The 72089-nt window shown below is 33.1% G+C and overlaps 1 protein-coding gene across 1 annotated transcript; it reads left to right on the forward strand.

Moving 5' to 3' along the window:
- Positions 1 to 7538: 7538 nt before the first annotated feature.
- Positions 7539 to 41050, forward strand: LOC124361190 (proline-rich protein 36-like). Its single transcript, XM_046815230.1, has 7 exons — positions 7539 to 7680; positions 7842 to 7968; positions 8214 to 8320; positions 9627 to 9644; positions 17577 to 17695; positions 24529 to 24795; positions 40322 to 41050. Exons 1-7 carry the CDS (start codon positions 7539 to 7541, stop codon positions 41048 to 41050), a joined length of 1509 nt encoding a protein of 502 aa, XP_046671186.1.
- The last annotated feature ends 31039 nt before the right edge of the window (positions 41051 to 72089 follow it).

The following is a 72089-nucleotide window of genomic DNA, read 5'->3' on the forward strand; positions in this document are numbered from 1 at the left end:
GTGACACGTTGTAAATGTCAAAAAATGTTTGTTTACATAGAAACGTCAAAAATATTTATGTTTACTTAGTTACTGTCAAAAATAACAACAATTTTTTGTCGCATTATATATGTTTACAAAGAACAGCTGATTAAAAATTTGAAAAGACTCTTTCACTTAATAACATATGTTTGCTGCAATGCATTTCTTACGGGTATTTCTGTAACCAGTGGGGCGGAATCCTGAATCGGGAAAGGGATAAAAAGTATCCTATAACCTTCTACAGATCAAGACGAACAAAATTAAAAAAAAATTAGGCGAATCCGTCCAGCCGTTTGTGAGTGATGCTGTTACACACGAACAGTTTCATTTTTATATATATAGATTAATTGATCGATTCTATATCATTATTTTATTTTATTAGTGATTGTGTTGTAATAACAACTATAAATGTATAATAATTTATATTTTTACTTACAAAATCAATTTGGTTCCTTAAATCAGAATGGTATTGTTAAATTTATAAAGTTACCGATTCTGTCGTGAATGCTTTAAAAGTTGGTAGCCAGATGTATGCTTTAAATAGTATTCCAGATCACTATTTTCAATATTTTTTTAAGTGCTAAGACTTAAAGCCCACAACACATTTTTTATAAAAAGTTCATCTAAAATTTGCATATACGATGTTTTTACTGTTCTTACTCACACCCACATATCTTTCAGTTTCGCCACAAACCGGGAACGGCTATCGATGGAAGTAACTGTTTGGGGAAGGGCATTCCACAACCTACAAGCCATTACATGGTATGACTTATCACACACTGCAGTCCTGTGCTGAGGCATTCTCAAAATGTATGAGCCAGAGCGAGTGCTTCTACACGAGACACAGATTTAAAATATTCAGAAAAATATCTTGGAAAACCACATTTAAATATTGAATGAACTAGTTTTAGACTTTTATGGATCTTTGATGTTTTAATTTTAGAATATTTTACTGAATATTTGACGGTGTGATGTACTGCTCCCGTCTCACATCGTAAACGTAACGTATACAATAGTTTTGAGTTCTTTGTAGCTTCTCACTAAATACTAGTACTTATTGATTATTATTGATATACTCCGTGGTCATATCATTGATCACGGAGTTACAGTAATTGAAATGTGGAAGTACGAGTGATTTAGTCAAGAGCAGCTTGATATGTTCTGGTAAAAATCGTTGTAAACTTCTGAGTGAATGAATAGATGCGAAAACTCGTTTTAAAAATCTCCGCAACAGCGTCAGTTCAAGTGAAAGTCGACTTTATAGTCAAACCAAGATCCTTCACCTTGTCGTAGTACGGCAGAGTGTTACCATTTACAGTTAACGTTTCAATAGTATTGAAGTTTATTGAGTTTCGTAAACGAGAGTGACAAATAATGAGTGGTATCGTTTTTGCATGGTTTAGTCTCAGGCCATGATTTCTGAACCACATAACGATATTTTTAGTCACTATTGATTTTGGTGATACATTCATTAATTGAGTTAATTTTAAAGTGTGAATAGATTTGCAGGTCATCGGCATACATGTGATATGACCTATGTTTAAGTACAGAATGAATGTCGTTCACGTACAGTTCAAATAATAAAGGACCAAGAATCAATCCCTGTGGCACCCCAGAAGTAAAAATTTCCCTGTCCGAAGTCATGTCATCCACTTTTACACACTGCCGTCTCCCTGACAGATAAGATCTCAGCCAAGTTAATACATGACTAGAAAACCCTATTAGCCTTAGTTTAGCTAGCAACACTTTACGCTTTACGTTGTCGACAGCTTTTGAAAAATCGTACCCAACAGCATTGCTGCGAATACGGCGTATAGCTTTCAACACGTCACCTTGTATCACAGGTTTAAAAGTAAACTCTGGATAACCACAACTACGGTGTCCACCATTCTACCACCACAAAAACGTGCTTTGCAGCTCAATGTCTATCAGTAGTTTATGATAGCATAAAAATTTCTGCCAGCAATTTGTCAAAGAAGTGCATTGTAGCAGCAGACTTCATGATATTAACAGCTAGACACAATTTCTGTCAGCAGCTTGACTAAGACATTCCGTGTAGCAGCAGACTACATACTGCCAGCAGCGAGGTGTTGTGCGGCTGCTCCCGCTGATCGATCTTGTCGCCTAGCAACTGCATAGCCTCCGCTTGTTCTAACGTAATTCGCTTAATGGTAATCACGACTGTTTCACGTAATTCTACCGATTAATGTGACTGACATTGGAGACCAAACATCACTGATCACGTGTTTCATCGAACTCTTCTTACTTTGTTTTTGTCTGACGGCGATATTTTAACCGCTCTAAAGAATTGATAAAGCTGGATTGTCCACTAGCATAGTTCATACAATATGATAACTACCCAGCAAATTTATTATCATAAACCCTTTGTGTAGATATTATTTCTCCGTAATGTCTGACATACTACATTAGTTTCTTCAAGCACTGAACATTTTAGAACGTAACTAAAAACTTTTACGGTATTACCAAATGGATATTTTCTTAGAGCGATTAAAAATTGCTTCAGCTACAAAATATGTTGAATGAAAAAACAACAAATATCAGGCTGAAAATTTTAGTTCTAAGGCTTGCACTGCCCATGTCATAACACTGTCTTCTCAGTTTTTCTAGACCATAACGCGTTAAAATATTGTTACCCACAGTTTCGAGTTATTTCGTGATTATATTATTTTGAGATTATTGCGGATTTTTTTCTTAATTCACTGAAAGAAGAAAGTACGTATAAAATAACTTACAAACTTAGTTTTGATTATTTTATTTTTTTAAATCCACATAAAATATATAGTTCTATTTTGATTTTACTGGAAATTGTTCTTTATAGTATTTGTAAAAATAATATATTATTATAATTTTTAATTGTAAAAAGTAAAATAATATTATTATGAATTCCAATCTCTTTTCTGTAAGGAACGTTTGATGTGTACTTAAAGGTATTAAAATTCCCAATGAAACGTGTCTTTATTCCCCGTCGGTAGTAAGCTTTGAAAGACAGCGTGCTCCAGTTTACAAAACCTTATTTCCTGTATCTCTGATTCAAATCAGCTTCTCTGAGGTAACAAACAGAGTTAGCAGAACATAAAAATTATTGAAAGAACCTCTAGTAGCATCGGATTACGCAAGGTATTAGTTAGACGAAATATCTCGAACAAAGTGTATAGGACATTAACTGCATTGCAATTTGTCCATTTTTGTATAAAATAAAATGGAGTAGTCTGTAGTAGTCGTTTCACTTCTTGAGATCCTCTGGTAAGTAGTTCATTGATTTATCTCCCGTTTGTGTAAGGATTCTCCTCCTGCATTTGCTAACTATATATATAAAGAACTATTAAAATTCTGAGGTCGATATAACCTAATTCCTTGGTTTTAAATTGGCCATTGGTTAATTTACTTTTTATCCTGGTCACCAGATCAATCTTTAGATTGGCTGTTGATCATTTACATACTAGATTTAAATCTCATTCATCATTTGTTAATCAATGCAAGGTAAACCACAACATTAGCAAGGTAAACTGCTTGATCTATTTGGCTGCCTGTAATGATGTGCTGGGCTTTTTGACTACAAAGCATTTATTGACAATGAGCCATCTGTGTTCATTATACGATCTTATATAGATGTTAACCGAAGATTCTTCAGCTATGATCATAACAGTGTCATACGTATACTTTAAATAACTAATCTCAAAATAATTAAATTGGACGTAAGTTGTAAATCTGGTTATGGTTACGTGCTTACTTAATTTGGCATTTGTATCTTTACAACCTTTGTATAGCTCATGAACTTAACAGAAGTTTAGAAACTTATTGTTTTAAAGAAATTTAGAGATTTATAGACAAATAAAAACTCATATATATTACAATACTTGGCATAATACGTTAATATCGGTATTTAGAAATAAAAATGGCATGTGAGAATTGCCTCAATGAAATACCGTAGCTACATAAAATATAAATAATGGGTTTGATGTAAAAATCTTGATACAAGTTTAAATAATTCTCTAAATGCAGGCCTAAAGGAATAAAAGTGGCTTAGGTGTTCATTTTGAATGAAAACACTCAAATTATTGAGATATTCTCTATAGTTGTTGTTTTCGCAGTTTAATTGAAGGATTGTTAACATATGCGAGAAATAATAGAAGGGAATTAGTGAACCTTGAGGTTTTGGCTGGTTAATTGCCATAAGGGTTAGAAGGGATTTGCCTGAAGGGATTTATTTATGAAATCAATGAAAGTGACCACGCAAGAAGCATTTAACTGAAAACTACGTATTCCTTTGACGTACGAGGCATGTTTTTTTTAACTAAGTACCGTTTTGATACATAACAATATCAACTGAACCTTTTGTAACAATTTTATTTTGATACGAAAGCATACAATTTTATCTACTTATCCACCAAATTACTGTCAAAATTAACACACCAATCATATCTAAAAACAACCTTACGTATGCTGCATGTATAGGATATTTCCACCTGATGTAACAGCGAGTGAACGCGGTCATTTGTCTGCTACTGTCGTCGGTGCGATGCTGACCTTCAAAATGGTTTTTCAATTAAAAAAATGGTAACAAAATTGGGGGTGTTACATGGATTATAAAATATTTCCTAGGAAAATGCTGTAATACAATCTTGAGTAAATTTTGTCCCATGTGAATGAACATTGTCATAAACGATACGAACGTGTTTCTCAATAAAAATGTTATAGAAAATTCTTCTGAAACATTATAAAACTCCTCTGGTTTTAAAGAAATGTTCATAGTATAAGTGCAGTATTTTAAGTATACGCGGATGAGTCAAAGTGTCAATAACCTCTGCTTAAATCACAGAATTAGTCAGCAGAACATTTGTTATTCTTCAATAACAGGATACCAATTACCTGGAAGTAATGTATGACATCATAAGTCTCAATTGTACTGGACGCAAGTTTATAAAATGTGTTTGTCCTAGACGGTCAGCTATTGTTTTTACTATTAGAACGGGTCTAAATTATATCGAGCAATTCGAACTTTTGTAGAAAATAGGAGTTAGTATAGGCAAATACCATGATAAGATCAAATAGCAGTGAAAAATCGAGTCTGATAATCATTTTGTATGAACCAACGGAGACACTGCTGCCTGCTTTCGAAGTTTAGATAATGTAGATTACTAATATGAGTGTTTCTAAGATAAAATTTTCTCTCCATGATCGTGGAGTAAGGAAAAGTCTACAGTGTGATACAGGTGATGATGAAAACTGTGTAAAATATGAGGCTCACAGAGGTCAGAGACAACTTCGTGACAACTGAAGCAATATTAAATGGTTAATTACGTGTGCTTTTATAAATTTATTAGCATTAATCCTTTGTTTATATTTTTACAAATAATATTAAATTCTACATCATCTGAAGCGATAACTACTTTAAAACCAACCTCTAGAAATAAAGGGGAAAACTATATGTACCGGATTGTGAAATAAATTTACTAAAACCGAGCAAATAATTTGGCAGTTTAAAAAAAAACTGTAACAATTTATTTTCCTCCTTTTATGACGTTGAAAGATACTTGATCCACCAGCTCAACGGTTGTGTGATGTGTTGTCTCAACCTGAGGGCATGACTGTACTTCCGCTTCCTTTTTAAAGGACAATGAACAAAGGCCTTTGTTCCATATCATAAATAACTTTAGTTTCTTTGAAAAATTGTCCAAATTAATGCAGCAACTATATAATTAAAGAAAATAACATCCCTCGTAAATTTAACTTACTTCATATTAGCTTTCTGATTGAGCTGTCAAATCTTTGAGAGCAAAACTTTCAAATTCAGATTTGTATTTACATTGGTGAATATAATATCTTAAGGGGGCCATTTACCAAAAAAATTTAAAAATAATCAATTTTTATTTTTTTGCTTTAATTTGTTGCTTGGTTACCCTAGAATACTGTACAATCATTTATTTTTTCATAAACACATTAGAAATATAAAATTTTTATTATTTACTTCATTAGGTACAGAGCGTACAAAAACGCCAAATTTCCGAGGTTTTGGTTTCCCACTGTTACTTATGTATTATAAAACACAGACAAGGCATTTGAGGGTGAATTATTGCTTTATATGTGGTAATTTATTTTGTTATCTGTTGGCAGCCCTGTCAAGAAACAGCAGACTATAATTTTGTTTATGTTTACGTTTGTAAAGCAGAAAAGTATCTAAATTGATATCAACATCTTTAGATCCGTGTTATATAGTAGCCTACTGTGTTCTATTAGTTATTCTATATTACTTTTAGTGAACTTATATACAAATAAACCGTGTTTGTTCAATAAATATGAAGCAGTCGACTAAAAAGCAACATCTTAGAACTAAAGTAAGTAAAAGACTCAAAGCATCTTTGGCAATAAACAAAACGGTGGCAAAATGTCAAAACTTATTGAGTCCCTGCAGGCTGATTCAAAATGATTCTGTATCTAATACTAGTGACAATCCTAACAGTTCTGCTAAAGTACATGTTAGACATGCAATTATGGATCACTTTGAGGTTATGCCTAGTACAAGTACTTGCAAATGTAAATGAGCCTAGGCACTCTAAGTGGAAGCCAAAACGACACTAGGCCTATAGTGTTATCTAGTGAACTAAATATAAATGCAAATCAGTGTCCCTCTATTGGTTTGAAGCCAATATCACCAAGAATAAGCGATCTTGATCAACGCCTAAATGTGGTGGTTGATAATGAGGAAATTTTTACTGGGTCTGAGTATAAATTAGTCGATATGGTTTGCGTGAAAGAGTTAGTACGAAACCTAGTGTGCCCTATATGTTTGCATCCAAACAGCTTGAGTAATTACTGAAACAGAACGTAATGGCTTTGCGTGCAAATTGAATGTTGAGTGTGAGAATTGCCCCTGATCTAGAAAATATTTAGTTACACTTCCAAAAAAATTGATGGTTCGAAGTCATTCGACGTAAACCGCAGGATCGTGAAATCATTCATGACTATTGGTGAAGGTTATGGGTCCTTAGAAAAGTTTAGCTTGGTTATGAACCTAGACAGTATGAGCAGCAAAACATATTCATCTCATTCTGCGGAAGTTTCAAAGTCATCTGTATTTATGGGCGGGGATAATCTGAAAAAAGCTAGGGCTCGAGTGCGTGAATCGTATAAGGATATGGATGCCACAATCACGGATGACACAGTTGTTGACATTGGTGTCAGCTTCGACGGTTCATGGCACAAAAGAGGCCACACATCCAACTATGGTGTTGGTGTTGTAATAGAACTTCAAACTGGTCTCGTCATCGACTACTGTGTCCTATCGAAGTATTGCCAAGTGTGGTTGTGAATACAGCCACTGAACTCGGCGCAGAGTCACCTGAATTCGATATTTGGTTGGTATGAGGGCCATAAAGAAGATTGTTACAAAAATTACAGTGGCTCTTCCCCTGCGATGGAAACCAAGGCCGCAGAAATATTATGGAAACGATCATTAGACTATAAACTGAGATATCGCACTATCGTTTCTGATGGGGATGCCGCAGTTTTTTTCCCACCTACAAAATCTGAAAGTGTACGGTGAAGATGTACCCATCGTAAAAGAAGAATGTGTCAACCATATTGCCAAGCGACTTAGGACTGGCTTACGAAATGTTGTAAAAACATGTAAAGCACAAGGTATCACACTAGGTGGAAGGCGGTTCGGTAGCCTAAAAACAATCGACAATAGTAAAGTTGACAAAATATTACAGGAACTCAATTCTTCGGAATCAAGATAGTGTTGAAAACATGAGGCAAGACATATTAGCAACTTTACACCACTGTGTGTCTTCTGACAGTGAAAACAGGCACACTAAATGTCCTCAAGGTGACAAATAGCTGGTGTTTCTACAATCGTGCTCTCGCAAAAGGCGAAACTCCAGGGCCCCCATGCAAGAAATCTGGGTACTTGCAATATCACCATTGGTACTGAAACACATATTTCCTGTATACCAAAGACTCATATCAAGAGAACTGTTAGAAAGATGCCAGAAGGGACGAACTCAAAATGCGAATGAGAGTCTCCATAGTTGTATTTGGAAAAAGTGTCCCTAAGACAAGGAACGTTTCGAAGCGAATCGTGGACTGTGCAGTTGCTGAAGCTGTATCTGAATACAATTATGGAAACACAATACAAAGTACCTTGATGGGAGCTGCTGGTGTGTCTCCAGGAAGACTTTCAATGAAAATAATAAGGGCAAGAGACAAAAGAAGAGTATTGCAGGCGAAGAAGAGACTGCTGAGTGCAAAGTACATAAAACACCGCCGACAGCTAAAGGTGAGAAAATTGAAAAATGAAGAAACCCTAAAGGAAAAAGAAGGTGTAACTTATGGAGCTGGACTGTTTTAGGAGTACAAAGCATCAAAAGGTATAAAATTACCTGTTTCTTGTTATTGTTTACAGTATTTATATGACAAAAAGCTACATACTATGTTTTTGCTGTTTTCCGGATATAATATTTTACCTGTTTTATCAAATAGTTTAACAGCATAAACTTTTTATTTTTTACCTTACAGAGTTCAAACTTTGCACAATTGTTCTTAGATACAATATGCACAAACTGTAGTATGTGAAATAAATATTGTTAATATATGTGTCATTTATGATATATTTACTTTTTGTTACAGAAAAATAAAATCGAAAATAAAACTATTTATTTTAAAATATGTTACTATGATTTAATCCTATTACTGATACTACAGTTTATAGGGATCATAATAAGCTTTCATTAAAAAAAATAATTTTTAAAATATCTCTACTAGAAGAACAGTTATCCTGCAAACTAAAATTATAGTGTTTTTTTATTCCGCAACCCCCCCTTAGGGGTGGGGGGTGGTGGTGTGGGGGGGTTATGTGACTTTTCTTGTATAAATTAGTTATAGACTAACTTTTAAAAGTCCAATCATGTATAAAAACCAAGTATTAACATATTTTTATTTTTGGGTAAATGGCCCCCTCTATGCAAGTTATTGTTAGGTAAAAACCTATCTTAGGTGATCTCATATGGTAAAACAGGGATATCTATCTTGGCTATAAAAAGTATGTATAATTAAATTTATTCATTGTCTTGATTAAAGCTGTGACACAAAGGACATCGATTCAATAAAAAATGTTGAAGAGGAAAGTGTACATTATTAGTTTATTACTATGATGAAGTACCTATCTTATCATAGTGTACTTAATCGTGTTATAAGATTTTCATGAAGTCATATTTTATAATGGTTTATTGCAATTAGTTTAACCAATTAACATCTAATTATATACAGTTAATAAAATAAAAACTGTGAATTTGTTTTGTAAATTATATTAATTTTAATGGTGATTTACAGCGATTATCAACAATTCTTAAAAGGTTACAGTCTCTTATACATATCGCTTTGATAGAATTCAAGTTACGAGTATACAAGGATGAATAAGTCATGGAGGAGTGCTAACATGATCTGGGTTGTACAATGCATCTTATTAGTACATTACATGATGATTAAATATCTTTATATATAGGATGCAAATACAAAGAAGATTTAAATATGACCACTGTATATAATTAAGTAACACATTGATTAATAATCAATTTGTGTTGTAGGGTGTATCAACTCACAAGGTACAACAATTACGACAATGAAAATTATCGTGTTATATTATACTAGCAGTTACCCACGACTTTGCACACGATTTCATATTTGATAATAAGTACTTTGTGGGTACATTTTTTATGGCGTAATAATACAAATGTAAATGATTGATTATACTATAACATATTCTAATTTCCAGATCAATTTCAGAATAATCAAAAGTCTAAAGAGCAATGTGTTCGGTCCTCAAGTCGAAGAGTGAAACGCTTTTTATGACTATCAATAAAATACACAAAGTATTCTGCAACAGTGAATGATTTTTGAATAAATAGCTCCAACGTTTTCAGTAAAACTTAACTCACTTAGCACTTGGAATATTTTACTCCACAGTGGAAGAATAGGCTACTACATCCGTATTAATCTTAGTCAAAGTACCTGATGTAATATGATGGAGTCTTTTAATAATTCTAAATCAGAAGTAGACATGTTTATATGATACGTATTCCAGTGTTCATTGCTAAAAGTCTCAAAAAGCAAACAAAATTTCCTTATTTTAAGGTTTGCGTCTGAAGAAGGATTTCTGGTTCGAATTAATTATATTACACTCACCCCTCAGTAGAGGTTTTCTTGATTCCACGATAAAAAATATATTCGTACTTGATCTGAGAAGCCTTCTTTAGTCTAAAAATGTCTACTTATAGCCCTCGTAATCTTATCCCGGTATACGTAATTCCCAGTGTCCTAGTAAAGTTAGAATTGTTGTCCTGAACAACAAAGCCTTATTCAGTCAAAAAGGGTATACTCACATTTTAAAATATCTCCTTCCAGTCTAAGTTATTTCTTCACTATAGTAGTGTTTACCGGTAACGGAAGATTGTATTAAAAGGCTACTTCGGTTTTTAGTGACAACTTCCGCTCTTTGAAAGCTACTACGGTACCTTAGTAGCGTTTGCATTGTTTCTCCGATTAAGAAAATATTTATTTATTTGGTTCGAAAAATATTATTCGGCCACACATCTTGTATTAGTCTGTTGAGACCATAACTCATGTGTGTGTTTGTGTCAAATTTCATCGTTGTTTCGGGGAGTTGAGAAACAGAATATACTTGATATTTCTCTTACGGATCGCAATCCCTTTAAACCCCTATGTATGGTTGATATGCATTAAAAATCATCTTTTAAGAGTATAAGAAGCAGGTGTATCAAATTCCATTTCGCTAGGATACCTGGTTTTGTGAAACGAAATATAGTTGCTCTAGATGTTGCAACCACATTTCAATCCCTATGGTTGCTTTATCTTTATGATATTATCATTTTTACTTAGAATATTTGAACCTGTTTATTTCAGAAGTATGTTCTTAATGTACAGTACACAAATTTAGAAATAGTAGTGATTAAAATATATTATTTAATTAAAACAGTTCACTGCTAAGCGCCAAGGAGGAGTTAGCAAGAGTAACATTTGTTTTAGTTACTTTCAGTAAAGTTTAGTTGTCATTAATCAAACTCTTGATTCTCAGCGCCACATTGGTTGGACAGCGAAACGAATTCTTTTAATTACTGAAACATGAGTAATATTTATAATACGGGTTTAGCTTAGATTGAATTTTATTATTTTAATTGGTAAATACGTCACTCAAATTCGATACTATTGTTTCTCACCAAGGCATTGCTGCTATAAGGATGCTTAAAATAAGTATCTGTCCAGATCTTACCGTATTCTCCAGACACAACAGGTTACCACACCTTCTTGGCTACATGTTTCTACCTCAATATGAATTAATAATCCAATAATAATAGCCCTTGTATATAAGCACTACAAATGCATATGTTATTACTTGATATAGTAATCCCAGGTGTAATGTTTTAAATCGATTGTTGTAATCTGTTATTTATCTACTCATATCTGGACCAAACAATTGTCGAGTGTGCACGTGTGTAAGTTTGAGTGCACGAATGAGTGAGTGTTTGCAGGAGGGAGAAGAAGAAGAGTTTATGGCACGTCTCTCAGGAAGTGTAACTAAGGGTTGGTTTCTCACTTCTCACTATCTATCGCCATGAACCACAAAACTTTTCTGCCGGAAACGGTGTACTTTTACTTAGAGTTAAAATGGTCTATGACATTTCTGTTTTTTTAATTCATTTTTTGTCATACTTTCCTAAGAGTTATTCGTAGGAAAACGCAACAAAACCAAAATAGTTTTTTGTAATAAAGACATAAAAAAGTAATTGATCAAATTAGGAAATTTTTAAAGGTAAATGTTTTATAAATGGCAATGTTCCGATATTTATGAACATATTCAAAAACAGTTGAATCGCATAATTTATATATTTATGGTATATGAAAATGTATTAATTTGGTTTAAAGCTCGAATTTTTTTGATAAGTCAACAAAAAATGTTTTTTAATAACCCATTCTATAGACGAATCACAAATTACTGAGTTGTTTCAACAAGTACGATATAACAACATAAATGTTTAGAAATTCGTTAAAAAATACCGGATATTCATTTGTCTTTGATGTTAAAATATGGTGGCATAGCGAACGATGTGTAAACATGAGATTAGGCTCACTATAGGTTGTAGAGATCATTAGATATCGAGATAATGCATGTGACAACCATAAAAATAAGAAAAACATTATTGCAAAATATGAGATGAATGTATATGTATATAACCTTATCGGGAATTGACTTCCAAGACATTGCAAATTCATTGAGTACCTGTGGTGAGTGGTTTGTACATAGTTGAAAGTGAAGAGTTTTAAGGTAGCTAGCCTTTTGAATTTGCATGAAAGTATCGTATCACTTTAACTATTTATAGTGATTTGCAATGTTATATACCATTTCTGCAATATTGCAATATTGAACTATTAATTTTTATGCTAGATTATTTAAAAGGATGGTACGTATCAAAGCGCAATAGAAGGGTCAACACACTATTGCTATAAATTATAACACGGTAGGAGCGTGACTAACAACGTATTTCATAACACGCAACTTTGAGGTTACATGCAACAGTACAAGTCTATTGCTCATTTCATTAGGCTACATGTGTTAGTTGACACATTTTATTTGTTGTAAAATACTTTCATTGCCATCATAGATATAAGACCAATGTAAAAATATTCGTGACGCTCACCTAAATCATAGGATTCAACTTTAAATCTATAAGTCAGTATATCTTTTGTGGCCAGACAGATAGAAATTATTTCATTTCTAAACTTGATAATGCTAATTCTCAGCCAATAACATACAGGCTAACGTTTTCATTTACGTATGACATGATTGAAATAAAGTGTATTGAGGGTAGAAAATCACAAGCGATAAGGAATCAAATATTCAGTGTTAATGACCGAAAGGAATGTGAAGCGGAACTGGAGCTTGAGAATTGATCGCTGGCGTTATTGCATTATTTCGGATATGCAGATACGTTTCCATATTATCGTTGGATATAAACCTAATATTGTCTTATGGACCTGTAGAAGTAAGTTTTGGCAGCAATAAGAGTATTGGGTGGTAATCATTTCTATGTAAGCAGTTATAAAGTAGATGATTTAAGTGTTACAACTGAAATATACTTAGGACTAATTGTGGATTTTGAATTAGTGTTATGGCCGAACTGATTATTTATACTAAACACAACAGAATATTTGTATTGTCTTTTCCAATGAATCATCGGTCCGATAAGTTTTATGAAATTATTATCAGTTCATGTAAAATATAATATAATTATTAAATGTCATTCACTATTTATCCCACGATGATAATTTAAATCATATAAAATGTGTGGTAAATGGTTGTCTTGAGTGAGGAAAATTGGCCTGTTTGTCACTCCCTAATATCCTTCAACATTAGCCTGAAAACCATTTTATACAATTATAATTCAAAGCAGTTTGATAATTGTTATGTTTACATTTCATATTTAACAAAAATATAAATAAGTCAAGTATCAAGTCATAAATCCGTCAAACTCAGAATATAAATATTGATGAATCGAAGTGGCACAAAATTATTGTGATTTATTTTATCGCGGTATTAGACAAATATATGGTAAAGGTATCATAAACAGACATCGACTTTCTTAGCAGTGTAAGCTTTTTATTGTATTATTTAGTTTTCACGCACAAGGTAATTTAAAAACTACATTTAAAATAAACTAGAACAGTTGATAAGGATGTTTGTCTGTAACTGCAGTGTTGTGGTTTTTACAAACACAAATTTGTATTTTATTAGTTTTTTAATAGTATGATGTTGAAGCTTAGTTCTCAAATTGAAAATGTAACCGTTTTCTTTTTCATATAAAATTTGTATCTGTGAAATACTTCCCAGCATTTAATGACTTTTCAGGATTTAGAAGTCTTAGGTAGTATAATGTAACACAATTAAGAAGGTTTCGTTTACACTAACGTATTAAGACCCAAAAGTAACCAGTTAGCAAATTTACGAATGAATTCCTGAATGACACTCGTTTCAAAATGCTAGGTAACCAACTTTATTGAAGATGATACCAGACCGGAAGTAAAATATTATGTTTGTAATAAGTTTCAATAAATAATAAAAAAATTTTAATGTTTCTAATCACATAGAAATTTAATTTCGCTTAGTTTCAAATCAACGTGACTTTAGGAATCTAAGATAACAATAGTAATACTTACTATTTACTATTAAAGTTAATAGTAGCAGAATTCTCAGCCGGTAAGTTAGAGATTGAGACTAGGGTTTCGGCAGAACAAGTTTTTAATTTTTAATTCTTTCCCAAATTAAATTAGACAATTTTTATTTAATGAATATAAAGGAACAAATCAAGATTTAAATTTAAAAACCAAAGTATAAAATAAAACATAATAACGTAAGTTTAGACAGATTGCAATCAGAAAGTTAGTATTGCTAAAGAATGTAATTACTGTTGGCGAGAGAAAAAAGAGGAGACCTGGCCCGTGCCGGCGCACAGCTGTGTACTAGTGTGTTGCCGCCCGGTAATTTCAGGCGCTTCGCCCACAGCCAACCCCTGCGAATTGTTTATCCTAGCAATGGAACAGTGAAACAATAATGGAATTACGAAACAGGGCGCGGCAACATACTAGTTAGTAACGCCTGCAAATTTCAGATAGGCCAGAATCCAGGTATCTTCTTTTCTCTCGCCATCAGTACTTAATGACCAAGAAGGTACATTTGTAACATATTTAATAATTAAGAATAATGTGACTACTAAATGTGCTGCCACAGTAAAGAGCGAGGAGAGGCCTCGTAAACAGCAACTGGCCGCACGGCAGCTAAGTATTATTGCTGGAAATTTGCCTAATTCTTATGGCCTTAGACGAGAACATTTCCTTAAAAGTGAAGTGTGCAACAAAAAAGTGTGAACAAAATGAGAAATATTGTTTTTTAGTTAATAACGTGAAAATAAAATCATAATCCGTACAACTTATTAATCATAAAATCTGTAACACTTTTTGGCGTCATTTTAATCTTAAAGGCGATAGGGATCCATATTGATTAACACCACTTTTAACGCGAATAAAATATTAAAATTTCAATAATTTTTCGTGTTACAGTAATTTAAACAGTGAAATTATTTCGAAATATAAACCCATGCTGTATTAAAATTAATTACTGAGCATCACGTAGGGTTTTATTCAAAATTTTCAAAAAAAGTTACAAACAAATTAATATTTTTGAGAAATTATAATTTTACAATTAACATGACATTAAATTATAATTTATTAAATCTTTGTTTTATAAGTTTACTTAATAGTACTAATTTTAATAGTAAGATCAGTAACTAGAATATCTATTTTACAATTTGTACTAAGCGATAAAGAATTGTAGCGGTAAACGGGTTTTATATGTTCAGGTTTACCCGCCACCGTGTCACTGCTCCCGGCTCCTACAGAATACATGGCTGACGTCACAACAAAAGACTTGTAAAAGCAGCTGTTTTACGGTTTCAGAATGTTTCTTTGCCCCGTTCTGCCTCTTAGCGAGAGTCGGCACAAACACTTCGCCATGCAACAAACTATGTCGTTAATAAATCCTCGAAAGTAAACTGTTTGGAAAAAATGTGTAATCCACAGTATATATATACTTGTCCGTAGCACAATTTTAGTTCTCTACGAACACAAAGAGAAATATTGTTTTACTGAGGAATACAGAGACAATAAAATCAACTTGTGGCTAATTGATTAGAATCAGATAGACATAACCTCTCTAGCTATATTTTATATGAGTGACGTAAATTAGTTTTACAACGTTGTGGCAATGGGTAAAAACACAACCTAAAATATCTGTTAGTATTTTTCAAATCCAAAATCGTCTATTCACACAAACTAAAACATGTACATAGTATGACAATATATGTTACAATCTATGCATTTCAATGATATACAGGGTGATTCATGAAGTTCTCCCCCCACTTCTACAGCACATTGTACTAGTAAAAATAATGAAAAAATGTTATATAAACATAGGTCCGAAAACGCTTCGTTTAGCGAGTTACAGGCTAGCGAAAGATTTCGCCTGAATTCCTGGGTAAAGAGTAAAATAAAGCGATACTGAAACCTTTTGGAAAGGTTAATTAAGTAAGAAATATCGTGGATTTCTTATGTATTTTTACCTGATAAAGCTAATAAAATAGGTTTCAGAACTGTACCTGTAGTAGTTTTTGAGGGATTCAGGGTTAAATGCAAAAAATTGGGGCACGAAACAATGTTTTTTTTTAAGTTTGATGTACAATAACTTTGTTAAATTGGTAATAAATACATAAAATCAAACAAACATTAATTGTAGAGAATTTAATTCTGAGAAAATTGATATAATCAAAGTCTAAAATAAAACAGAAATAAGTACCAAAAAATCGATTTTATTCAGTATAATACATTACTAGTTTTAAGCAAAATTAATCAGGTTGGGCCAACCGTACGCACTTTTTTATAATAGATGTTTCGAAAATATGAGGCCATCATTATCAATACATTTTGCAGCACGTTTGTGTATTGCTTTTGTTGCGTTTCTTAATTTTTCAGGACTTCCCTGTATCTGCACAGCCGAATCCATAATACGGGCAATTAATTCATCACGAGAATTCACTTTTGTCTTGTATACAATGTCTTTCATCCATCCCCAGATGCAATAATCCAATGGAGATAGATCTGGTGATCTTGGTGGCAAAGGGTGAGGCCCTCCACGACCAATCCAGTGTCCAGGAAATTGATGATTTAAGTAAGCAGAAACGGCACGTGAAAAGTGGAGGAGGTGCTCCGTCATGCTGGAAGTACAAATTTTGTCTGAGATGTAAAGGAACATTCTCTAACAGCTGCGCGCAACTCTTCTTGAAGGAAATGCAAATAGAACTCAGCATTTAGGCGTTCAGCTAGTAATTGTATTATACTGAATAAAATCGATTTTTTGGTACTTATTTCTGTTTTATTTTAGACTTTGATTATATCAATTTTCTCAGAATTAAATTCTCTACAATTAATGTTTGTTGATTTTATGTATTTATAACCAATTTAACAAAGTTATTGTACATCAAACTTAAAAAAACATTGTTTCGTGCCCCAATTTTTTGCATTTAACCATGAATCCCTCAAAAACTACTACAGGTACAGTTCTGAAACCTATTTTATTAGCTTTATCAGGTAAAAAATACATAAGAATCCACGATATTTCTTACTTAATTAACCTTTCCAAAAGTTCAGTATGGCTTTATTTTACTCTTTACCCAGGAATTCAGGCGAAATCTTTCGCTAGCTGTAACTCGCTAACGAAGCGTTTTCGGACCTATGTTTATATAACATTTTTTCATTATTTTTACTAGTACAATGTGCTGTAGAAGTGGGGGAGAACTTCATGAATCACCCTGTATATTTACAATATTAAAAGATAACAGATCCATACATAATACTGAACTTTGTATTACATTCTAATTGTTTGTATTATAAGTAAACTGGTACCTATGTAGCCGGCCTCGTGCAACAGCGCGGGGACCTGTCGACCAGAGTGAGTGGCACCGGCAGGCCGGGGGCCAAGCTACTGGCTGTCTGCGGGCAGACCACCACCGCCCGGGAGCTGCTGTGCACTGTTCGCCGGTACACACGATGTTGCCGCCGGCGAGACTCACGGTATACTAGAACGGGGACGGCTCGATTACTCCACTGATCGTTGGCCCAACGACCCTCCTGGAAGAAATGTAATTTGTACAGAGTGTCGTTGGCCCAACGACCCATTTTACAAACATATTAGAGGTTCGATTAATCCACTGGTTCGTTGGCCCAACGACCCTATTTGTTTCATTTCTGTAAATTTCAAATAAAGGGTCGTTGGCCCAACGATCCTTATATTTTTAATTTACTGGTATAGGTTGCGTTGTACCAACGATCAGTGGTGTAATTGGACCATGAATTAAATATTAAGCAATAATATTTAAAGGGGGTCGTTGGGCCAATGAACCTAAATGAAATGAATCGTACGATGTTCAAAAGAGGGCCGATTACACCACCAGGCGTTGGCCCAACGACCCACGCAGCTACATTAGCTCATTTCAGCGGCCAGAGGGTCGATTAGTCCACTACTTCATTCTCCTTCTCCTTATAAGTCCGCTTGCAAGACAATGTTTTACTTTTTAAGCACTCCAGTTAATATGTACAGTAGTTTTAGTGTTGTTCTCGAGATACTAATGTATGTAGAAAAACATAACTTATAAAGTAACCACATATATATTAAATACTAAAAATCAAATATATACATATTAGTAGGAGTATGTATTATTATATTAGTATTTGTACCCACAAATGCTATTATGAGCTGACATTTTGTTTTATATACATTACTTGTTTAATATTTATATAAAAAGGTTGATATAAAGTATAAGTGGTTTCATATTTAACCAAATATTTATATTATTAAATTTCGTTGATAGTTATATTTTGCATGGTTAATAAGAAGTCTCGGTAAAATGTATTGAAATCCCGTAAAAACGTTGTTAGACGCATATGTTTTAACAAGTTGAGGAATAATAATAATAATAATATCATATAACATTTTAACGCTATTTCAAACCCGATTATTTTTCATAATAAAATGTATCGAGAATTATTTTGCATCTTAAAAAACCTATTATTGTAAGATTTCTCAGGGTCCATAATGCTTAATATCATGTGAAAAATTAATAATTGTTTAAACAGTTATAACTACTAACAGTTAGAAGCGTTATTTACACATTTTATGGTGTTGACATTTGACACAGGTTATTAACATATTATTACACAAGAATGCAATTTTAAACGAACGTTATGTATAGTTCGATAGATGAACCACTTTCACTTAAAGATATTTTGTAATCATTTTAATTTGCAATCTTAAATCTTTGGAATCAAACAATTATAAAATACAAATAGCACAACAAGACAACACAATGGAAAAATATAACACAAGATTTATACATAAAGAAGAAAATATTAGTATTTGGCCGATTACTACATTGCCTGTGACATAAAACAATTAAGGTTGACTGAGGTTTTGAGTAGGACGTTGTGGTGTTAGCTGAATTATTCAATTAATTCAATTTACAGTAAATAATTTCGATAAGATATTCTTTTCAAATAATCTATAATGAATAGCTTTTATAAAATATATCAGGACTCATCCTTAATACAAACACTTATTCATTGATATAGAAAATAATTATGCAATAAATCTACACTATTTAACGATGTGGTATTGTTTGACCACAATAAATCGATACTGGAAGTATATGAGATATAATCTAAATAAAAATATATTTTAAGAATTAGTGCAGATTGTTTATACCAGTTTATTCATAAAAATATTTCTATGAAATATAAATATTTTATATTTTGCTTACAATACTTTGATAAATTTTCTTTCATGCATACAAAACAATCAGGTAATACAGTTTTTTTTGTTAAGCCTGACCGTTATTTGGAAGCAACGAAATATATAATTTTATTTTAAACATAGGTCTGTGGTAAAAGAGAATTGGATACAAGCAAAATATAAACATCAACTGCGATGTGTGTAAACTGTTGATGGTTTTGAAATATCAAGCAAAGAGAATAACAACATAATAACAGGGTATAAGCAATTTAAAAAATATTACAGATTTTAAAAGAAAACTTAATTTTAAATTTAAGAATTATATCAGATTATTGGTTTTAATATCATACACATTGTACATTTCTGACTTACTACATTTTAAACTCGATTTAATATTAAATCTGCTCAAATCAACAGTTAGACCAGTGTTGTAGTTTAAATTAATGAAATCGCTGATTTTGTTTTTTATAAAAAAACATAAGTAATATATAGTTATTTTAAAAGCGTTAATTCATAAACTGGCATCAACTGTGTGAAAAGATTGCAATGCATATATAAAATTGTAATACTAATCTTAGAAATGAAATGATAGACGTTAATTTTTATGGAGAGGCTGGTCTCTTTCGAATCCTTATTCTGCTCTTCCTTATGTGCCATTGGCCTTTACGAGGATCTTAACAAAGATTATAAGGAGAAGAATCGATACAGTACAAGACCCACAGAATGGTTTAAAATCTTACTTCAGTGTATCTTGCCATTTGAAAATAGATGTCGGTTTTGTTTTGAATTTTGTTGGAAACTAAGGATTTTAGGGGCTGACGAAGCCAAACTTATTGTTTTGTAATTACGACATCTATCAACGGCAATCACTGATGCCAATTGTTATTCAAGACAATTATATGATTCAAAAAATAGCAATGGAATGTTTTCAAACAATTGAAGTGGTTGTAAAGTTCCAGGCTTTGTGCTTGAGATTGGACGAATGAAGGGAAAGAATTTTCAAAGGCCAGCCATAGTTCTAGGTTATTGATCATCTAACGATTATTATTATGCCCATCGTTACCCGGGAAGACCAGCTTATCCGTGTGGCCTTACACTTACTTCCTGGTCTCTTGTAGCTGTTGTCTTTGTCTTACTAAATCAATTCTGACTCTTCTTCGTTTGATTGGACAGAAACATGTCGTCATCACAATTTATTGGTGGACCCTTTTTATTTAGGGAAATACTTCCAAGATTCCTCGGATAAACAGGCTCCGTGAAACTCATTGCAACCAAACGTGACTGGAAATATTAAAAAACATCTCAAGATTTTTTGATATTAAATTTGTGCCCTTAAAAAAATAGTTATGCCTATGATGTTTTTTTTAATTTTGTAATCAAGTCTATTTACTATACCTTTTGTATGCCTATTTTATAACCAATATTTTTTTCGTTTTCATAAGTGTGTTTCTCATAAGAATAAATATTATAAACATGTTTCTCTAACGCTCAGGCAAATCCCATGGCATGCTCAATCATCCGAATCCAATGTCCCTTATGCAGGAAATGAGGAATTCAAGCTAAAAAAAAAATTTACAAGTCAATTAGGTAAGTTAATACTCCACAAACCAAATTTATGCAATCCACTCACCATTGTAGCTTCTTTACCATGCAGAGGATAGTTGTACCGAAAAAAACATTCTATGATCTTTGAACTGCGCCCGTTTACCTCAAGGGAAGAATGAAGGGGATTTCAAATAATTATCGTTTCATTTCAATCCCAAGGAATCATCCATGTCATTTTTTTTTAATTCCATGGGTCACCTAAATATCCTCTAGGATTGTCGTAAAGAAAATGTGGAAGTTGGCCCCAATGAACTTACGTTATCTGTAGTTCAACATTTGGAAACATGTCAGTGTTGGTTAAAATCTTAAGGATCAGATCACACGTCCCGTCCAGCAGATGTATTGGTTCGAAATATCGGATTTAGTTTAGAGGGGATTTTCTTATACTTGAAATTAAGAAAAATAGGTTTTGATCGATGTTATATGTGTTTATGTGACACATAGTTTCCCCACATAGTTCCTGGTGCCTCGTAAACGAGGGTTGTTTGTTATTATAAAGGACAGTTTACTTTGTAATTATTTTGAACAGTCTCTATACATGTTGATACTCAGATAAATATCCACATTCTCGTTAACCTTATATACTCAGAGTTTTGATTATTTGAATAGGCATCATACCTAAAACCTTTTCCACGGATTCAGATAGGTTAAGTAGTATTCAGATCTAAGGTCGTGAGGTCTACCCAATATAGGAATAGGTTTAGTTGTTTTTCTATTTAAATAAACAAAACTTGTATAATTTTTTTTTTACTAATGGTAACGAAGATGTGAATACTATTGATAGGACTGGTTTCAAAATATCTTACAATTTTAGACAATAAACAAAAACTGTCCTTTAATAATAGCACATCCTACGTTGACTAGGCACTGAACTATGTGGGAAAATAAGGCCATCATGTATGATTATTTTTTTTATATTACAATATTTCCCATCTGTTACTTTGCACCTGCAGCTCCGCTCTCCCCTAACCACGTTTTACTAACATTTTTCAAGACCTCGACAAACCCTAAAATATAATCAAAAAAAACACACCAAAGAGTAGTGGTCGTTCTTAATAGATGTTTCTCTACTACATTCCTATTTAGCGTGAAATTTCACATATTAATATGAAAAAATACCATTTTAAAATGCGAAAACTAGATGCTCAGACGATTAAGTTTTTATAAGTAATTTGTTTTAAACATATGAATAAAAAACCCTAGATACAGAATTTGATAAACATTGCTAATTTAATAGTCTGCAAAAACAAAAATACCACATCGTACCATATATATAAATTGCACTTCACTGTAAGTAGTAATCCGAGGTCAAAACCCACAGGGCGTTTCCACTATAAAGTCTGTTTGTGGAATGAAAGATAGATATGACAAATCAAGTTCGAGACAATAAGTCATAGTTGCCTATCTTTCCATTCAATTTTTACTACCATGTTCAAAAATAGAGCCTCGGTATGAGGCCAGGCAGCATCCACACTAAACAAACACCAACACTTAAAACTGTTTCCAGTCATTCACTCAATTTCACCATTAGAAGCGTAACTTACCAAAGAGTTTCCTTTTGTATACCTATATTCAATTTTACCTAAGGTTTACGCTGACAATCTCCGTAAGTAATGTTTGTATTTATGATAAAGGTTGAAATTTAAAGTGGCATGGCCACAGAAGCCTGTTTTATGTATTTTTTGGCTCAGAGTTTCTGTAAAGTAAGTTATATACACATTCTTGTATATTTTTTTTTCTTTTAGTCCGCCCCTTAAAGCCTGCCGGTCCTCGGTGGTCCGCTCCATAGTTTTTGCCTAATGGGCACGGATTGATTCTCCTTCTGCTTTTACAGGTCCAACTGCTTCACTGTCTAAGTCATTACTGGACAATAGATATATATAGAGCTTAATGTAAATATATGTACACATAAATTTTAAGGTCTTTCAAAATTTACATAAGAAACACTTCTCGATAAGTTTGTTTAAATAACCTCTTAAAATACTAAACACACGAGCTATATGATTTGATGGTGTTGTTGTTGCAGTTTACACCTCTGTCGTAAAACGATTGCTTACCCAATTAAATTCTTACAACTGTAGCCTTAATCGGTGTTTTATATGTGGGCGAACTATCCTAAAAAACAAACAGCAGAGATCTTAAACCCAGGAACAATATTGTGGACGGAGGGTTTAAGCTCTTTTCCACCGGTTATAGGCCGAAACAAGTTGGTTATGTACACCGGCCGTGTAATGGTTAGTTTCAATACAGATTAAATCCACGCTTTTTGTCGTTTATACAAATTTTATATAACACATATACCGTTTTAGTCAACGTCAATGATGCTAGAAGAAAAATTAGAACTAAAAAATATATTACGTTTCATATTAACCATATGTATAATTTTTTCTTTACGCGACAAAAAAATTAATAATTTAACAAGTTACCTCATACCTGCATTAAATTATTAATAATATTATTTAGTTAAATAATATTTCATTAGTTATATCATGATTTATATTTTTCATCAAAATGTATTTCCCACGCTCATAATGAAGATGATAATATTACTATCAGTTGGAGGAGGAGCGGCTGCCATACCCGCCTGCGCCATTGTCCATAGTGGACTAATACGGTCAGTGGCAGTAAGGTAAGTCTCGACCCTTTTCATTGAAATGACAATGTTTTATTTAGATCGGGTCGTTGGGCCAAAACGGAACCCAGTGGACTAATCGAACCTCTATATAAATTATTAAAACGGGTCGTTGGCCCAACGAAACAGTGGCTGTTTTTTGTCCAATCTGAAATACCCCCTGCATTCTCACAAACCCGCCCCTTCGCCAAAAATTCCCCCTATCATACTCCTCCGTTCCCGTTCTCTTTTTTTTTTTTAACCTTGTTACCTGCCAATACCAAGGGTCGTTGCGCTCCAACCGAACCATATATTACGCTATTAGTATTTGTGAGTTAAATTTTTTGGATCGTTGGGCAACGAACCTTGATTGCAAATTTACTTGTTTTAAATTGTTGGAAATGAATACGGTTCGTTGGGCCAACGGACACCATTTTATGTTATGTTTTACTTTATGAAAACAAAATCGGTTCCGATGTTTACACCTACTGATCGTTGGGCCAACCGACCCTCTTATTTAAGAACTAAACTTAATGTTTGGGTCGTTGGGCCAAACGATCGGGTGGAGAGTAATCGAACCAGACCCCTGTTTACTGCAATAGGGTCGTTGGCCCAAACGAACCATATCACACTATTAGGTATTTGTAAGTTAAATTTTGGATCGCTTGGGGCCAACGAACCCTTGATTGTAAAATTTTTACTGTTTAAAATTGTAAAATACGGTATCGTCTGGGCCAACGTACCCATGTTTAGTTAATGTTTTACTTTATGAAAAACAAATCAGTCCGTATTACACCACCGATCGTTGGGCCAACGGACCCTCTTATTTAAAAACTAAACTAAATGTTTGGGTCGGTTGTAGGCCTACACGTATCGGTGCGAGTCAATCGAAATCCGGGGAACGGACTCGATTACTCCACTGATCGTTGGCCCAACGACCCTCCCCCTAGAGCGACAGGATAAAACTTGCTTCGGCCTCAGCTATTCGGCCGTCAATTCATGTCGACCGTGCCACAATCACCACGATTGCTCCCCCAGGAACCAGCAAACCAGTCCTCGTCAAACTCACCTTCATAGAAGATGGCTTTGCGTCCGTGAATTTGCCAACACGAGTGACAAGCCACGACGCGTACTGCCATCGACAATGTTATCACCAATATTCCTAACACAAACAGTCTCTGTATTTAAGTTCTGCGATCTCTGATCACTTTGCGCAGGAAGTCGTGATTCATGGATGCAAACTGGAAAATCAAAATCCAAAATTTAAAATTACTAGGGCAATTACTTCCCAAAACATTTGCCACCTGAATAGATGTTTAAAAACCGAGTCTTGGGAGTCATTAAGTGGGTGTGGAAATGTCGATGACATGTATCAGTCATTTAGTGACACCTTCAGTCACTATCTGGATGTTGCATGCCCGTTCAGGAAAACAAAAAAACAGTAAAAAGCTGCAAAATTCATGGATAACTAAAGGAATTCTTATATCTCGAGAAAGGCTCCAATTTCTTCTATAAAATCTTCACCAATACTCAAAATTATGATTTCAAAAATGTTTTTTAGAAGGTATCGGAGAATCTATAAGAAGGTCATAAGAGCTGCGAAAGCCTATGAGACATCAATAGAGCCTTGGGTACCTGTGAAAATTTTTCCAAAACGGCTTGGAAAATAATTAATAACTTTTCTCGAGATGGAGGTTCCAAGAAGTGTTCCAAATCTATTGCAATCCAAATTAATAATGAAATTGTTGAAGATAAATTAAAAGTGGCAAACGAGTTCAACAAATACTTTTCAACCGTTGCTTTTTACGAATTCGTTATTTAAGAATCCTCAGTCTCACGGAGAAGAGACTGGGGGACCAGTTGCGTCCATGGCTTTGGCTCCTGTGTGTGAAGACGAGGTAGCACGTGTCATACAGAGACTGAAATCAAAAAAGACCGGTGACGCCAATGGGATGTCAGTATGGCTACTCAAACGATGCTTCAAGCATATTTTGAGTCCTCTAACAAAATTGAATCAATTTTTCGTGGGAGACTGGAAGTTTTCCATCTCTTTTAAAGACGGCCAAGATCACCCCAATTTTTCAAAAAGGACGATCCTTGTCTTACAAGCAATTATCGTCCAATATCAATTCTTCCAGTTTTCAGTAAAGTTTTTGAAAAAACTTTTCTACGAAAGGCTTGAAAGCTTTCTGGAAGAATTCGAAATTCTGAATCCAGAACAATTTTGGATTTAGAAAAAACAAATCCACAATTGACGCTGTGAACAACCTTTTGGACAATGTTGTCGATGGTTTTGGATAGACGAGAGCATGTGCTTAGTATATTTCCTCGATTTGTCCAAAGCCTTTGACTGCGTGCACCACGAGACACTGTTGCAACCAGTTGGAGAAATGTGGCATTTCGGGGGTGTCCCGCACTTATGGATCGGTTCTTACCTTAAGGATCGACATCAGTGCGTGGAGATTTCGAGCGTCATTTCAAACAAAATTAAAATAGCCCACGGTGTTTTCCTCAGGGTTCTATTCTTGGGCCTCTCCTGTTTTTAATTTATGTCGGGCGGATTGAATACAGTTATCCAGCATGGAAAACTGGTTCAATATGCCGATGACACGACTCTTTGTTTTAAAAGTAAATCAATAGAAGAACTAGAAATCACCTCATTCATGGAACTGAACACTTGCATTCAGTATTTCACTGAAATGAATCTGAAAACAAATCAGTCAAAAACAATCGTAGTAAATTTCGGCCTTCGTCAGCATGATCCGAGTGGTGCCTCCGGCCGTATTTATAGATGACGACCTTCTCGAAGAAAATAACTCCACAAACTTTTTGGGAATGATTCTAGACAAAGGACTGACCTGGAGCGATCATGTTGACAGGGTCTGTGCTAGAGCTACCTCAGGTATATATGCTTCTGCGCAATCTAGCAAAATTTTGTTCCCCAGAAGTTTTAAAAATGGCCTACTATGGCCTAATCCATGCTCATTTTGCGTATGGGATAAGACTTTGGGGAAGTTGTGCAAAAAACAAAATGGAGCGCGTCTTTAGACTCCAGAAAAAAGCTGTTAGAATCATTAAAAATTTAAATTATAGAGAGTCGTGTAGGGAATCTTTCGGGGAGTTGAGATTGCTGACTCTGCCTTGCCTCTATATGTTTGAGGTGATCGTGTACTGCAGATCAAGGTTTGCACTTTGATTCGTGGCGGGGACGTTCATCAATATGAAACTAGAGGCAGGGACAACTTTCGCACGCATCAACACAGATTGACATTAGCGCAAAATCTACCGCAAGAAGTTGGTGTCAGAATTAATCAACAGGCTCCCTGAAGAAATCAAAATTTCCAATAATCAAAAATCAATTTAAAACGCGTCTCAAGCTCCTTTTGGAGTCCAAGGCTTTCTACTCTGTTGATGAATTCATGTCAAGCCGCTGGGATATTTGAGATTGCTTGGATCTGAGGTCAATGCGATTGTGACCTGAATGATTGCAAGAATTGTGAGTGTGAGGTTGTGTGAATGTGTGGATGATCTCGTGTAAATGGACTTATAAAAACTGTTGACGATTGCGATACGATGTAAAAATTGTTAAAAGAATGCAATAAAGAGATTATTATTATTATTATTATTATTATTGATGTGTTCTGGTGATATTTTCCTTAAAAGCCTCACATAAATTAAAATAAATCATTGAAATGTTTGATTTTGATATCAAGGAATAATTAAAAACCGGCAATATAAAATAGGCAAAATACATCAACAATGAATTTATGGATTGCCAATATTGTGTTGATAATATTGTATGTTGCAATCGAACTCTTGACAGAATCTTTTAATAAGTTTTGTATTTATATTTTCCCGATCATGGCGTTCAGAACACAAAATTAACTTGATGAGATGCATTACAATTTTGATTTTGACCACACAACCCACAATAATTTCTTATATACTAAGGGAATAATAGGCCAGTCGAATTTGCCATCAAAACAGCGATTAGGAAAAAAAGAAATTAGGATATGATATGACGCTATGTTATAACTATTTTGTGCTATACAGATTTGATTCAAATTATAACCAATTGAAATCACGTCCCTGGCAGAAGATGCAGCTGACTGGACGCTGTGAGTAGTCACGCTGATCGAGCCGAGTGCCGTCTGGCTTGACAAATTGATTGATCCGATAATTGACTTTAAATTATTGCTTTCCATTTCCGGATAATCCTTGTGCTGCTTCTGGCAAAGTATACACCTGCTGTGCGCATTTTTTTTATTCTTATTAGGTTTGTTGCATAAATTTTTTATCAATTATACATATATTATTTTGAAATTTTTATGTATAGACCTAGATAATTAAAACACATATTAAAAATATAACACTTTGTAAATCAGTGTATTGTTTTAGCAGTTTATTATAATATAATGCAACTTTTGGGTGGTCACGTAACGAAAAATAACTACTGTATCCAGTTACACATGTGAATAATATTATATGTGCAGTTTCTCTGTAACCTTTATTAGATGTTGTCGTGTCTGGCAATCCAACTAGTTAGTGCTCTTATTTGTTATTCAAAATGTTTAAAAAAGATTTAAATATTCATGCAAAAAACCGAAAAACAATAAGTTTTGCCGTTTGCAGAATTTTCAAGTTAGAATACTAAACTGTGTAAAGATGAATGTAGCACCCATTCACGCTGAGTCTCGTAGTAAAAATACAACGCATTTTTTTATGAGAAGGTATATTAGGTATAAGCATTTAGGAGGTATATAACCTTCAAAGCTTATCACATCTCTTTTCTTCAATAACAGCCGATTCAAGAATATTGAAATATTTCAAGCTCACTATGGATAGCCACTGTGGAAGAAGACATAGCTAGTAACTGTGATTAATAAAAGATGTTTCGGAACCATGCTTAAAAAGAAGAGGTTTACAATTACCAATGTAATGTATATTTGCTAACTTTATAAGTTATTAATTTGTTTACGGTAAACTTTAAGGTATCTGCAGAAAGTTACACTGTGGAAGAAGATATAGCTAATAACTGTGATTAATAGAAGATGTTTCGGAACCATACTTAAAAAGAAGAGGTTTACAATTACCAATGTAATGTATATTTGCTAACTTGCTAACTTTATAAGTTATTAATTTGTTTGCGGTTAAACGTTAAGGTATCTGCAGAAAGATACACTGTGGAAGAAGATATAGCTAATAACTGTGATTAATAGAAGATGTTTCGGAACCATACTTAAAAAGAAGAGGTTTAAAAATTACCAATTTAATGTATATTTGCTAACTTTATAAGTTATTAATTTGTTTACGGTAAACGTTAAGGTATCTGCAGAAAGATACACTGTGGAAGAAGATATAGCTAATAACTGTGATTAATAGAAGATGTTTCGGAACCATACTTAAAAAGAAGAGGTTTACAATTACCAATGTAATGTATATTTGCTAACTTGCTAACTTTATAAGTTATTAATTTGTTTACGGTAAACGTTAAGGTATCTGCAGAAAGAGCATTATCACTAAGTTGTATTTTTTTTTATTCATTGTTATAGAGTCCTTCAATCATAATTATAGATCACGTTCAATAGTCATTCAAGACTATAAGGAAAATTACTTCTGTAATACAAAGAATAAAGGTAAAAGTAACTTATTGTTCTCATGAGTCGTAATGTTGACCAGACCTCGTAAACACGCAGCGATAGTCGAAGGCGAATTCCTTCTTTATTCTTTAACTCCCGTGATAAAAACCCCATACTTTATTGTTATTGAGAAAACAATTGAACAAAGATTTTTGTTTTTGTTCCAAATGACACGCCACGATAACACTGGAAATGCCGGCATTGATTTTCATGTTAGTGTCCCGCTTTTGCTCGATTTTTGTGCTCGTAGCTTGTACAGCGACAACTCCTAGGTGCATTTACTTCTTACTGAACTCAAAGCCGTTTTCAGGCATTTAATTTCTTTTCTTACTCTTTTTATTTCTATTTTCAGGGGGAGCCGATTGCCGCTCGTTGTAGGTTTCAAGTTCATGTATACTTAATCGTCTTCTCAACTGATACATTTTAATCCTCGAAGCATAGTGTTATACATTTTGTTTTACATATAACGATGGTAAATTTCCGAAATGCTATCATCCTTTCAAACCTTCAATCGTCCAAAACAAAACCTTGAACAAAGGACAGGCTAGAACAGTTATCTGCGGAGATAGTATTCACAATATACCAAATACAGCATTTTGTTCTGAATCTATCGGAGAAACAAATGTTAAAGCATCCATATTAGTTTCTGGGGAAGATTTATTAATTGCGTTAGCACCCTGCAAGTATGAATATGAGGAGTGGCATTACCACGCTAAGGGCTTCAAGGTTAAGGTGGAGAAAATCGGTCGTGGTATTCATTTGCATCCTTGATCAGATTATGAAGGTTCCTTTGCAATTCCTTTGAAACATTGACATCACCTAATTTTGGGGTCATTTTTGTTTTATTTTGGGTTTATGCTCGAAAAAGTAAGTTGTGTTAGTTGAGATAGCTTGATTCATTTGAATGTGCTTCGGTTTACCAATGACTGCGGCTGCTGCTGAATAACGTAAATACTGCCTTTTCCGACCTGCCTAACGCAAAAATAAACTAGCACCTTCTCTTTGGATTCTTCTTTTGCTTGGTTTGACGTTTTAAAAACTGCAAAACCTCTATAAATAAACCGGTACAAAATAGTAAAAAAGGGACCAACAGACGTAAGAAACCTATTACGAGATCCTTCAATTAGGTGTCCGCAATACCGGCTATTAGCTGTACTACGTGCATTGCATACCAATTATGAGTATAACCCGGTATTGGTTGACTTCTGTAGTACAAATGCTCTTTAAACTTTAGACCGAAAGATTCTTTGAATCAAAAGGATTCTATGTACAAAGTTCAAATTCTCTACGACCTTTAAATCAAGGAGATATCGCGATAAAAACACTATTTTAAAAAGATTCTGTCAAAACCTTTACAGTTATCACCTGTTGTCACAGGTTGGCTCTGTTCCCCTGTAACATTGTTTTCCTAAGGGTCACTAAAAGTTATTACATTTTGATTTAACATTATGCATAACAATAGTTTTGAAATATATACAAATAAAAGATTCAGTATGAATTCTTTTACTTTTCTAAGTCAGTCTTGGCGAGTGTCAGCTGTTTCGGAAAATCACGAGTAGAGGCATATAGACTTCAGTAACTCGAGAATCCAATTGCTACCAGAGCTACAGAGACTGCATGATGCAGGGAGTTCTTTTTATCATTTTACTAATTTATTTTTATGTTTATATTATTACTCACTCTTGTTTATTTTATATTGGTCAAAATGAATAATAAAATAAACAATAAAATCAATCAGGTCAACGACAATAACAGTACAACAGTTCTTAATGAGTCTTATCGCTCCTAAGCATTCAATTAAATAAGGTGCGGATTAATGTATTAATGTATAAAGCGTATGTAGCTTGAAGTAATTAATCGTGTCACATTGCGTGAGGGTTGTGCAAATGTATAAATATTGGCGTGTGAAATGCTGAAGACACTAAAAGTGCTAAAGGTGTGTATACAGTTGTATATAATTCCGCTAAGCTCTCGTTTACTATGTTTATCGCTTTAAAACAAATTAGTTTCAATGTACACGGCATATTGTAGGAGTTTATGATAAATTTTAAGAAAGTATTGCATTTTTATTCTTAAATAATCTATCCCCCAAATATTGGATAAGGATACATTTAATTAACTAAAAAATTAACCGAAAAAAACAAAAAATAAAAAAAAGGCAACCCAAATTTAGATGCGTCACTGAGTTTACAAACAGGTAGACAGACTTTGCTAGTGTTCGGCTATGAGCATTAAAGTTCAGTTCTTGTCCATTAAAATGAATCTTTACTCCGAAGATATGTAATTTATAAAATGGAACTGTTGAAGAACTAGAACAAATGGCCGAATTATATTACTTATAACAAAAATAATAGATTTCAGTCAAATGATAGCAGGATAAGATATTATTATAAAAAGGTTTTTCACTATATTATTACGTTGTTATTTAGTATAAAAAGCATTGGTGTTTGATACAGCCGCACATTAAATAAATTACAGGTATCTAAAATTAAAAACACATATTTTGTTTCAATAGGACATGTCTGATAACCTACACAGTGGCACTGAAGTAACACTACAATCTACGCTGTATCGTGCACTCTATAACTCACGGCTTTGACAACCGTTGCGTTGTCGCTGTTATTTATGTGTAACGTGTCAGTTTTGTAATGAATAGTTTTAAATAAAATTGTCTCGATTTTTTTTAACTGTCACATGTCCCATGCTTGGTGAACTTTATACGTAGCCTATGTAACAGTAACATATTGACGCTTTAAGGATACCTTAAAGATCTTATACAATCCTAGAAACCCAATCGTCTGCTAACAGAAAAATTATACTCGTATTACACTGAGTGCATAATTTTAAAAAACTACCGAAAAAAATCCTCATTTGCTGATTGTAAGTAATGTAATTTCCATGACATTTCTAAACTATTTGGAAAAGTATTAGAACTGTGCTGATTACTTATTCCATCCATTATTCATATGGAATATGGAATGTTTGGAAACGCTTTGTTCTACAGATGCAGTGACGTCACTGTTTCCAACGCTCACTGCATCGCTTGTCTCTCTCACATTCACAGACGCCATTACAGCACCAGAAAGTTGCATGCATTGTTTGCGTTCATAACCTAAATCACAATTTCCCTTGAGTGTCTTGCCGAGTGTGCAATCTAGCCATCAGTTTCCTGGGTACGGAACTGGTACTCATTGTCGGTGATGTGAAATAGGAACTTGCTTTGTTCAGTAACAAGAGGTGCTGAAAAGTCTTTTCATTGTTACTGTCACATGCACTAACGCCTGTCCAGGTCAAATTGGACATTGAGCATTCATTCAAGTACTACAATGTAGTCCTAACTTTTCTAGGAAAAATAAAGATTTAATTTATCCACCTTTAAACTATTCAGTCAGTCGAGCAGACAGTGATAATAATAGAACGAAAAAAAGGTAGAAATGTACTGGATATTTTCTCCGTTGGCAGAAATCAATCCAAAGGATTTATGATATATGAGATTATCTAATATTTCTTAGTCTAAAAATATTTATACTTGTGTATAAAAGTAGTTTTAGACATTTTAATTCCATATAATTGCAATAAAAGTATGTTTATTCACCCTTAAAAACTTGTGTCCTCTCAATAAAATGTGATAGTCAGAAGTGAATTCCAATTTAGCAGACCTCATTAATTGTTGTAAATCAATTTACAATTATATAGTGTTACCTTTCAGTTTTTCTTATTTTAAAGGTAGGCATAATTTTGATTTAAAATGCAAGTAATTTATGTATCGTTATTTTAACTATTTGTTAATGTATGTTGTATTGAGTTCGGATTCCACATATATTCGAATATTCACTTCCTGTCTGGAATTCCTGGAGGAAATAAGCATACCTTTGTAATCTGGTAAATTTTATTCGCGGTATTCCGTTGTGCCGTGAAATAACGTAACAGGCATTTTATTGAAAGTAATTAGGTCGAACAAATTATTGGTAAATATTATGTTCTGCAGTAAACACGATTGAAAATTCCTCTCAGTCATACTGAAGATAATTCTATCCAGTCTGATTAAACTTTTTATGTAAAAACCTATGGACATTCTCATTTATAAATCATATGAGACATCATTCCAGCCACAGTATGCAGTGTGTAGTGGCATAAACAATTTTGCTAAATTCACTATTAATGTCGGATAAACAAATAATGTACGAAATCACAAGCCATTTCATCTTTAAAAGTATTAAAAGCGGAACTATATTATTATGTTCCTTTGAAACAAGAGAAGTTTCAGAAGAATAAGACCGTTTTTAACTTCCTCGCAGCGGAAACTACTTAAGAGTAAGATCCGTAGTGGGCAAGTAAGCAGAACATGGTTCGGAATCAAATGGAAGTATATTATTTATCCATTCACAGCAATGTTCTTAATTCATGTGATAGTATTAAAGTTAATCTATCTAAGTTAACCTTAATTTTTTTAACTGGTAATTTGAATTCCAATCTATAAGATTCCAAACGCCAGAGCAATCTGAAAAAGTAAACATTTTTCCAGGTTAGATAGAGATCGTATTTATAAAGCCCATTAAGTGGAACTAACAAGACTTATTTACATTATTGGTTGGATGAAGTAAAGTAATTAATATTGAGTATCACTTAGCCTTTCGTAAGATTATACCAATAAATTGTCAATTGAATTTATTAGGGACAGACAGAGCAACAGATAATGTGGTTCGGTATACCTTTTATGTTGAGATGTATTTGTTGTAATTTAAGATGTAATCCCTTCTATGTTTATACTTTAGGAGGAGAGAACCAATTTGAACTGTATAAGTAAGTAAGTAATAGTACAATATAATACTATAATTATACTAATATAGTACTAGTACAAGTATATGAAAGAAATCGATCGTCAGACACGCTAGAGCTGATGGAGGTCAAAATGGGAGGTATCAAAAGGGTTAAAAATGTAACACGATAATATTTTCCTTTCGTAATTTTGTAATAGCTCGATGCATTTAAAATCGGCCGTTAGATTCATAAATTATGAATTTAATATTTAATAGTCGTTTTATCACTTCAGAAAAGAGACTGAAATTGTTCAGACACACAGGGTCTGTATGTGGTTAGCTGGTGTCGATTTAAAATTTATTTACATATATAACTGCATTGATTTTGAGTATGCCAAGTTTATATAAAATATTATGTGAAAGAATAACATCGTAGGCTGACACAATTTCGATTTTATTTCTACGGGAAATTTATTTACTCGTATATATTTTAGAAAACGTAACAAAATATATATTTCATTCAAATTAATTCTTATGATAAATTCATTGGTGAATCTGCAATAAAAATAAGTTCAATTTTATACTTAAAATAATAACTATTACTCGTACTTCAAGTAATATACTTTTGGAATATCATTGTAATTCTATTTATTTTTGTTACTAAATGCTGTAACAACTTATATATTTCAGAGTTAAGAAATGTTATCGTTAAATTACATAAATCATTTTAAAAGTGAGAGTATAGAAATGCATTTACGGAGAAGTAAAAACATTAGAAAGGTAAAACTAAGTTCTTTATTCAAATAAAATATATTTTAACAGTATTTTTTTTTCTTTTATTGGGCATTAAAAATAGTAATCTCGTCAAATGTGCCTGAAAATTTAAATATTTGTTCATGAAATCGTATTCGACGATGAAAACATTGATAGTGTGAACTATGAACAACTATAAACCAAGCGGTCAATAGAGGAAATGCCCGGGACAACCGATAACGACATAACGCTGCTGTCATTACATCTTCTAAGTTTTCCGGTTCACACCAAGTCGAATTGATAACAAAGTTAAAAACAGAATTTCAGATAGATAAGAAAGCATTATTATTAACCTTGATTAAATCACTAGCTTTTGGACATAATGACTGGATATTATATATAATACCTTTATTAAATACTTTGGCTATAACATATATACGAAAAACTATGATAAACTACCCGTCTCGAGAGTACATAAGTATTTAAAATAGCTCAACTTAAGATAACAAACTTATTGCATAATCAACTGTTTGGTCACATTTTTTCAATTCTTCTCCTCCATAGGAAATTATTCACGTAAGGAAGAAGAATTACAATATTCCATAATGTAATTTTAGGACTACCCTTCTCACAATATTAAAATAGTTTATCGGACCTCCTGAAACTTACTTCCGGAAGGCGAATGAATTAAAATGATTATTCCTGGTTATTTTCTAATTTCATAAATGCACTAAAATGAGTTTTTAGCACGGAGCGGTTTTGCAAATGTTTTAATTTTTACGCAGCTTGCTATACGGGTTTACGATAAGTTGAAAGACAAGAGAGAAAAAATAATGTGGTAGAGACACTTTTCTCCTCTCTTTATAATCTTTAAAATAATAACAAAATGAGAAAATAAAACACGTTTTACATTAAAATAATTTGTTATTCTTACATTAACTAAATGGCTATTAAAGAATAAATTTTTTATTATATTGAACATTTTTGGGTACTTACCTTACTTGAGCCGGTAAAAATTGTAGAAAACAGATTTTAATGTCTGTCTTCTATACACTTTTATTTGGGTTATCAACAATCAACTTTCAGAAAATATACAAAAAGGATAGTAAATCATTTTTAAAATACTTGAATTTGTATCGTAATCTGTGGTAACGTTTAAAATGATATACTACTAAATAGTTACTATTAGGTGTGTGTGTGTGTGTGTGTGTGTGTGTGTGTGTGTGTGTGTGTGTGTGTGTGTGTGTGTGTGTGTGTGTGTGTGTGTGTGTGTGTGTGTGTGTGTGTGTGTGTGTGTGTGTGTGTGTGATTTTTATGTGTGCGATAGTAATAATAATAATTTATCGATAGATTATAGGTATTCTTACAGGTCTTACTACTTCGAGAAAACTGGAATAGGTTTTTTCCTAGCAACCAGCCTAATTTTTAGCAACCAATTATATACTAAAATAGAGTAGAAACTACAAGGCGTGGATCAGTTATTTCTCTTTCTTCTGCTGCTTAGAGTAAACATTGCATTTAGCAACAATTATACATTTATAAGAAAGAGAGAGAGATATAGCAGTATTTCCCAAATATTTTGTTACAACACAATCAATAAAAACATTTTTAATTTTAATTTGAGCACGGTTATTTAACATTGACCGATTTAAAATTTCAACTTAAATATATTACCACTTATACAATTTTATACTGTGGTAAAGACATCTTGGAACCAGTTTTGATTGCAAGGTATAACTTCTGTAATTTAACAGTCATTCGTTAAGAAATAATTGTAGATGTTTATTAATTCAAATTTAATTTTAGTAAAATAAATTATTTCACTACTAAACGGTCGTTATATTTAGCTATATTGGTTTATATAACGTTTATAACTGCACTAAAAAACTAGTTTCTGCATGTCTTACTTTGATTTCTTTGATTACTTTGATACTTAGATTTCAGAGCTAACTAAAATCAAGCCTGATAAGCGAAGGCATTGTATTGTAGCATTGTGTTTATTGTCATGAGTAGACTTGTTGGGTGTAAGGGGCAGATAGGCAATATAGATACAGAACTGGCTAGCTTGAACAGTTGGTCCTTGGCTCATTAGCTCAAGTCTAATCTTTTTTCTGTTCCATGAAAAAAATATTTGTATTAAGTTATTGAATTTTGTAAACTTTTTTACAAACAGCTAACACAAGATACATGTGGCTTTCGGTAATTTTTAGCAGTAATAGTAAAGAAAAATATATAATTATTGTAAGAATGTATTAGAATAATATGATTAAAGAAGATTTCTTACAAATAAAGCGATGCAGTAAAAAAATTAATACTGAATGGGTGATACACTTTAATAGTGCTTAGAACCATATCATCGGTACTTATTATTTTACATATCTTATCTTCAAGATGTGATCATATTATATGCCAATATAGTGCGTTGCATAAATACATTTTATAAAGATATTGTACACTCACCTATTGAAAGTTATTTCAACTTTTATAGAGTACTGTAAAGTATATCTTCATCGTCGTATAAATAATAAAAAGTAATTGGTAAATAAATTAACAACTCAAAACCTATACTACGCCTTTTAATAACATAGATAAATCTAGGTTAACGTTTTATCAGTCAGTTTTCTGTCTAAGAGTTGAAACACACAACCTGATTTATCTTTTAATCGATAGAGAAATTTTTGTCGAGGAAGAAATTGATAGTCAGCCAAGCTTATTTTAGTGAAGGTTGAAATGGAAGGGTATCAAAATGGTTGAAAATATAAAAAGATAACTTTTTCGGATCATATTATTTAGCTGAACCTATTTAAAACATATAACTAGATACAGACTTTAGAGATCTACATAAGGTTTGCTGGTGACAATTTAAATATTATTTATGTATATGACAGTTGGTTAAAAGTACGTTAAGCTAAGAAAATTATAATCTGAGAAAAAAGTTGTCATTACATATTTTAACTCTTTGGATACCTTCCAATTTTTACCTTCACCAAAACTAGCGCAGCTGACGATCGATTCCTATTTTCAGAAAAAATTCTGTACCAATTTCCAGAAAATAAGTTGCGTGCATACAATGTAAATTCTTAAGTGCTGTTATATCTAATTATAAACTTTATTAATTGAAAGTAAAAACTTATTCAAAGTATCAATATTGATTAAGATTATTTGTATTTTAAACAACGTACAAACGATGACAATGTAAAGAATTGAGTGTTTTGTAGACGTCTCTCTCTAAATGAAGAGGTCGCGGGATAGAGACGGGGCAGTACACCAGTGGCGGCCCAGCCTCAGATGGTGTAATATGTTATTTATGGCCAATTTGTTGCTTCGTCTTGGTCGATTCCACACTGACTAAAACATTCTCAACATTCTGTTTGATACTCAACGCCTCAATATGCCTCATGAGGTCGATTTACCGTGTAACTTTCAACACCGTATATTTGTGTTTGCTTTGTTATGGATCAACATATTTAATTAAGCGGTTGAGTTTAAAATATTAATTAATTAAATATAACTAAGGTGAGCATGTATATCTGTGCATGTGGGTGAGACGCTTTAACTATGATTCAAAGTACAGTAGGGCGCAAAATAGAAGCTTGCTGGTAAAGCTTGACTTAATATTTTATGAGAGGAGAGATTTAATTAATTTATGAAGTTGCTCTGAAAAATATTTGTTCTCAGACGAAAAATAATATATAATATAGTTCTTAATTTTGCACTACTCTTATAATATTTGGTCTATATATAAAAGGAAGGATAAAAATCAAGTAGTATATGATTCGTATAAAGTATGAGTAGGGCCTAAGTGGTCAGTTTTATTCAAGGGTCTGAAATAGGGACGTTTACCCCCATTATCCTACTGGTATCTATATAGAACACCTTTTTACGGTGTATTTACCTGTTTTATATCATGACGGTCACTAAACTTCACATGCAGACGTGTTTTATTAAAGTGTATTACAAAAGTTTAGCCCACGTTAACGTGTTAAGTAATACAGTTGCCCAAACATGTTTATTTACAATAAAACATTTATTCTTCAATGGCCTTTAAGTTCATGTAGCCTCTCAGCACAGGCCGCAGATAAAATATCTTAACTGGAAACATGTGTTGTTTTTCTGTTTTAATTATTATTCTTGTTTGTTAAGATTGGAGAATGAAAATAAAAGAACCATCAGCCCATTATAATAGGATTGCAATTTGGAATTATGTTATATTTTGTGACGTGTTATTTTCTCAACACAACCATTTACTGTTAAGAATGGACACGTATCGCATACCCTAGATGAGCCCTTTTCAGCGGGTGATTCGATCAGGGGTCTAAATTTTATTCTTTGGATTTTGTATGGCAGTTGGTGTTTCAAGATATATTGCTATCATCCTGAACGGTGGTGGAAACGTTCAAGCATTTGTTAAATCATCATTACCAACTGGCCTTGAAAAAATTAAGGAACTTTGAATAAAATGATGTCGATCAAATAAGATATTTATCTATTATCTATTAAAAGAAAACACAAAAGCGTAATACCTAGATCGCTATCTAAATCCAAGCTACCTCAAATCGCATACACATGGGATGTTATGTTAAATAGTATGAGCAAAAGTACTATCGAACACTGAAGAACATATATTATGTATTGGTCAGTATAGTATTAACAAGATTAAGTAGAAAGTGTAAGAGAAATAATAATAGACTCAGAGCAATAATCTATTTGTTAGGTCCGTATTGCACGACATAGGTTAAGTAAGAGTAGTATAGTAAAGTAAAGAGCCAATAATACCAAAGTACAAGGTTAGGTCAGTATTACACGAAACATAGGTTAAGTAGATAGCAAGTAAGTAAAGAAACCACTAATAACAATGTAAAGGGTTTTGGTTCCGTATTACACGAACATAGGTTAAGTAGATAGCAAGTAAATGTAAATGAACCAATAATACCAATAAAAACAATTTAATGGTTAGGTCCGTTATCGCGTGACGACTGAGATTCATAGTTAAGAAAGTACTTAAAGAAAAGAAACAATAAAACCAATTTTAAAGGTGTAGGTCACGTATCGCACGAAACAGTAGAGTTAAGTAAGATAGTAAGTAAAGTAAAGAACCACTAATCTAAATTTAAATTTTAGGGGTCCGTAATTACACGAACATAGATTATGTTAGATTGTAAGTAAAGTAAAGAGCCAATTAATACCAATAAACAATTTTAAAGGCTAGGGAGTATTACTGGGGGGGGGGGGGGGGGGGGGGGGGGTGCTTCACACATCCGCGACCGGTGTCAACGGACCGACCGTGGACATCGACCGCTCGGCTACCGTTACCCCCGACGAAGACCACCAGTCCGTGCTCACCTCCGCTACTCTCGTCACACAGTGCCACCCCCCCCCCGAATCCAACGCAGCAGTCGGCCACGACGCCCGGGTCCATGCCGCGCAGATAGCATGCACACCACACAACAGAGCAGTGACAAACGTCTGCGAAATGACGATCCGACGTCCGAGGTGATGACAGGGAACCACAATAGGAAACCCAGGTGCACCACACGGGAAACACGCACCGCGCCACCCCACTAGCCAGCGAGTGCCGCCCAGCGCCCTAACGAAGCCAGCCCGACCCAGACAACCCTACAACACCGTGGCCTCACGGCCCCCCTTAGCGACCCGAAAACAGGCACCCCGCCTACTAGCCCTTCCCATTAACGGGCACGAACCCCTCGGATCAACGCCGGGCCACACCAGAACAACGAAAAACAAAGCGCAAACCGGGCTCAGTGCCATCCTGGGCAACGGCATCAGCCGCCCCTCCCGCCCTGCGGGACCCGGCCACGCCCCGCGGCGAGCACCCCCGCGACCCCACACCCCGTCGGCCCCCCCGTGTTCCGCCCTACACGGGCCCCCTACGTGCCCTCCGTGCCCCCAACCATCCGCCCAGAGCCACACCCCCGCCGTCTCCTCCCCCCCGTGCCGTCCGCCCTCCCCCCCCCTTTCGCTCCCGCCCGCCCGCCCGCTCGCCCCCGGGCCCCCGCACCCACCCCGCCCTCCCCCCCCCGTCTCCTTGCCCCACTCCTCCCCCGGCCGCCCCCGTTCTCCCGCGCCCCCAGGCACCATCTTCCGTCCCCTGCCCCCCGCACCCCACCCTCCTCCCTCTTTCCCTCCGTTTTTTAGTACTTATCCCCCCGCCTTGCCCCCTCAGTTCCCTCTTCTCTCTCCGTATTGCACGAAACATAGATTAAGTAGATAGTACGTAAAGTAAGAACCACTAATCTTAAATTTAAAGGTCTAGGTCCGTTATCGCACGAAAATAGATTAAGTAGTAGTAAAATAAAGTAAAGAACACTAATACCAAATTTAAAAGGTTAGGTCGTATTACACGAACATAGATTAAGTAAAATAGTAAGTTAAAGTAAAGAGCCATAATACCAAATTTAAAGGTTAGGTCCGTATTACACGAAATAGATTAAGTATGATAGCAAGTAGGGTAAAGAACCAATAATACCAATTAAACAATTTAAAGGTTAGGTCCGGTATCGCACGACATAATTAAGTACGATAGTAAATAAAGTAAAGAACCACTAATACCAAATTTAAGGTTAGGTCCGTATTACAGAACTAGATTGAGTAAGATAGCAAGTTAAAGATAAAGAACCATAATTACCAATAAACAATTTAAAGGCTTAGGTCCGTAATTACACGAAACATAGATTAAATAAGATGAGTTAGTTAAAGTAAAGAACCAATAATACCAATAAACATTTAAAGGTTAGGTCCGTATTACACGAAAATAGATTAATATGATAGTTAGTAAAGTAAAGAGCCATTAATAAGCAATAACCATAACCAATTTAAATGTAGGTCCGTATTGCACGAACATAGATTAAGTAAGATAGTAAGTAAAAGTTAATAGAAACCACTAATACCAAAATTTAAATAGGTTTTTTTTAGGGGGGTCCGTATTTCACGAACAAAGATTAAGTAGGCCTAGATTAGTAAGTAAGGAAAAAGAATACCATAGAATAATACGTTATAAGTAAAATTTCGTGGTTGGCACAACTTATAAAAACGATACAGAATATTAATGAAAGGTTAATTATGTATAGTATAGTAAATTTGATAGTAATATATTACAATAGCAGAAGAAATCGATACGTCCGTAATCTCACGAACAAGTCGGCAAGGGAGTGAGGGTTAAGGGATCTCGGTGCGCAGTAACGTCTCTCGTCGTGATGGATTGTGTAGACTGACCTCTCGTCCTCTGCTGGCGTCCGTCTGACGAGTTTGCGTTGTAGCGCATGCGCGAATTATCGTTCATGCGCAACCCGTCAAGCTCGGGCGAACATGTCGTGGGCACGATAGCTGAGACCAGACTTGTTTCATTCGATCCCGTTTAATCTTTGTTGACGGCGAAAACTAATCCCACAATAAAATGCTTGAATGGACGACCCAAGGATAATAAAAAAAATGCACTGTACTTTTTTAGTACCTCACAATTTTATCCTAATTTATATGAAGTAATTGAATTAAAATGATGGTAACGCAAACTTTGAACGTTGTCGGGCACCATGTTGTAAAAATACACAGCCTGCATTAAAACTTGAAACACTTTACAAAACCGCTTCACGCTACAAAGATTGATTTTAGCACGTTTATGAAATAACCAGGAATTACATCATGTTAACTCAACGGACTACAGGTAGTATCTGCCCAGGTAGAACGATAAATTCTGTACACACCATGATTAGCGAAATATTATTTAATAAAATTATATATATATATATATATATATATATATATATATATATTATTTTATTATATTAATAATAAAATATAATACAATTATATTACGAAACTTGATCTTACTAAAATATTGTTTCAGTATTTCCGTAAATATTTTCCTAAGAAGGGAAATATGCCAAAAACTGTTGTTTATGCTCTGTGTGCAAAATTGTACATACGTTGAGCTATGCTAGGTACTTTTGTACAATCCTGATACGTAATTTCGCATAATTAATAGCGATGGGTTTTGGCTGCTTTAGTTATGCTCTATTTGTCACTTTGTCCATTATACATATTATCTAACCGAAGTTGGTCAAAGTGAGTAAACATGTTTATGAATCAATTTATTCCTCCATTATGTATATTATCTGGTTGATCAAAGTGATTACTTTTGTATTATACATTAATCTATCCAGCCGTATGTTAGCTTTATGTAACTTAACTTAGGTTTATTTAGGTTTGGTTAGGTTATATTTGGTTTGTTTGGGTGGGGGAGTTAGATTTGTTCAGGTTAGGTTACTTTACAATGGGTTAGGTCACGGTAGGATAATTTAAAAGGATATTTTATCACGGGAATTTCTCAGTCATCTTGACATTATTACTTTGAACAACTTGATTGAACTATTTTTCATGATCTGGTCAAAATGATTACTTCATATTAGTATAACTATTGTTACTTTAGCCAAATTACGTTAGGTATTATACAAGGTGTTTGAAAAGTCTGGGTACGGCTTAATATTTTACAAACCATAGCAGATAACATCTACAAACTTTGCACAGTGTCATATGGCTATGTAAACTATTTTTCCTTGCTATTACCATGACATGCCAACCATGGGGGGACGGCCTACAAAGGAATACATAGAAATCTTAAATGAAAGCACGGGTCGAGTGATAACTCATTTGAAAGAGCTCACTTAGTAGAGTTGAATGCCGCAAACCGCATCTCAAAAGGTTATCCAATCAGAAATGGCGGGTTGTTTTAGGTACACATGTGGAAGTACATTAAGCGCTGCTATTTCTGACTGGATCGTCGTATTCTGATGCGGTAGGCGGCGTTTCACTCTATTAACCAATGGTTTCACTGATTAGTATTAATAAAAATTACAAAAAAATTAAAATTCAAAATTAAGTGGTAAGTTAACTATTTCACCAACAAAGAACAATGGTAGAACTTAATTAATTCATAAACATAAAGACGACGAAGCATTTTAGTTTTATTTATTGTGTTATAAATTATGACATAATTTAATTTATGAAAAAATTTAATTCAAAAATTAAGTGGTAAGTTAACTATTTCAACCAACAAAGAACAATGGTAGAACTTAATTAATTCAATAAACATAAAGACGACGAATGCAATTTTAGTTTTATTTATTGTGTTATAAATTTATGACATAATTTGCTAATTAAAAAAAGTCAGTGAAAACACATCGGTTAGTAGAGTGAAACGCCGCCTACCTCATCAAATACAGTCAGAAGTTGGCAGCGCATAAGTACTTCACAATGTGTACCTAAAAAAACCCGCCATTTCTGATTGATAAACCTTTTGAATGCGGTTTGTGGCATTCAACTCTACTAAGTGAGCTCTTTCAAATGAGGTATCACTCGACCCATGCTTTCAATTTAAGATTTCCATGTATTCCTCTGTGGGCCGTCCCCCCATCGTTGGTATGTAATGTAATAACAAGGAAAAATAGTTACATAGCCATATGACACTGTGCAAAGTTTATAGATGTTATCTGCTATGGTTTGTAAAATATTAAGCCGTACACAGACTTTTCAAACACCTTGTATAATGACTTGTTAGTCATTAAATTAATGTCACTTAGATTAGCGACTTTGGTCATTTTACATAATGACTGACGATTATGTATAATTATTCTGTATTAATTTATTTTAAGTATTAAGTACATGGAAGGATAGTATTGCTGTTAATATGTTCTGTTAATCCACATAAAATGTTGCATATATTAATATATCAAACAATTCTAGTTAATCATTAATCGCACGAAGTGTACAACTTTCGTAATATTCTTATTTTGTCTTGATAAATTTGAAGATTCTCATATTTTCCCTTAATTTGAATTTTTGAGCCGTTGCTTATAGTACCCAGCGTTAGAACTAAATGCATTGCTTTAGCATAAAAACCACACTATATAACAAATATTCTATGTCCAATTTATACAGCTCATTAATGGTTTATCTGTATAGTTTTGGTGTTGACAGTTATGGTATTAAAATACCAATCACCATAGTATTGTTGTAAGGTTACTGCAAAAGTATCTCACTTGACGACTGAAATAATACCTTAAAGAAATTAACCCAAAGTCGCTGTAGAAGCTTTTACTTCAAAAAGGAAAACAATACAATGAGAAATGGTAAAATGGGCACGAGATAGACGAATCTGAAAAATATTTTTTCCAATTGAAATCAACGAAGTTTTTTAAGCTGAACACGATATGGTTTTGGTTTAAAAGAGAGCAAGTCAGCTGGTTGATAATGAGGAAGCTATACTGTAAGTTCCCGTTTCATGACAGTATCGCTTCCACTAGAATTATAATAGTACTAGGTACTCTAGATCTTATTTGAACACCATTATCTAGCCTAGTCTGTAATATTACTTAATGGTGTTATCTGCATAGTAGATGAATACAACTGGAATTGAGAATTATAGAGATATAGACCATTGAAACAGAATGTGTACACTACAGCATAGATCAGTAAATCATTTAAAAACGATCTGTTTTTCTTCTTACCAAGATATGAGTGATAACATATTAAAGATACATAACACACACACACACACACACAAATTTGGTAAAGTTTTTCAAAGGTAATAAGAGAGAGAGAACATGGAATAATCGAGAAATATGATACCTGCAATAAATAATAACATTAAATCTTTAAGGAGCTTGGAACCTCTGAAGCCCCTTCGATCACTGATTGGTCAGATCCATCGGAAATACCTCGTCCAATCACGATACCAATCACATTTATGTAGTCAGATATGCATTACTAGCTCTGCCAGTTCTGGTTTGGCATCTGTTGAAAGAATAACTGTCTCAGTAGAGTAGAAATATCTCAAGTTGTTAACTGTGTTCTCAATTCGGCGTGGCGTAAACCGGAAAGCATCAATCTATGTAATAATTACAGCATCGTTATGTCGTATAGGTTGTCTCGGTGATTGCCTCTACGGAGCGCTTGGTGTATAAGTGACCATTTAACATGTATTTTCCCACTACGTCGAGGAGCTTCCACAACGGGAAGCTGCAAACAGACATTTCATCTAAATTAAGTATGTTCTCAATTGATCGTTTAAATTTTTAATTTAGTTTTGAATACCTACAAAGAATAAATTGCTTGTGATTTCGTACATTATTACTTTTATCCGACATTACTGTACTATTGAAGTTAGCAAGATTTTAATAGTACTCCTCATAATGTGCCTGGAATTATCTCATATCGTTGATAAATAAGAATATCCTTATCTTTTGTTTTAAAAGTTTTTAAATAAAACTGGATAGATTTATTTACAGTACGACTAAGAGGCATTTTTGGTCGTGTTTTCTTCGGTAGGTAACGATTACCAATACGACCTAATTACTGTTAATAAAATTTCTGTTACATTATTTCATCGACACAACAGAATACCGAGAATAAAATTTACGTGATTACAGAGACATGCTTCTTTCCTACGAAGATTTCATTGTTATGTAATTCCAGATAGGAAGTGAACACTAATATCTGTGGGATGCAAACTCAGCACAAAACATCAACATGTAAATAAAATAATGATATTTGTTGATATTGAATCTCAGAATTATGCCTACCTTTAAAAGAAGAAATATTGAGAGATAAATACTATCTAATTGTGAATTGATTTACAATAAATTAGGTCTGCTGAATTGGGATTCACTTCTGATCATGACATATTATTAAGAGGACACAAGGGTGAATAAAACCCCTTTAATTGCAATAATATGGGATATAAAAATGTCTTAAACTACCTTCCTACACAGTTATCAATATTGTTGGACTAATAACACAATTTATTGTATAATATCATATTTTGAAAATCCTTTGGATACAATTTTGCTAAAGGTGAATATATTCAGTGCACTATTGACATTATTTCGTTCTCTTAGTGCTCTATGGCTGCTCAAGTGAACAGTTTGAAGATAAATAAATTATCTTTATTTGTGCTGGAAAATTTAGGACTACATTTCAACACATAAACCTGAACAACCGCTGCAGCGTTCTCAAAGGAGAATGAGAGAATCTACAAGAATGAATTCTCAATATCCGACTTGACCTTGACAAGCGTTAGTGCATGTGGAAGGGACAATAGAGAGAATTCTACGATTCAGCATCTCTTGTTACCGTTTTGAATTGAACAAAGCAAGTTCCTATTTCACATCACCAACAATAAGTACCAGTTCCGTACCCAGGAAACTGATGGCTAGATTGCACACTCGGCAAGACACTCAGGGGAAATTGCGATTTAGGTTATGGACGCAAACAATGCATGCAATTTTCTGGTGCTGTAATGGCGCATGTAAATGCAAGAGAGACAAGCGATGCGGTCAGCGTTGAAAATGGTGACGTCACTGCTGTTATAGAACAAAGCGATATTCACTTTTCAAACATTCCATATAAATAATGGATGCAATAAGTAATCAGCACTCATTTTCAAGTGTTTTTACATGCAAATGATATTACTTTACAATTAGAAAATATGGGTTCTTTCGGTATTAATTTTTTTCAAACTATACACATAGAGTAATGTGAGTAAAATATTTCTGATAGCGGACGTACTCTAGGATTGCATAAACTTTTTAAAGTATCCTCAAAACATTTAGGGACAAAACCATAAATTAGCGTTATATAGGATACGTATGAAGTTCACCATGCATGGGACATGTGACAGTTAAAAAAATCGAGACACTTTTATTTAAAACTATTTTTTCCCCACAACTGATACGTTACACATAAATAACGGCGACAACGCAATGGTTGTAAAAGCCATGAGTTATAGAGCACGATACAGCGTGGATTGTTGAGTTACCTCAGCGCCACTGTGTAGGTTGTCAGACATGTCTATTATGGCAGAACCTTGTTTTATGTTTTAAATACCCGTAATGTACTTTATTAGATGAAGAGCTGAATAGTAACGTCATAATATAGTGAAAATTCCTTTTCTATAATAATGTTTTATTATCTGATTGAAAGGTATTATATTTGTTACAAGTAATATAATTTAACAATTCGCTCTAGTTCTTGAACAGTTATATTTTATATGTCCTATGTCTTCGGAGAAAAGATTTATTTTAATGGACAGCAACTAAATTATTAGGCTACAATAATATAAATATACACCTAACATTTATCATTTTAATATGTAGTTCAAATTACTAAACATAAAATTCTCGTGTCTGTTTCTTTTGACTTCTTTAAATTAAAAATGATTCTTTTTACTCTAAATCGTATATATAAATAATGTTATTCGTCGCAAAATAGTTACTTAAAAAGCAAATTCCTGTTGTCTTATTACTATGAATATACAGTTTGAAATAATTGCGTATTATTATAAACATTTTATCATACTATCTAATACAATTTCTATATATAAACTTTTCTGCAATTTATTTACGTAACATATTATACATTATACTACGTTATAATTATTCACTATAATTTAATAACAATTAATAATTTATTTATATATTTATTTATTTATATAAATTATTAATAGAAGAAACACCTTACAAGATATTTTACTAGTTAATTGATATTGAATTTTATAAGTAATTTTCTTTAAATAATGTATTTGTCATTCTGCTTTAACTAACCAGTCGTTATGTGTAATTTAGTGATAATTTGTGTTGAAATAACTTTAAAAATGATTGTTGCACAGTAATATTTTAATCAAAGAAAACAAAACATTGTACAAGAAGGCAGTTGCACAGCGCGATCCTAAGGTCAGTCCTAAAACTTATAATTTATTGCTTATAGCCCAACACTAGCAAGTTCTGTTTACCTGTCCTAGTACTCAATGAGCTGTCTAAGTTTTAATTGTTTGTGTATTTTAACTTTTCTATTGATGTTTTAAATCGTTAAATCTATTGACCAATATTTTTGGGATAGTTTATTAAAAATTAATAATTTTCCTAACCAAGTAACTTATCATAATCACCAACCCCAATGACCCAATATGGTATGTAATGAAAATTGAAACAACTTCGTATTCAAGTGATAAACTCGGTAAACGAGGGCTTAGATAAATTATATACAGCTGTATAACACATCTGTGCATATCCACAACTCCCACGCATACTATCTTCCGCTTCACGCGTTTTGTACATTATCCTACTTTTTATGTCATTGAATACTTACGGGTGATCAGCCCCATTAACTATTATTTTACTGTTATTGCCGGCCTCAAGATATATTTATTGTTTAGTTTTTATATTCATTGCCAGCAACGTAAATATAAATGAGGGTGAGTAGTGATATAAAAATAACAAGAAAGTAATTATAGAACAATAAAAACTAGTATAAAAAATATTGACCTCCGTTTATCTCACCCAACACCCTCACATGCAAAAGTGACCTCGCGGAGCCTGTGTAGCTCTGGTAACAATTGTATTCTTGAGTTATGCCTCGAATAACACTGGGTGACACTTGCTAAGGACTGAATCCTAAGTTAAAAATTATTACTGTATCAGTTATGTATAACAAAATCTACTTCATAATTAATGTTATACATAATTAGTGTAAAATAAAAACTGAATTACTTTTGATAACGCTTAAAAACATGTTTAGTACGTGGAATAGAGCAAATCTGCAACAAAAGGTCATAGTTATAAAGGTCCCAACAGAACCTTATTATAATCATGTCTAGAATGTCTATGCCATAACATTCTACATAAGATCATTTTACTTAAAAAGGGCTATTCGCACAATTGGTATACAGTGCACGCATTACAGCAAATACTTTGTGTTGGGGGCACCTAATTGAAGGATCTCGTAATAGGTTTCTTACGTTCTGTTGATTTCTTTGATACCACTTTGAGCCGATTTATTTACCGAGGCTTACCTAGAAGAAAAATAAGCACAACATTAAGTGATGCCGATATTTCAAAGGAGTTGCAAAGGAACCTTCATAATGTAATCAAGGATACCTCCACCTATAATCTCCAACTTAACCTTGAAGCAGACCTTGAATGGTAATGCCACTCCTCAGATAAACACGTTTTTTTATTCTTTTAGTACAAGAAGCTTATAAATTCCTAGTCCTAAAAGCAAGTTAGAGTTGCTTCCGGAGTGTGACAGGATATTCTGGATGGGTAATGTTGTTGGTAGGGGCTGCCTCCTATCGAGATCCATGAGAAAAATTTTAAGGCATCAATCTCACTCATGTCCCCTCGAAAAAGGGGAAGTCAGCTCTGAATCAGCCTCTCTAGTCAAAGTAGGCAGAGAGTGGCACGCTCTTACGTCTAGGCTTGCAAGAGCCTATGACTCTTAGGAAAACCCATCAACTCCAGCAGTCATCTCCCGCAGTAAACTACACCTATCGAACTACCCTTGGCCTTGCAACGCAAAATCTCAACAATAATGGTTAGTGATGTGGTGCTTTTGGACATCCATAAGGTTGCCCAGATTTAAGTGTCACATCGGTGTTTGCTGTGCCCAGAGTGAGGTCAACTGATTAGTATAAACCAGACAGCAGTGAGTCCTCCTGGGATACAGATAAATACTTACAGGGAATGTAGTACTTAACTTTCTTCGAAAATGAATGTAACTACTTCTGTCCATAATTTATTTGATAGAGTCAGAACAATACACTGTATTTGAGCTATTGTGGATAAATACCTCAATACCTTAATGTTGACAGTTCTCTAAATAACTATGAATAAAGTAATTCTTTTTTTATCACATGAGGTACAGGATAAGTAAGAAACAAGCCTGTGATTGTGAGTTTGGTCAACATTATGAGCATGAGAACAATGTTTACTTCTGTTATTTTCCTTGGATACTTAATATTTTTTATCGTCTAGAATAACTGATAAATGTGATTATTATTGGATAACAGTAGACGATAAATAACATAAAATAAATATAGATAAAATAAGATAATAAATAATATTAAATAAGATCAAATATAATACTTACTACTAATGCTCTATCCACATGAATCTAACTTTTACCGTAAAGAATAAATATTTTTATAAAGTTGAAAATATAAGATACATCTTTGAATACTATCTTTTTTAAGTATATCTACCAAACACCTTTTCTTAGTCACTATTATTATAACTATGGCTTCTTCCAAAGATTTTAATTCAGCTGTTGTAGACTTAGTTGCAGGAAAGATATATTGAAGAGAGCACACTATTTCGATCCAACAGTATGCACGAAAGGTCAAGTAGATTACTACGATGTTATTCAAACTGAGCGAAATTGCAATCTAATTGAATTGCTAGTGTCTTGCGGAACTAATTAGATACTTGAGGGATACGCAACACAAGCACAATAAACTTTGCCATAAGAGTTGGTAGTTGTTAAGCAGTTTAATTGTTTAATTGTTAGTTATCCTAATTAGTTATGTCTCCAAAGAAAATAAAAACGTCCTCAATAATTTGTATTGTACAAGCATGCAATTAGCGGCAAACTTTCAATTTAATAAACATAGAGTTAGCAATGAACTTTTTTCTACTTTAATTTTAGAACGGTGTACATTAATGTAAGTTAGATACGTCGTAAGAATTACCCTCATAAAATGTTTTCCGGTTGACACTTCGTACAAGAATTAATAAGCTAATGGAAGAGAATGAAAGTAGTCGTTAGCCTAACTAATGTATCACTTAACTCCTTGCGCTAATACAATTATATCTAAAGATATTTCACAGTTAAACCGAAACTGTGAGCGGTTTCGACCAGAAAACTAAGATCTTAAAACCGGCAGCGTAAGTTTAAGAACTAATACTACATTAATTATTTAATGTTGTAATACAATTAATTAATGATGAATTATACCTAACGAGTAGCTTGGTAAGCTATACATAATTAGACATAGAAAATAGTATATTAGCACTAAATATATCAATTATTTAAAAATATTACTGAAGAATTTTATTAAAATATTTATTAAAATTATTGTTAAACAATTTAACAAACAATAAAACATAAGTGTAAACCGACATAAATTGTCTAAGTTGCTATTTTATTTCAGAGGTGTTGCATTATGTTCCAACTACTAACTCTCTCCCAAACGTACAGCAAGGGCCTAATAAACATCTTTAAGTAGCTATTACTTGTTCACCTAAGTTCACTCCAACCACACAGTCTCTTACAATCTCGAATAATAATCTTTAGACTAATGTGGTCAGTGTCATGAAAAGTTTTATCAGTTAATAACATTAAAATATTATTGGCCGCGATATGGCCGAACTCGAACCTATGAAACATCTGTTCAACAAAATTGTCAGTCGAAAAGAATTATTCCAAGATTCCCTAATCAGCTGTTTTTGAAAGGCCGTGAAGGTAACATAGCTTCTTATGGCTTATGCCTTATATAAATTCTTATAAAAACCCGTAGGTTTTCCTCCATATTAGACTCAGCGTGCAGTGGTGCCACTACAGGTAGTATATAATTCTTCAATCCCACTAGCCGTACTTCACCAAACAGAGGATTCTTCTGCCCACAATATAATACATGTAGCAATCTTTGTTGTTATTTCGTGTGTCACTTAACATTTAACCCTATTTTAAACGTTCTCAATGTTATTTGTAAGAGAACTAACAATCTTACATTTCCTAGAGACGATAACATCGAACAAAGGTTGTGGAGATATTGCGCATCTAACATAACTCACATATACGCCTACAGTAGTTTTTGTTTGATTGCTATATGACCACGCAAAGGTGTGTTATAATTGATTTATAAAGAGCTCATTCTTAATATTTGTATTTTAGGAATTAACTTCCTTGATGAAGAAATCTCCAAATCATACAATCATATTACAATTGATGTAATAAACATAATCACAATACCAAAAATTAAAGAAACGAGATACGTATATCAGTTCTATATTTTACCAGAAGAAGAACATGGATTAACCGGAAATGGAAAGCAATAATTTAAAATCAATTAGCAGATCAATCAATTTGTCAATTCAGGTGGCACTCGGCTCGTTCTGCATGACTACTCAATGCGTCCAGTCAGCTACATCTTCTGCCAAGGCCGAAATTCAATTGAATATTTGAATCAAATGTGTAACTATAATATAGTGACATTTCATCATATACTAAACATTTTTTCCTAACCACTGTTTTAAATGGCTGATACATATTGTAAGCCTAATGTAGAAGCGTAAATGTATCACAGTAGGATTATTTTGTGTTTTATCGCCAAGATCGGTAAAGATTCTTTAAAGATTCTGCCAAAAGTGTGATTCCAATAGACAATATTGCCCCAATAATATTTAGCCTTTCAACATTGCCAAGTTAGATATTCTAGTTATGAATTTTAGATGCTTCTTTTTGGATTTTAAATATTCATAAATTTAAAAATCAAAGATTTCAATAATTTAATTTACCTTTTGTGAGGCCTGTCACTTTCAAATAAAGCATCATCAAATCAATATAATTGAAATCAGTAATTGCAGTAGTGAGAATCAAGTGTGTGTGGTGGTGCCTCTGTTGAAAGCAAAAAAACCCTCTCAAAAATCCTGTTTAGTTATTGGAGTGCTTGGTTTTTAAATTAATGAATATTGTAGTGATGCTGATATATTAACTTTAAATTAAGAAGCATGCTATTAGAAGCAAGGACCACCTAAAAGAATTAAAAAGACAGGATATCTGGGCAAAAGTGCAATTTGTTTAAATATCCCAGTGGGTTTCGAACCTGCCTTACTGGATAATGTAAAAAGATATTTAACCTTGGAAGTAGCTTAGGAGTTATCCGGAGTTAATAAGAGCTATCCTTTCCCTTTCTCAGCAAACCATCCAAAGTAATATTGAGGAATGTGAGACATTCTAACATGAATAAGTAAGGATACCCAGTACTGTTTTGATGGGAGCAGGTTCATTTTTATGTGGCCTGGTTGATGATTCGATGGATTAAAATTAATTATTTTTGAGTACGTCTTTTTGGATGCAGTAATTTAACAAATATACTTTATGCCAATTTACGGTTTGAATTACCTTCCTTATTACTATTTTTTGATTTTCCAAAAAGTAGGCACTACATTACTCATCACAAAAGTCCCCAATACTTAAAATGTTTGTGGTGATGGATTATTTCTCTCATGACTATTTCTGCATTTGCCAGCAATTTTACAGTTCGGAATAGTTTCCTTGTCGACAATGTACAACAAGGTTACGTGCCTACCAGCTTTGTTGGGCCTTCTAATCTCATCAACCTAACACGGTGAAATGTCATTAGCCGCCAGGGGGGGGGGGGGGGGGGGTGTAGGTTCCTGACTGACTATAACTGATGTAGATTGAGCCCGATCAATTAGCGAAAGCTACATGTCTATTTCTGACATACTATCAGGCCAATAACATCAGACAATTTAATCTAGTATTCAGTATAAAGTAGTTATGTTTGTCATCTTACCTTACATTTAGAAGGAGGCCTTCCTAGATTACTATGGAAATTGTATTTTTACTAGAACTATATATGGGGTTAAAATTCTTTTCGAAACCCATTGCATATATGAAGGAAATTTAGAAATTATTACAAAAAAGTAAATGTATCAATGCATAAACTTTAATTAAAATATATTCAGTGAAGGTGGAAAAGTACAAATGAATTTCTCTGTTGCCATTAAAATATTTTAAAGTTTAAGTTTAACGAAATTTTTTAATTTACCAGATTTTGTGAACATTTATGATAGTATTATTGTCAAATACTTTTACTCGTCTTCATTTTATAACTTGTTTTAAACGTTTTATTATTATTGCGAAAAATACCGTAAACAAAATGCGTTAACAAATCACGTGTTTTCCACAATAACGTAGTGTTGTATATAAGTTTTTAAATACAACCTAATATTTAGTTATTCTGCATTATTACTCAATAGTACAGAGGAGTAAAAAATTTCAACAAAATTATCAATGACTTGGTAGCTTTTAGCATCTCTATTTTTAGAATAGACAATACAAGAAGGAGGGGGAGGGAAACGTAACGATGGATAACGAGTCCCGAGAGAAGTGTACCGGAGTGTCGTCTGTTGAAATATTCCTTCTTACCGGAGAATTGTAAATTACTCGAAAAGCCTCAGTTGACTTCATTGTCTATTCCGCTCTTAAAGCGTTTTGTCAAACCGGTCCCTTTAGAATACCGAATTTCGTTGTCAGCGGAAATATACATTCCTTTAAAGGATATTAAGATGGGAATATTATATATTAAGTTTATAAGTATAAAGAAGATAAGAATCATACGTTCCGTAGCAGGCTTCGCTGAAGCACATAAAACATTTCAAATGTGTGCCTGCGGATAGATATACGATCAGAGAGAAATTAAATTTTTGCAGTCCTCCAGCAGACAAAAGAGAAACTAGGGTGATACATTTAAATTAAGCTAATTAGACTTAGATGTTCTTCGAAATTATTCTTGTATAAGTAGGAATTAAGTTTCATGTAAATTTTAGACTGGAAATGAAACCGTTCCCAAGACATCCTGCGATAGGCAATACGTAAAGCCTCATCAAAATTCCATAGAGGTTCATCCACTACCAAACAGCTCAATTTTCCTCGTGCAAATAAAGCTTCATGCAAGCAAAATCAACCTGTAAAATTGAGTAGTCTCCGATAGTTAATTATTGAACCGTATATATGAAGTTATAAAAAGTTCTGTTCAGAGGAAAACTACAAATTTCAATTCGATTACTTTCAATCTGTTAAAAAGTTATAGAATAAGCCAATTTCAATTGTGTGGATTTAATATCCACAATCGAATGCCTTGATTGCTAAAACTTGCCTTATAAATATTTAAATCAGTATCCAACTAATACATGGAAACTCTAATGTGAATACTGTGTAACTTGTAATCGTGAAGACTAATGATATTACGTAAAGTTCTACACGATAAGCTTTAGTGAAGGTTCACTACAATTAGTTGTCTACTAGGAATTCCTGACAACTGTAACACCACTTTCTGGTATTACAAAATGAGTATTCTCATCTAGGAGAAGTACCACCTACTTCAAGAAGTTACTTAATTAAAATTTGCTTTGTATTACTTTCGATAGTACTTAGCAGTTTTATCTTTGCAAACAATAAATAAATTAGTAAATTGTTATTCCAACTTAGGATATAACAGTTTATAAAGTGGATCATTCATAAAGTTTCATAAATAAACATGAAACCCGTCACAACAATAATAACTAAAATTCTAAATCAAATAATGGAGCCCTTTTAATGCTATAACCAAAATTAAACTATATAAGTAAAACGTAATTATTAGTTTCACATCATATTAGTACTTAACGTACATAGACACAATGCGCTGTTAAACTTGTGATGTTAAAGTTTTAAATTTGTTAAAATACGAATACAAATACAAATTTTTCTTCTGCCACTGACAACGGTAGTGATAAAAGTTCAGCTGTCTCCTTGAGTCACAAAATGTGCCGACCCATTGGCGATTCACTTGTACGACATGCAGGAGCGCAGTGTGTTCTTGGTCAGGGAATTCAATGTGAATGTTGCCCTGGAGACAGAATTCTTAACATCACTTAGCTTGTGTTATATCTCAATCCTAAATACAGGTTTTGAGGAAATGTGCTCACTTGTATCAGATTTAGGTTTTCATGTGTTTGGTGCGTTTGAGACTTGTTTAGACTCCAGCAATCCATTTGACCACTGCAAATATATATATATATATATATATATATATATATATATATATATATATGCATATATATATCATATACATACACACATACATGCCAATTTAGGTCAAGATTGTTCTTTGATACAAATAAAAATTCAGACTCATTTGTATTCTGATACTAGCTAGTATATAAATAGCTTATTTGTATTTGGAATGGCGTATCCTGATAAATGGGGGTTCCCTTTGCATTGCAAATGTACCAGAATTAAAGCTATTTCACGATCTTTCTAACTTTAATTCTACTAATTTGTCTAATTCCTTGGGTTTTCATTCATCCTATTTTGTCTCCTAAGTATCCTAAGTATTATTATTGTATATTGTGATGTTACGTGAAGGCTTCAGTATATTTTAAATTATTCAGCAGTATTAAATTAACAATTATTCTCCAAAGAAAGCAAAGATGAAACCGTTACACAGTAAATGAGTGGTTTTGTAGCCAATCGCGCAAAATGACAGCCGCCTCCCCCGAGATTGAGAACGTGTTGACATTCACGTCCAGTCTATGGAGAGCCGTCCTCATATTCCCTTCACGTTCCTCTATCTCGAACCAGTACTGACACTATCGTTCTGACATTCTTACTCAAACATCGTTCTATAAATATGAAATCGTCCCATCGTATTTGTTATCGTTTTACATTTCCTCCTTGACAACAGCATCTTGGGTTGAACAGAGTTATCTTTAGACGAACCTTTGAGTTAGTGCGGGAGAATGATTGGAACATTTTAATTGTTTTTTAGAATAAGTTAAGAGTACGTCACACCGTGTTCCGTGTCACAAACTTCCCTCAGGCTACGTCTATAATTTCATTTCAAGTCTCATTTCATTCTCGAAATATCATGCAGTCAAATATCCAACCAAATAAAAAATTAAAAAATAAAACTTTAAATCTCCTAGGCAGACTAAAGAAAAATTGGGTGAACCAGCTGAGTTTCAATGATGCTCAGCCTAATTCCAAGATTGGACATGCATGGAGCACAATAGAGCTAATTTTTGTCTATATAAGAATTAAATTTCATGCAAAATTATACAAATGCTCTTTCTTCGAGATATCTTTCCACAATATACACATTCCCATTTTGTTAATTGAGTTAGGTTTCACAGCAGTGTTTTAATAACCTAGTTTCAGGTAGGGAGGGTACTACAACGCAAGAATGCGCTGAAATTAAATCTTATCACTGACTTATACTACAATTGTATTATGTTTTCCTTTTTTCTGTGCGAAGAAACCACATATTGTAACCTCATATGCTTTTACTCAGCATGTTAATAAATTTATTTATCCTGCCATTTCCTCGCTGATATTATGTTTACCCGTAAGGTTAATTTAACATATTTACTCATGCTAAGCCAAATCCCACATGCACCATAATTGAACTCTGTATTTTTTCTACGCAAATGAAGCATTATGCAAAATTTAAGATGTACAGATCAGTTCGTTATTGAGATATCTGGGCAGAAAGACATAAATGTATCCCATCCCAAGGGTAATAGGCTTTGCTAACGCTTAGAAAATGCATTTAAAGTTGCAAAGTTTTAAATTTATAATTCCCTAAAATATTTTGAAAATGGATGATCTATAATTAAGTTTGCATGCCTTACGGTTTACTAAAGGCACAAAAGATCTCTGCAATGAGATCTGTTATACACAAATTTTCTATTTAGGACTATGAAATGTAATTAATCCAAGGAAAACAACAAATATTTGCGACATTAAAATGTTCTTGAAAGAACTTTCACCAGTTTTGATATATTAAAAATTGGAAAAATTAAATTAATAATTTTTATTGGCTCAGCTCTCGTTACATTGAATTGTACAGTAGAATCATCGAATTGTTACATATGTTATCTAATTTGTAGTTTCTATTGGTTCTATTTAAACGCTTTAGAGAACTTTTGGAAATATTTATCGCGTTCTTATGTAAGCTATTAATACAACTAATATTATAATATTTATTAGTATTAATATTTTGACCTGAGGTTGATGCTAGAAGCAGTGATTTTTTTTCATATAAAGTAAAATTAGGCAAATTCAACTATAAATTTTGAGGTACGAAATAAATTATTATGATTACAACAGCAATAATACTAAACAATGTTTATATATACGAGTAAATAAATATTATTAAAGTAATCTTTTTTCCTAAGTAATTAGTTACTATACTTTTTTTCCGAAATTTTCTCTGGAAACACGATTATTTATTAACAAGTTTAAAGAAGAGAATTCAGTTTCTAAAACTAAAGTAACGCATTTGTTTGACAAATAAATCAATCCGGAAGATAAATTCATGAGCAAAGTTTCACATCGTCTTAAACCAACATCGAAGCCTGCTTGTATAAGCTTTCTAAATACAACGTTACTCAAACTCAGCCATTATCTTTAAGTTTGGTTTTGCGAACACATGAAGTTAATTTGAAGTTGGAGTTTAAAAGCAGACATTATATTTCCTAATCAAGTCCGTAAGAGTGATCAAGTCCTAAACGTTGAAACCTAATAGTCTAATAATAATTTAGAAGACTATTAACCTACCTTATTTTATTGACACTTGAATGAGATAGCTATAATGTTTGCAAAATATATCTTTACATTATAATTACAAAATATTGAAGCATTATTAATTTATTGTGACATTTAATATGAAATGCTCTCTCTGTGGAAGTATCGTAGTTATTTCTTGTGACTAAAATATGTGTAAAGGTTTAGTCTGAACTGTTAGAAGATGGGAAGATTGTTACTGGCGAATGACGTATTAATAACTTTTTTTATATTTGTATTGCCTTTTCATAAGCTACTATTGTAAACTGGCGGTTGCCGTTGGAAGAATAAATAAATAATGTTTGTTTCAAAGATTCTAACAGAATGCTTCACTTCGTTAGGACTAAAATGGCCGTAGGGTGGAGGGTTGGTCTTAGTAAGGGAGAATATAAAATGTCTGGAGTGAAGTACTTTTACCTCCAGCTATATCATTAGGAGTTCGGCCAATCACGGCATCTCTTAGTAGATCTCTTGGGGCCGGACCTAATCAGGTGGTTCAATCAGGACTAAGGAAGGCAACACTTAACTTGATTCATGTTAGTATAGTTTGGTTAAATTTTGACCTTGTTTCATTTAAAATAATCTGTTGGCACCTATAAATATAAAAAAAATAAAAGTCAATTCGCTTTGGTAACATAACTTTTTATCTCGTTAAATAACTTAACGAGTGCTAAAAAGTTGGTCTTTTGTAGCCCGGAGTTAAATATTTCAATATAACACACACACATATATATATAAAATAATACAATATATATATATATATATATTGTATATATATATATTGACAACAGACAACAGAAGTAGGCCCTTGCGGACGCTTAATAATCTTAAATCTACTACAGCGACTTCTGCAAAACGCCCGCAATAAATCTTAAAACCAGGTTACGTAATACAATATATATTGTATTCTTTTTATTAATATGTCAAAGGGGGGGATAAAACTATTTGAATACAGGGCTACTGTACAAAAATATTGAAATGTTCCTTTTTTAGGAGGTATGAAGCAAAGTAAAACAAATTTAAGTAAGTCAGACTTAAAAGTGTTTTGTTGAATAAATTCCAATTATATAAAATTCACTCCAAGATCAGATTTGATTTATTTTCAGTCACATAAATTAGTGAAATGTATATACTCGGAATATATGTTCAGAAACAACGTTATTGTACACGAGAAACAAATAGATATTACAGAGCAATTAGCTAGCGTGAAATAAATATTCCCGCTAAGTTCACTTTGGCGGCGAACATAATTGGGTAAATGGAACCTTAGTTGAAAACAAACTTTATTATGCAATATTCTTATTGAGAAAAAGAAAATTCATTCTAATACAACAAGACGAAGAATAATTATGTGTATTCGAAGCTTAAACTTTAAACGAACATCAATATTGAGCTTAATCATAGCTATAGAGGAATTTTATGTGGCAGATCAAACTCTAATCCTCGATATAAGTACTTAGTTCTTTACTAGTTTATTTACACAATTAAGTTGTTAGAGTAAATAGTGAGTAAGACAATTACTGTGCTTCAGACAGTTTATGCTTTTTGCTCACTACAGGGTAACAGATGATTTCCCGCCTTCGCGGGAAAGATAGACGGGTGAGCCGAGTTTACAGTGAATCTCGCAGGGCGCTGCCAACGTACCGTCACTTACACGGAAGGACAACCTGCCTTTTGACCTTGGAAAACTGACCTCAAAATCAATACATTTCTTCCTTGGACTAAGAAGAACATACGCGTATGTTCCAAGTTTAAATTCTCTAGGATCTGTATACCAAGAGTTAACGCACAGACAACAGAAGTAGGCCCTTGCGGATGCTTAATAATCTTAACTCTACTACAGCGACTTCTGCAAAACGCGCGCAATAAATCTCCCGCAATAAATCTTAAAACCAGGTTACGTAACGATATATTTACAGACCTGAGTCATTAGTCTCCCTGGAGATAAACATCGACCAAAACTATAGTGAATGCAAAATTGGCGTAAACATGTCAAAAAATAATGAGACAACATAGAAATAATCGAGAAAGATAATACCTTAAAAAATAATAGCATCAAAGTTCCAAGGAACTGGAAACCAATGAAGCCACTTTGATCTATGATTGGTCAGATCCATCGGTGATCGGTAGATTTTCGTCCAATCACGACACTAATCACATTTAAATAGTCAGATATACATTACTAGCTCTTCCAGTTTTGGCATCTATTGACAAACAATCTGTCTCCGTGGAGTGGCAGAAATATCTCAAGTTGTTAACTGTGTTATCACTTCGACTTGGTGTGAACCGGAAAACTTAGAAGATGTAATGACAGCATCGTTATGTCGTTATCGGTTGTCCCGGGCATTTCCTCTATTGAGCGTTTGGTTTATTGGTCATAGTTCACACGAGCAGTATTTTCATCTGTCAGAAACCTTTTGCAAAGATATAAATTTCGAAAAAAGCACAGTTTTTTAATGGCTATATATAATATTAAAAATGTTTGTGTAAAATGTTAAGTGTTATCTTATTAATGTTTTTACATTTTTGATAATGAATTAATTTACTCATACTTCTGAAAACGCTTTGTATGACTTATAACCTATGACTGATAACGTTTATAAAATCTCAAATGTATAAACTGTAACCATATAATAACAAAAATAAATATAAAGTTATTTTAATAAAATATTTAAGTTACTGTAAAAGTTATTATTTGAAATATAAAAATTGGATTTATTTTTTTTCATGATGCAGTAAATAATCAATCATAACAATTAATATGGATAAAATTTATACTTAATAGTACGTTTTTATTCCTAAAAGCCACAAGACAGATTTTTCGAAACTAATAGGCAAGTAGCTGACAGAAAATTTGCATTGTATACACAACCTAATTTTTCATAAAATATGAGTAAATTGAGGAATTTTCTATTGTCAGCCGTACTAGTTATGGTGGAGGTAATTGGAATATGAGAGTATTAAAGGGCTAAAATATGGCATTTGATTCCTAAATTATTTTTCGTCGACTTGACAAAATTAAAATCAATGAAGTCAGACATATAAATAAATTTTTAATCGTTACCAGTTAGCCATATACGGACTCTAAAACTTGTAACTTCCGATAGTGATGTAACTATAACCTATGACTGTCAGTCGATTTCAAATGCATTAAGCTATGAAAATTGTAATCCATCAATTTTGACGTCCAATAGATTAAAAACTACAATAGATTAAAAATACAAGCACATGAATTAAGAACATTGTTGTGAAGTGGTTAAATGATTCCTCCCTGTCATTCCATATACCACTTACTTGCCCACTACGGATCTTACTCTTAAGTAGTTCCCGCGCCGGGGAAGGTAACGACAGACCTTTCTTCTAAAACTACTCTGTTCTAAAAATAAAATAAAAATGTTATTCGGTTTTAAAAACCTTTGAAGTAGAAATTGCTCATAATTTTGTACATTATTATTTGATTAAATTGCAATGCAACTTATTAACGTTGAATAAAAATACTTTTATTGTTATTATAATATGCAATAAAAGTACTCCATTAAACATACACACGAAACTAATATTTTACACAGTTATCAAATTGTTAGAGTAATAACCATCGCATAATATCACATTTGAGGTAGAATTCTGCAAACGGTGAATACAGTATATCCAGTAAATGTGTTTCGTTCTCTTAGCACTGACTGCTCGAGAGAAGGGTGTGAAAATAAATAAATTATATTCTGAACAACCGTTGCAGGTTCTTTAAAGGAATCTACAAGAATGAATGTTCAATGTTTGATTTAACCTTGGCATGCGTTAGTGCATGTATACAGTAACTATGAAATTTTACGATTCAGCACCGCTTGTTACTGTTTTGAATTAACCAAGCAAGTTTCTGTTTCACAGCACCAACAATAAGTACCAGTTCCGTACCCAGGAAACTGATGGCTAGATTGTACACTCGGCAAGACACTCAGGGGAAATTGTAATTCAGATTATGGACGCAAACAATGCATGCAATTTTCTGGTGCTGTAATGGCACCTGTGAATGCAAGAGAGATAAGCGATGCAGTGAGCGTTGAAAACGGTGACATCACAGCAATTGTAGAAAAAAGCGATACTTGCTTCCCAAAAGTACCATATTCCATATAAATAATGCATGCAATTTTCTGGTGCTGTAATGGCACCTGTGAATGCAAGAGAGATAAGCGATGCAGTGAGCGTTGAAAACGGTGACATCACAGCAATTGTAGAAAAAAGCGATACTTACTTCCCAAAAGTACCATATTCCATATAAACAATGCATGCAATTTTCTGGTGCTGTAATGGCACCTGTGAATGCAAGAGAGACAAGCGATGCAGTGAGCGTTGAAAACGGTGACATCACAGCAATTGTAGAAAAAAGCGATACTTGCTTCCCAAAAGTACCATATTCCATATAAATAATGCATGCAATTTTCTGGTGCTGTAATGGCACCTGTGAATGTAAGAGAGACAAGCGATGCAGTGAGCGTTGAAAACGGTGACATCACAGCAATTGTAGAAAAAAGCGATACTTGCTTCCCAAAAGTACCATATTCCATATAAATAATGCATGCAATTTTCTGGTGCTGTAATGGCACCTGTGAATGTAAGAGAGACAAGCGATGCAGTGAGCGGTGAAAACGGTGACATCACAGCAATTGTAGAACAAAGCGATACTTACTTCCCAAAAGTACCATATTCCATATAAACAATGCATGCAAATTTCTGTTGCTGTAATGGCACCTGTGAATGTAAGGGAGACAAGCGATGCAGTGTGCTTTGAAAACGGTGACATCACAGCAATTGTAGAACAAAGCGATACTTACTTCCCAAAAGTACCATATTCCATATAAACAATGCATGCAAATTTCTGTTGCTGTAATGGCACCTGTGAATGTAAGAGAGACAAGCGATGCAGTGAGCGGTGAAAACGGTGACATCACAGCAATTGTATAACAAAGCGATACTTACTTTCCAAAAGTACCATATTCCATATAAACAATGCATGCATATTTCTGTTGCTGTAATGGCACCTGTGAATGTAAGAGAGACAAGCGATGCAGTGAGCGGTGAAAACGGTGACATCACAGCAATTGTAGAACAAAGCGATACTTACTTCCCAAAAGTACCATATTCCATATAAATAATGCATGAAAATTTCTGTTGCTGTAATGGCACCTGTGAATGTAAGGGAGACAAGCGATGCAGTGTGCTTTGAAAACGGTGACATCACAGCAATTGTAGAAAAAAGCGATACTTACTTCCCAAAAGTACTATATTCCATATAAACAATGCATGCATATTTCTGTTGCTGTAATGGCACCTGTGAATGTAAGAGAGACAAGCGAAGCAGTGAGCTTTGAAAACGGTGACATCACAGCAATTGTAGAAAAAAGCGATACCTACTTCCCAAAAGTACCATATTCCATATAAATAATGCAAGCAGTTTTCTGTTGCTGTAATGGCACCTGTGAATGCAAGAGAGATAAGCGATGCAATGAGCGTTGAAAACGGTGACATCACAGCAATTGTAGAAAAAAGCGATACCTACTTCCCAAAAGTACCGTATTCCATATAAACAATGCATGCAATTTCTGTTGCTGTAATGGCACCTGTGAATGTAAGAGAGACAAGCGATGCAGTGAGCTTTGAAAACGGTGACATCACAGCAATTGTAGAACAAAGCGATACTTACTTCCCAAAAGTACCATATTCCATATAAACAATGCATGCAAATTTCTGTTGCTGTAATGGCACCTGTGAATGTAAGAGAGACAAGCGATGCAGTGTGCTTTGAAAACGGTGACATCACAGCAATTGTAGAACAAAGCGATACTTACTTTCCCAAAAGTACCATATTCCATATAAACAATGCATGCAAATTTCTGTTGCTGTAATGGCACCTGTGAATGTAAGAGAGACAAGCGATGCAGTGAGCTTTGAAAACGGTGACATCACAGCAATTGTAGAACAAAGCGATACTTACTTCCCAAAAGTACTATATTCCATATAAACAATGCATGCAAATTTCTGTTGCTGTAATGGCACCTGTGAATGTAAGAGAGACAAGCGATGCAGTGTGCTTTGAAAACGGTGACATCACAGCAATTGTAGAACAAAGCGATACTTACTTCCCAAAAGTACTATATTCCATATAAACAATGCATGCATATTTCTGTTGCTGTAATGGCACCTGTGAATGTAAGAGAGACAAGCGATGCAGTGAGCTTTGAAAACGGTGACATCACAGCAATTGTAGAAAAAAGCGATACCTACTTCCCAAAAGTACCATATTCCATATAAATAATGCAAGCAGTTTTCTGTTGCTGTAATGGCACCTGTGAATGCAAGAGAGATAAGCGATGCAATGAGCGTTGAAAACGGTGACATCACAGCAATTGTAGAAAAAAGCGATACTTACTTCCCAAAAGTACCATATTCCATATGAACAATGCATGCAAATTTCTGTTGCTGTAATGGCACCTGTGAATGTAAGAGAGACAAGCGATGCAGTGAGCTTTGAAAACGGTGACATCACAGCAATTGTAGAACAAAGCGATACTTACTTCCCAAAAGTACCATATTCCATATAAACAATGCATGCAATTTTCTGTTGCTGTAATGGCACCTGTGAATGTAAGAGAGACAAGCGATGCAGTGAGCTTTGAAAACGGTGACATCACAGCAATTGTAGAACAAAGCGATACTTACTTCCCAAAAGTACCATATTCCATATAAACAATGCATGCAAATTTCTGTTGCTGTAATGGCACCTGTGAATGTAAGAGAGACAAGCGATGCAGTGAGCTTTGAAAACGGTGACATCACAGCAATTGTAGAACAAAGCAATACTCACTTTCCAAAAGTACCATATTCCATATAGGTGAAATAATAATAAAATGAAATAATAGATGAAATAAGTAATTAGCACTTATTTCTACATACATTTTCCAAATAGTTTACAAATTTGTAAAATTATACACCAAGAGTAATATAATCAATTTGTCTGTAAGCAGAAGTGTGGTTTCTAGTATTTCATAAGATCTTTAAAGTATCCTCAAAAGATTTAGGGATAACAACAATGAATTTGCGTTTTATAGGCTAAGTATAAAAGTTCGCCAAGCATAGGATATGTGCTGGTTTTACAAAATCGAGACACTTTTAAAAGCTATTATTTAACAAACCTGACATGTTACACATAAATACCAGGGAAAACGCAACGGTTGTCAAAGCTATGACTTATAGAGAGCACGATATAGCATGGATTATAGTGTTACCTCAGTGCCACTGTGTAGGTTATCAGACATGTCTATTGAAACAGAATTTCTGTATTTTTATTTTGTTTTAAATACCTTTAATATAATTTGTTCAATGTGCAGCTGTATCAAACGCCAACGTTTTATATACTAAATAAAAACGTCATGTACAGTTAAATTCTTTTCTATTATTAGAACCTAATATTATCAGATTCAAATGCCTTATTTTTGTTATAAGTAATGTAATTCGACCATTTGTTTTAGTTCTTCAACAGTATCATTTTATATATTCTATGACTTAATTAAGTTGAAAGGTAAGGGTAAAGATTAATTTTAATAGATAACAATCAAATTATTAGGCTACAATTATATTAAAATATACTATATTTTTTATTTTAATAGTTTTAATGTAGTGAAGCCATTAAGTCTGCCGATTTCTTTCTTGTTTACGGTTTAAATTAAAATTGACCTCTTCCTGAAATAAGATAAGTTGCTTTACAAAGACAAATTTTTAGTACTTACTAATATAATATGCATATGCAGTTTTAAATAAAATTTATTATTAAAATTGTAACATACTATCTTATGCCTCTCTCAGATTTTTACATTTGTTTTCGTAACTTCTTTAAATTATATTATTGTCTACTTCCTCATTATTAGCTATAACTGTTTTTACTTATAAAAGAAACATGTTTCAATATTTTACTACTTAACGAAAATGATTTTTTAAGTTATTGTCTTTAAGTGATTTACGTATCATTTTACTTTAAATTGCTGTAATTTATTTATATTTTCTGCTGATTTAACATTAAAAACCATTGTTGCATAGTGATATTTCAATCAAAAAGAACAAAAGATCGCACAGAAACACAGTTTCACTGTATTCACAAAGGCCAGCTCTAGTACTTATCAATTATTGCTTTTAGCCCAATACTAGCACATTCTGTTTACTTGCCCTAGTACAAACTCAGTGAGGCATCCAGTTTTAGAAAGTCTTTTTATTTCAACTCTTAAATTGAGTTTTTGATTCGTTAAATCTATTGACCCAAATTTTGGGGATAGTTGATTAATATTATAAATGGAATATTTGATTAAATACCAAATATTTTAGCATAATCAGCTCCAAATTAAATTCTCTACAACCTTTCAATCAAGAGAGTGTATTTATTGTGTATAAAATAATACATCACAGTTATTTAAAACTGTAAATGCATTTATTGTTACGTTCTAAGTAAATTTAAACAAATTCTTATGCAAATGTATCATTTGTGTAAACAAGTGCTTAAAGAAATTATGTGCATTTATATTTATATCTCTAGCACCTTAAGCATCTTCAGCATTTCCCACGCCAACATTTGTGCATTTGCGTAACTCCCACGCTCAATAACATATATATATATATAAGAATAAGAAAATATAAGAATATGAATTTTCTTTTTCTCTTACAACAAAAAGATAATGTTTTCAAGCAAACAGAAGGAAGCATGATATATAAAACGTATTGATACAAAAATAATCATTACTTAAAGCATTCAAAATAAAATAATACTCAGTACTACAAGTGAGTATCATTTAAATAAAAAATATTAACCTTTTTCAAATAAAATACAGGACATTTAAATACAATTGACTTCTTAATTACTGGCGAGAAAATTTAGGACCTCAGACGGATATTTAATATCTCCAGTGCTACATATTTTCTACGTTATTCTACATTTGATTTAATTGAACGACAAGCGGCATTAACAATTCTTTTACTGTTACTGTAAAGTTTTATTACCTGTCTCAAGATCTATTTTATTGTATATTTTTATTACCAACGGCCAGCTTGGATGAGGGAATTAACCATGTAAACATAATAAGAAAGTAGTTAAAAAAATAAGAAGAATTTGTATAAAAAAATATCGAACTTCCTCACGTGTAAAAGTAACCTAACGCAGCGTCTGGAGCTCTGGTAGCAATAAATTGTGTTCTTGAGTTACTAAAATCCATATGCTTCGAACACCACTGGTCGTCATTTTCCGGAACATCTGAAACTCGCTAATAACTGACTTCTAACTAAAAGAATGAATACTGTATCGCTTTTACTATCTATTTCACGATTAATGTTATTCATGATCATTGTGAAATAAAAACTCAATTGGTTTTGATAACGCTTAAGAAAAACATAAATGAAGCCAGGCCGCAACAACTGGTTATAATATTTAACAGTATATTATAATAGGTATATAATGGTAATATTTTAATAATGGTCTTAACAGACCTGTATTAATCATGTCACTCGGTCTTTTAGTTTTAGGTAGTTTGTGCGATAATTCTTGATAGAAAGGTCGTAGAGAATTGAAACTTTGTTCTTAGGATCCTTTTGATTCAAAGAAGACATTTATTGAATTTTAGGTCAAAAGGTTAAATAGCAGCAAAGTTTGTACTATAGGGTTATTCGCATAGTCGGTATAGTAGTACAACAGGAGACGTTGTGGATATCCTGGCTGAAAGATCTCGTAATAGGTTTCTTACTTTGTATAAATGCTCTGCATCATATAACCAAGGATGGAAACAGTCAGAGAGAAGGTGCAAGTCCATCTTAGAAAATAAGCAACTCAGAAAAGGCAGCCTTTCCTTCACTTGGCAGCCGCACTCATTGGTAAACCGAAGCACATGCAAATTAATGTATCAGCGATCTCAACTCTCCTACTAAATTTTAAGTAAAGAATGAATATTTTTATTTTGTTGAAAAGATAATACTGACAGTTGAACACTATCTTCTTTTTAAGCTTAGTTACCAAACATCATTTATTAATCACTGTTATTATCAGTTATGTATTCCTCCAAAGATTTAAAAGTCAGCTGTTGTAGACTACTTGAAGGACTTCGAGGAAGGTATAGCGAAGAGAGAGAAATTGTAATCTAACTGAATAGCAAGTGTCTTTGTGAATTAATTATACACTCTAAGGTTCACGACACCAAGCGCAATAAACTTTGCTATAACAGTTGGTAGTTGTTAAGCAGTAATTGTTCAATTGTTAGTAGTCCTAATTAATAATGTCTCTAAAGATAATAAAAACCTCCTCAATAATCGTTATTGTACAATCTTGCGAAAGCAGTGATTTGGAAATTCTCTATTTAAACGAACATGGGGTTGGTGATTTATTTGGTTCTACTTTAATTACAGAACGGAGTACAACTTTGTAAGTTAGATATACAAAATAATCAAAATTATCTTCATAAAAGGTTTTCAGATTCACAAATCGTTAAAACGTGATAAGCTATACTTTAGTGAATGGAAGAATAGAATGGTCGAACTGATTTATCATTGAACTCGTTACGCTGACACAATAATATCTGAAGATATTTTGGCCTCTCTGTGGATAATCATCCGCAGCCAACATATTACGATAAAAAAATTTTCAGCAGTTTCAACCGGAAAAACTAAAAACATCTTTAAATCGTCAACGTATTTCTAAGAACTAATATGTCCATTACTTATTTAAGGCTGTAATATAACTGAATTAATGGTAAATTTGCTATTCAAAGAGTAGATCAGTAGTCTATAACGACATAATAAAGTCTATATTATATATTAATAATATCTATTACCTTTATTAGATATAAAATAACGAATGAATTATCACAAATAAATTTATTAGTTATTTAAAAATATTAATGAATAATAGATTAATTAATGATTTCCTTACATTATTGCTGATCCCTTGTTACTAAATATTTTACTAAACTTATACAGACATAAAATGCATAAGTTTCTATATTATCTTGATATTTAATCATAGTTTAAATTGTTTGAGAAGAAAATTTACCTATTGGGTTACTTGTATTCAATTATCTGGCTATACTTCTTATAAATACTATTTATTTTATTTTTTTTACCGTTAACTGTAGATTTATTGCTTTTATTGTTGAAAATGTATAGTTTATTTTTGTTACATATTGTTATGGTTTGTTTCTATCTGTACCTCTGTATATAGTTTATTCACCTTGTTATCTACCGTCTATAGTTATTCTCTTTGTTATTTCTGTGTATAGTTATTCTCCGTGTTACGTACCGTTACATAGCTTTTTCTCTGTTACGCTGCTATAAATAGTATATTGTATGTTACTTTGTTAGGTACTTAAATTATGTCCAGGTCTTTTTTTATTTATTTTTTTTAGCGTGAGAAAATTGTTGAAATTGTCATAAATTTGAACGTGTATGCTAGTGTGTGCGTTATTATTCTATTTGTGTTGCAACTGATTTGCTTTATTATGGTGGGTATCACTTGTTAATTTTATAATTGATATTTATAGTTTAGTAAGTATATTATTGCAATCTTTCTGGTCATCTGTTTCTATGTCATGTATTGTCAGCTATGCCATCTTATTGTGTCAAATATGTTGTATAATTATAATGGTTACCGTTGGAAATAAATAAATGAAAGCATTGTGTTCAAAATAGTAACTCTGCTCCAGAAAGAAACTATTCAACTGCAGACTCTTAAAATATCGAATAGTAAGTTTTAGACTGACTTAGTCAGTTTCACCTCAATGTTTATCGGTTTGACCTACACTACGAGAAGTTGTTGATCTTTTATATGTTGGCTTCTACATAGCCAAAACCAAACCTATGAGAAACATATTCAACTACGATGGCTGTCTACTGTGAGCCTGAAATATTTCAATATTATTGAATCGGGTGTTATTGGAGAAACGGGTTGCAATAAGCTCTGAAGGTTACCTTCTTAAGGCTATTACTTGTGTACGTTCTTATAACAGAAATTCGTAGATGTTTTTCTCATTATGAGACTCATGTTACACGCATTTCACTAAACATTTTAGACTTCTAACGTCAATATTCATTTTTTTTCGGTAGTCGCATAAAAAATTTACTCAACCCACTACTTATAGTCAACACGGATGTATTCCTCGTCTTCTAAATGACGCCAACGAGCTGAGGAGCAGTGCTGACATTTTCTTCAGACGCCACCTGAAGCTTTAACTTTCTTTTTTCTCTTTCCCTCGCAAAATTGATCTCTCTTCTGTTACAGGAATGTTAGAAACGTAATCAACACTGAATTTTTATCAGTTGTTTTTGTTACCCGATTTATATTTATTGTTTTCCGTTTTTGGTATTATTTTTATTCTTAGAATATCTTTGCTCTCCTTTTATTAATTTATAACACTCATTTCAAACTTTTTTTTCATCAAGTAGTTCTAATTAAATTAACTCTACATGTTTCTTATTTTAAACTTTTACTGTCGTTAACTAATATATTACGTTTATTTACCTCACAATATTGTAAGTTTGAATGTAAAATAAAAAAAACTAAAACAGCTGGATCGCCAGAAATAATAGCATTGAGTAAATATTACAGAGAAACTGCACTTCTAACATAATTCACATATGTGCCGGATAGAGTAGTTATTGCAAGATACTATTGTATAATGCACCTTGTGGGTGATCAAGTTAGCAGTTTTTAGGAAAAAAGTGCAAAAACAATTCAATTATTTATAACGTTCTCTTTTTTTAACATTTTTATTTAATTATCTAGCTCTATAAATTAAAATCTCCAAATCACATACACACATATACATACATACATACATATATATATATATATATATATATAATAATTATTATATATATATATATATATAATAATTATTATATATATATATATATATATATAATTAAGAAAAGTTGATGTAACAAAAATAATATGAATACAAAAAATTTTTTTAAATCGAAATGCGTACAACAGGTCTATATTTTGCCAGAAGCAGCCCAAGGACTAACCGGAAATGGAAAGCAATAATTTA

This window comes from Homalodisca vitripennis, chromosome 4 (assembly GCF_021130785.1).
Source record: "Homalodisca vitripennis isolate AUS2020 chromosome 4, UT_GWSS_2.1, whole genome shotgun sequence".
Classification (NCBI taxonomy): Eukaryota; Metazoa; Arthropoda; class Insecta; order Hemiptera; family Cicadellidae; genus Homalodisca; species Homalodisca vitripennis.

Excerpts from the sequence above, each read along its gene's own strand:
- LOC124361190 (XM_046815230.1), top strand. The coding sequence starts at position 7,539 with ATGCCGCAGTTTTTTTCCCACCTACAAAATCTGAAAGTGTACGGTGAA. Across the intron at positions 7,969-8,213 it reads TACTTGCAATATCACCATTG|GAAGACTTTCAATGAAAATA; the intron begins GTACTGAAACAC and ends GTGTGTCTCCAG. Across the intron at positions 17,696-24,528 it reads CCCGGGAGCTGCTGTGCACT|GCCTACACGTATCGGTGCGA; the intron begins GTTCGCCGGTAC and ends GGTCGGTTGTAG.